This window comes from Cupressus sempervirens, chromosome 4 (genome assembly GCF_028749045.1).
Source record: "Cupressus sempervirens isolate cs-2001-9-10 chromosome 4, ASM2874904v1, whole genome shotgun sequence".
Taxonomy (NCBI): domain Eukaryota; kingdom Viridiplantae; phylum Streptophyta; class Pinopsida; order Cupressales; family Cupressaceae; genus Cupressus; species Cupressus sempervirens.
Window position 1 is genome coordinate 503,079,382 of NC_143121.1, and position 72,089 is coordinate 503,151,470.

Genomic DNA, 72,089 nt, shown 5'->3' on the forward strand with positions numbered 1-72,089 from the left:
CTATAGCATTGTTGTTTTGCATGACTGTTTTTGATTAAGAACAACAAATTTTGAAGGGTGCCTGAAACCCTATACAAGTCTAAAGATTTTCAATAAGTGCAGAAATAAAAATACAGAAAACAAAAGCAGAACTGGTCACTCCCCAAACAGAGGGCAACCAAGGTGACAAAAAGCCTATCACCAACCAAAAGTAAAGATCCAACAAGGGGGCAGAGCCAAATATTTCATGATTTGCCCTTTGATTTAGAGCCTCCCTTGCACGATCGGAGGTACATTTCTAAAGGAGGAGCAAATGGTCTTGTATTCTTTCTTTTTACCGCAGTCCAACCATTCTCCACCTTAGTTGCCTTAGCAAACCAATCCCCAGAAGAAACTGAACAATGAAGCCCAAGGGAATCTAAAACACCAACCCGAAGCCAACTAGCCCCCCATAGAGCCAGGAAGTAGGGCCGAACCAAGGGCACGAACAGGAGAGGGTAAAAGGTCATGGCCCCCAACAGGGTCAAGAGGAGCATACAATACAAGGGCAGAAGAAGGAACAAGGATAACCTCCTCTAACACTGGCACCGAAACATCATCAGCAGAGGAATCATCCGCAAATACAACCGTTGAATCTAGAGGCGCATCCCTGGACTTAACCACTGCATAGTGTTCAGAAGAGGCCCCTGACCACCAGGAAGGTGGTCGCCTAGATTTAGTCTTCATAGCAGCACAATAAGCAACGATGTGACCAGTCTCATGACATTTTCTACAGCGAAAAGGGATACCTTCATAATCCAATATTTGGGTCCAAGAGCCTCTCAAGGAATCCAAATAAACCTTCTCAGAAAGGCCCTTAGAAATATTCATCTCTACAAGAAATCGAGCATATGTCGAATGCAGGATATCCGAAGTGTCTGAGTCCACATATAAAAAAAAACCAATGGCAGCCCCAATAGCTTCATAAACTAAATCTAGCCAGAGATGTATTGAGAGATTCGAAATCCTAACTCAGATAGGAACCCTATTAAAGGATTCAGTAAGCGGATTGAAATCCATATGCCACGGTTTGGCCATAAGAGGATATCTGTCCTCCCATGAAAAATTGTTATTGCACAAAATAGTCTTCATGTCTTTAACAGAATTAAACTTTACTATGAAAAACCCTTTAGCCACTAGAAAAATGTGGACCTCACTATCTAAAATTGGCTCCCAATGCTTAGAAATCCAAGCATGAAGATTAGAAAGAAAGGGCCAAAAACCCCGAAGTCTAAAGATAGTAGCAAAGGAAGAGAGCTCATCTGTCGTACCTAAAATATTATCGATTGTTTCAGAGTCCAAGAGTACCCTTATAGGGTTTGAAACACATACAGGGGAAACTTCACGAGGACGAAAAGGTCCGGAATGAGCAGCTCAAGCAGCACCATGAAGACCTGCCTCAAATGCGGCCACATCGACATAAGAGGTAGATCTACCCCCTGAAAGCATAAGAGAAGCTGACCCAAAACCAGCAATAGCAACAGGAGGCATAGCACTCCCACACCCTGTACAACAACCAACAACCAACGGCCACGGCACAGAGAGGCACGAAGCACCTAGGCAAACTAGATCACGAGCACAAAGGAAATCGACCAGTGACCAGCATCAGTAGCATCCTACAATCTCAAACCAATGAAGAGCATGCAAAACGGGCCAATAGCCACAACAAGGGCTGAGGGAGCCGACCTACAGCCACAGCCAGGGCAGCGGCAGCGACCTTCATAGCTAGGGCAACAACTGTTAGTTATGGTGCTTTACTAGCATTTTATTTTGGGAATGTCCTTGAATATCTTTATGCTTTAATGTTGTATAGGGTTTCAGGTCCCTTTAAAACCTATTTTTACCATTAAGTAAAAACTAAGACTTGTAATTTGAGTTGATTGCTTTTGTCCACTTAATTTGTTGTAGTTTTTTATGATAATTATTTGGGAGTTAATTTAGCCTTAGAAGTGGTACACCAAAGGTTTGGGAGTTGTTATTGTCTCTGTGACGTATATATTTTTAGTGTTCTTATGATGTTGACTTGGTCATGATTGTTCTACCTAAGTAAATTTTTTGAGCTCGTTATTTCTCAACTCTTTGAGAGTGTCATTTATGATGTTATGGTTTAAGGATTGGTATGGACTTGTGTTGTTATGGTTTGAGGACCAACACATATTTGTGAGATTATGGTTTGAGAACCAGCATGAGATCATGTTTTTTTTTTTAATTGAATGTCATTATCATGTCTTATATGAACTATGAAATTTATTTGTGACCTATGAGCTTAGGGTAGGGAGTCTCTCAGTGGGAAATGGCTAGCAATAAACTCCAAGGTCCACAAGTGGCTACTTGAATAACTTATTGTAAGTGACTTAATGAAGTGATAATAAAACTTATTAGGAGAGGAACATCAATAAGATGTATGTATTCCTTGACCATGCCTTAAGTAGACTAGATGGGAGCAGGAGAATAAGCTTAACGCCAAAATAGACTGGAGATAACATGATGCTTGTTGCCTGAGTGTACTAGATATAGCATAGCTAGTAACTTTGTATGTATGAAAAGTTATTGATCTACACAAAGTCGATAAGGCATCAAGGTCTAGTGTGACTTCCAAAATAACCCTTTCTATGTCTCATGCAAATTCCACACAAACAAATACAGCACCTCAATTTCCAATTTTCAAATGCAAATTGTACCACTCAATTTTTGCCAACTTGAATTCAAATTTCATTGCTATAGACTTAATTTTGAAGGCATTCAATTGCATTCAATCATTACCATGTACTTGAAAGCTTTCAATTGCATTCCTTTTTATCATTCAACACAAAAGACATAAAATTCTTCAAATCGGAGCACTAAAATGAATCAAGTTTGCAATATCATTAAGAAAATTTGCATGCCTGAATATTGCAGTTCACTCATTTCCACAATTTAGGAGTGCACGTGTGCAATTCCATGATCTCCCTGGCTATTTCTTAAACATTGTCCGTCATGAGTAAAGAACAAATATGAGGCAGACTGCAGAGCAGAAATGCACATGTAGCAGATTCAGATCTGTGGACCATAGAAAAAAATCTGTACCAGCAAAAGCAACCCATGGCCATAAACTCGACCAAAAAAACCACACGTCTGCAGACTCGAGATAAAACACAGAATAACTATTTCCAGCCCCCAGTCAGTCAAATATCAGTCCACCGATTAGTAAATATAGCTTAATTGTACTCACATGCATCTCATAGGATTAGCTTTTATTAATTTTCAGAAGTTGTGTTCCTTTACAACCATCAAATAGAGGCAATAACAATTTTTAAAAGTAGATATCATAAAACCCCTCGATCAATAAGAAACAATACCATCAAATTAAATTAAACGTGAAATGCTCAAGTTCCATTACCTTCTTCTTCGTCACATAAATAGCCAAAAAACACCCATTTTGGGAGCTCGTGAATCATTTTAATAATAAATAAAAGAATGTGTTTCGCCTCATAATAGAGGAAACTGCTGTTCAGCGTTTACCTGATTTCCCAAATGAATTTTAAATATAACTAACTTCAAAAAATGCCATATCACGTAAATATATTAAAAAAATATTTAACTAGGAGGTAGCCTTCTTGAGATATGCAATAAGATCAACTCGGTCTTGTGGCTTCTTCAAACCAGGAAACACCATCTTAGTTCCAGGAATGTACTGTAGAAGAACCAAATAAAAAGAAAACCATGAGAAAGCCACCATATATTTCACCAGGAGCTCATACAACATAAAAAATCTTATTAAATAAAGTCAGAAATGCCATGCCAGATGGCCTTAGTAATACCAAACAAATAAAATAATAACTGGTCTTCAATGTAGCATTCCAAATTGTGAGAAGCTGAAATCATCTCCAGTCATGTTGCGAAGAAAAATTCAGAGAATGATGGATAAAACAGAAATCTTCATAGTTACACCACCTTGGGGGACAGGTGGACAGGGAGCAGCAGAACGAGGGGACAAGTTTCGGGGACAGGGGGACAGAGAGGCCTTCATTTGAGGACGGTGGGGGGACGGCAGGGGGACAGTGGCGGTGGACAGGAGGGGTTGCATATACTATACATATGGTACTTAAAATGCTAATTATGAAAAGATGTGTTGCAATACAAGAGTAAACACTTGAACATTGCATTGAATTGGAACATCGAACATTGAATATAAATAGTAGAATCGACAAATAGTCAGCACCGGGATGTCCCCCATCCTCGATGGAGGTGGCGGAATCTGGTGGCACTGCTGGAGACGGTAACGGAGTCCCCAAGTCCCCGTGCATCCTTGTCTCCGGGACATGGAGCAAAAAGGTGGGGGATGCGCCCCCATGTTACAATTGAAATCTTCCAATTAAGTCAAATCATTATTATTATCCTAACAAAATCTGTATTTGTCACATGCCCATCAACAAGAAACTTCCTTTAACAGAGACACTGGACGAATACTCAGAAAGTTTGCACTCTACTGAAATTAGTACCACTTGGTTGAAGCTGCTGATGTAAACTTGGTTAACTGCACATACAATAAATGAAATGAGGCAGAATGGAAGACTCAGAAATAAGGAGGATGACACTTACATAGCTAGACCCTAACACCACTGGTGTATGTGATATATAGTAAAACTCCTCCAGGTATATCAAATATGATCGTAAGAAAGCATATGGAGCATATGGAACAAGGAATCCAACAAGACCATGCTTTTCTGTACGAGAAAAAGGAGGGCAACATGATGGCATATTGGCTGGCATGATAAGATAAGATAAGATAGGAACAGCTGATGGTCTGATATATTTTCCCCACGACCACTACTTGTTTTGCTGCATAGAATTTTAAAGAAACGTGAAGCCTACCAAATAATCAGTTGAAAAGCTGAAATGGATGCTTGCATGGCAGTGACCAAGCTGATTCAATCAGACAAATCTGTGTCAGATGTCGCAGACTCCTACAACTGCAATGCACCACCTACTATATGACATCCTCATTTTTCATTGATATGCTGTTTGCTAGTTATAATTTGGTTTTCTGAAACTATACCACGGAATTTACTTGCAGCATATTTTTTCAGTCAGAACTCTTAACACAACAAATTGATTTTAGCATCTTCTAAATAGGAACTCCTTAGATCTTAAAAATCCTAAGATCATATTTCACAAGGTTTGAAAATGAAGCATTGTTATATCATTGAGCAAGTGGACAGAGCTGTAAACTATTCATGAACTTGTATTTAGCTATACTTCAAGCATAAGTATGTCTCCAATGCCGTATGAAGATAACAATACCAGCTTTGAGTCATATATATCATGGATGTGGCATTCAAGATGAGCCATACATAGTGTGTTTAAAAGGCTTTCTAATTTAGATTTAGAACAGTCCTAGCATACACAGAAGATTGATGGGATATTATCCATTATCTGTTGCTTTCATTTAACTTGCACTCTGCATGGAAGAGATGAGTTTGCCTAGCCTATATCAACTACAAATAGTGATCAATCATACACTTCATTTGAGTACTATTATAATTACAACAGTGGCATGCTTTGGACACTCAAGTTTGGATGCTTCCACAGTTTTTTCACTCTAATTGTGATGACAAATTTACAATTTATGTACATGACTTCTGAAATTACAGCAACCATAACACAATTAATATGCACAAAATTTATTTAGAATTTCTTTCAAATATGGACAGAAAGCTTAAGAATTGTGCTCATGTCAAAATAATGTTATTTCTGAACTAAAGTTTGTAATAGAATGTTCACTCAGCAGAGCGAACCAACTAAGTCAAAAAAAAATGTATTTACAAGCATATACACTCAACAAAGCAAACAAACGAAATCGAGAAAAAAATTGTATTTCAAAACAATTTGTGCAAAAGGCCAGCATGTCATCTAAAACAGCCACATGATTAATGGAATCTTTTCACCGCACATCAATCTTAATCATAAAAAATAGAAAATAAGTATCAGCTATCAGCAAGCATACCACAATTTTAATATCCACACAATTTATTTAGAATTGCTTTTCACATTTGGACAGCAAGCAAATTGTGCTCATGTCAAATTATGTTATTTTTGGATTAATATTTGCAATAGCATCCTCAATCAACAGAGCAAACCAACAAAGTCAGACAAAAATTGTATTTCCAAACATGCTGGCAGCTGTACACTTGACAGAGTAAACCAGTGAAGTCAGATATGAATTGTAATTCCAAACATTTTGTACAAAGGCCAAAACACTGTCTATCGCACTACAATTTATTCATTGCAAATCAATCAAAGTCAGTACTGCAATGCTCAAGATACAAAAAATAACTTGCAAAATAATATTCAGATGCTTAATCAATTCCCTGTGGAGAATACGGATGCGTACACCCCACCTAGATCCCGCAGTAGGTCTGGCACATACCTACCAGGTCAAAAGTGACCCAGGTACTGAAAGAGAAGTGAAGAATGTGCTCCCATAATTCTCACTTCAAGATATTGTCCATGCAAATGCAAGGACCCTCAAAAAAAAAGTAATTAACAGATCAGTAACCCTCAGGCTAGTAAAATTTTGATTATAGAAACTTCCAATTGTAGGCCAATTAGATAAGATCACCAAGATTTCTGGTGTGTGCTAGATGACACAAAATGAAGAGACGAGGTTGGATGCATATTAGAAATACCACCCCATTTCATAACTCATCCAATTCTACTAGCGTACCATACATGGTCCAACTCCTACATGCATACCAAAAAAATATTAATAATTTGGCAATTTCTTAGTATAAAAGTAAAGCGATTGTGCCATAATGGTAATGACGAGACTTCTTTATAATCAGCATATTGAATCAACGTGAAATTTTTGGTCCAACAGATGCAACAGAGACTCCTCCATGGATAACAAAAAAAATTAAAATAGAGACAGTTTCTCAGTATAAAAGTGGAGTGATTGTGCCACAATGGTAATGAGACTTCTTTAAAACTGGCGTTTTGAATCAACATGAATTTTTGGTCCAATAGATGCAATGGAGGCGGATTTGGCCCAAATGTGCCTAAAATAGTAAGAAGGGTGGAGCTTGCTGCAATCCCTTTCACAGCAATGAAAGGATCTACAACCCCAACTGTTACATCCCAAATTTTTTCCCTAAATTTTAAATTGATTATAGCTGTTGGTTTAACATGTGAAGCAAGTTAGTTAATTATAGCCGTTGTATCAATTTATTTTTTCCTAATCATGTGAAGCAAGTTAGTTAATTATAGCCGTTGTATCAATTTATTGTCCTAATCATGTGAAGCGAGTTAGTTAATTATAGCCGTTGTATCAATTTATTTCTTACTGATCATATGAAAGTGAATTAGTTAATTATAGCCATTGTATCAATTTATTTCTTTCCGATCATGTGAAATGGGTTAGTTGAAATATATATATGATGAACATGTGAAAAGAGTTAGTTATTCTGACATTGATGAAATCTCTAACGGTCACTAGATGATTTTGAATTAACAATTTATAAATCTTGAATTGATGTCTTGGCGAGAATGTTGTTTGAATGATTACAGGAAGAAGACTAAAGAGAGAGGGGAAGCATTGCTAAACGGGATCATCGGAAGGGGATGGTCGAATAGTCTAGTCATCTAAATTCAATAGGTTTGACCTAAGACCACTTTGGCAAGGATACTAGGTTTGATAACATGATGCATTATGGAACACGCATGATCTATTGAAAAGAACAATATAATAATCAATTAAAATTTAAAACTATAATTCATACCTTTGATAAGATTATTAATGAATTCATTATTTAATTATTATTATTCACACTTAAATACAAACATATGTACATTAAAATAAGGTGACACCAATAAATAATAAGTCATTATCTAATGATGCCACTTTACCTAAACATACACATGAGCATATTTAAAAATGAACGAAAATAATACAATAATAATGATAATTCTTTAACTTCTTATTTTTCTTTCTTTCTTTCCCTCCTTTTCTTTAATCGTTTTGAATAGAATTCGAATGAATTCTTGTAAATGTTGGAAGTCGATGAACCAAGTAAAACTTTAAGTCTCACGAGTTTATTGATCATCTCATCTTTCCCTCTCTGATTTCGGTGACTCTCGGCTCACATCACTAAAGGAGTAAACTACAAAGTACTTCCAGAATTTTCTTTTCTATTCATACTATTCTCACGTCCTCAGAACCACGGCTCAAAGCAAGGCTCAGGTCTTTCTCCCTGTCGTGGAAGAGTTCAAGAACAGATTTCAAGTCATGTAAGGATATTTCTAATACGTTTTAATATACTTTCATATGCTATGTCTGAATGAACCATCAAAATGTGCCTATTCTCTATCATATTGCTATGCCGACTGTAAGCTTTGACTATCCAATGGAATCCAACTAAACCCGAAACAATTTATAATTAATTTCATTCCAGTTGTGAATATGTTGCATTATATATAAATACTTAAGCCACCTCCTTTCAGTCTGAAATTGATATGATAAAGAGAAGATTCTTAGTTCAACTATTTAGTTTAATATCTCCTTGATAATCTTTGTTTTTAATTTAGAGTATCAACCTTTGAATATGCCACAATTACCTTGAATAATAACTTTGATCAGAACTTAATACATTCATTTCTATCATACTGAGATGGTAAATATAAACCACACTAAGGAATTCACCGGCGATAATGCCATAATAGGTGAAGAGGTGTAAGGTGGATATGACTCGTGAGCACCTGGGAATCACCGGCATGGTAGCCTGAGAAGGTGAGGAGGTGTAGATAGTCTGCATAGAAAAAGAATGGCACCAAAATTGATTAATAAATTTAAATACTACAATAGCTCATGCATGTTCCAGCTATGCAAAATGTTTCAAGTCAAGTGGTGGAGATTGGGTTTGTAGACCCAATTTGAAATCCTTGGCTAGGGTAGAACTTAAGTAGATATGTCGAACATGTGATCTTTGTTGATTGTCCATTCGCTTCAGTTATTTTGGAGAAAAATTGTTGGGACTTCAACCTACCGGGTTGCTCTAATGGCTAAACTTATGAACATCTCAAGCCCGATCCCGAAGTAGGAAGGGCCGTTCTATTAAATTAGAATATGTGGGGATAAGTAATGGTCCACAGTTGAGAAGTTAAGCCTATGTCAATGCTTCTCCTCTCACCAATGCCGAGGCTTGGACAACAAGTTAAAGAGATTCTTCTATTTATATTGTATGTTTCTATCATTTTTCTTTAATCTCTGAATGAATAGATAGATTTACTTTTATGTTAATAAATATTCTGGTTCAAATGATCTGAATAGTCATCATTTTATTTTAGTTGAATATCTAGAATTAATTAAATTGTTAGCAGTACATAAATATCTTTTTTTGTATTTTAGAAAATCAGATGAATATGTAAGATAGATTGAAAAGAGTTTCCTTTCAGTTATAAGTGGTTCATAGAAATCAATGTCATGTGAAATAAAATCAGTTATTATGAAATTATTATGTTTTGAATTTGGTTAGAAAAACTCGTATGTTCCACCAACAAAGATGAGTTCAGCATCACCTAGGGGAACTTTTAAAAATGCTATGAATTAAATTTTGGAGAGTCCTGAATCATAATGTTACTTGGGTCACTTCAGTTGAACAATGAAAATTAATGATTGAGCCTTGCACAATAAATATTTAAAAAAGCTGAAGAATGTCAACAAAAGATTTGATTTGGTAATCAACTTACTATTGATTTTGTTCTTGGTGTACATAAGATTAGAATACTAGATTTATTTAGATGTTATTTTCCTTTTACAGTCTCAAAATTTCTATTCTTATAGGCAGGTGCTACAGATGTGATTTATCTTGCAGGTAAAGAAGACATCATTGGTGGTGGTGGGTCCTCGCAGGTTAGCAGATATAAAAGGAGATACTGCCAAAAGTCCTCATATTAACATCATTTTTTGAAGAGTTTTTATTTCAGCAGTTGTTGACATGCAGTATAAAATTTGCATTGTGAAGTCAGTTGATGTAACAAGTATTTTGATGTGAAAAGCATTCAATGTGAATTGGCATACCACCATGCTATAGTTAAAGTAAACAATATCTTCCTTGAAACATTACGAACGCAGGGCGAAAAGTGGAAGATAATTAATTGGATAACTTGTTGAGATAAAATATAAACTTTTATCTAGTTAGTGAGGAATTTGGGTTTAAGAAGGATAGTTATAATTGCCAGTTGAATTTACTAGTGAGGAGAACAGGACATAAAAAGGGATAGCCATAAATAATAATCAAGAGTTTGAGTTTATGAACAACAGAAATTAAAAACCTTGATGGGGGCCAGGGAAGTTACTAAAATTGAACCCCAAGAGAACCCAAATTTTTCCTCCTGGCCTTGGAACCAAATCTAATAGGGAGTCTTCACCCATGACAATCAATGATGCATTTAAGAAAGCAACGAGACCACCTTTCTAATGGAATTCAATTTTGAGGTCATAGAACCAGAGGACTTTTTATCAACAACATCAATGGGCAAGGGATAAAGATGTCAATCAGCGAGGCAACTACACAAGAGGAGGTCAATATCTATACAGAAGTATGTCCTTATTCAACTTGTTAAGCAGCCATTAAGTGTCAATGCTTTAAGCTGTCTCCCTGTCTCATTCTCTCCTCTAAGGTCATTTTCTGAAAATAACATTTACAAGATTAAATGTTCCGAAAAAGGTACACATGTGACATACTCAAAGCACACCCCTTTTTTTTATTTTTGAGAATAGGGTGTCCATACCAACCAACAGCATTTCCATTGTCCATTGCACCAGCCCTAAATAACCCTCCTTTAGCTAGATTATTCACAATGTAATAATAAAAAGCCAGATTTACTGGATTTTTCTTACCAAGCTTCTTATAGACTTAAATTTTCAACCAAACTGGCACAAACCCATCAACCTATTTGTTGTTCAAAGTATCCCTAATTCCACTTGTAACAAATAGGACAAAATAATTTGCTCAAAGTGTTGTGGAACCATACCGCATTTTCCCAACCATAGTGAAAGCTACAAAATACATAATTGGAATACTATTGGAGAGGTCAATTTCAATATTCCCCATACATAATCCTTTGTACAAACATTGAGCTGGAATAGACCTACCAATATACACCACAATTGTTGCAATATAATAAGAAGCTATTCCTCTTAAAACAAAAGGAGCAAACCCTTTAGATACCCATGCCAGAATTACAAGATGTATTTTTCCCTTAGTCCATAGGATAAAACACATATTCTAGGACCATACAAACCTATTACATGAAATGACCTTATTCAATCTCCTCATCTTATCAAACAAGTCCCTCAGCCTCCTCAGCCCCAAGATTAGGAAAGAGGCAACCAAGTTTGTCAGGCTTTAAGCATTTGCACACTTTATCATGCTTATTTGCTCAATTGATGAATTGAGAACATCAACTTTAAGAAACTCAAACTCAACTTCGTTACAAACACCAACAACTTTGGATACAATATATCGAATGCACAAGAATCTAGTCATGACGGTCTTATCCATTATTATAGACATAGAGAATACTCATTGGAATGAAGAATATTTGTACCAAATGAGTACTTCACACGACTCACCAATTGAGTTTGTTGAAAAAATCCATGAGTTACTGAAAAAGTTTCTTAGCAAAACTTGTTCAAACTCAATGAGCCCTACAAATATCTTTTGTATCACAAAAAAATTAAAAAGGGATGAAACAAACTAGAATCCTAAACTTTAGCTTCTTGCATCATGTCCTTACTGCCCAACTCATGACCCTTTCTAATTGTCCTACAAATTGCATTCTTTACTGTTCTCCATATCATCCATATGTTTCCACTTGTGACTTCGAAATTTCGAATCATTACCCAAACATCTTTCTCTATCATCATCAAACACTCTCATATGCTAACCATTAAAATTTCCAGAAAAACTTCCAACAGCAACCTACACCTCAAAATTCCATATAAAATAGGCTATATCCATCAATTGTCATCTCAAACTCAAAGTCTTGCCAAACTGTTTGTAAATCTCCTGAATCTTCTTTCTTTTTATAAGAATTGATTTCTTACAGCATTCATTTATTTTCTACATCATTTCTGTGACGACGATTGTCTCCTTTAGTCACTGCTATTGACATCCTACATATAAACAGAGCATCTAATTGTCATCCTTATATCACTTTTTTACAACACCAGTTAAACGTTTTGTTTTGCTAGACTAGCTAGACAATATGTTTCTAACAAATCCTATTCAATTACATCTAGCTAGAAGATCTATGAGGCAACTCAACAAGATCAGTAACTCTTCAACTTGACGAATATCACTAGGATCCACACTCGATCCGATTCAACACCCATCATCTTTCATCCTTGACTCCAAGGCTCACCAAATGCATTTTAACATGGCTTGACAACTTTAAGAAATCAGTAAACTTCCACTGTCCAAACTGGTTCAAAATCAGACATAATATCAACTAGACCTCCACCTTCAATTGACTGATCCCACTGTCCAAAAAACTTATTGACCATAATCTCAACAACTCTCCCTACAGACACCTTCCGCTCCCGAAACATCTAAACCACCTTATGCTGCTTCACAAGGCATGATACAACTTATACTCATTCAAAGGATACTATGACATCACAACCTTGCTATCAGACCGTATTCTGATTTGTTCATCTGCCCTTGTCATCCAAGGACAGTCAACCTGCCACTCCCCTATCTGATCACAACGTAGGGAGTCACTCTCAGCCTATAACATGGAATGAACATCCCTCTGAGACAAACTTATTGAGAAAGGGCCCCTTTGTGTCACAGTAAATCCTTGGCACGTGATGTCTCAGTCTAGCAGACAATATTGTGCTCTGACAGAGTAATCTTGAGCCCTTTTGGCATTCATCAGTAGTAACATGCATCCTTACAACACTAAGCACTCAAGGTGAACACAAGGTTTCTAATCATAGTTTACATCCTATTATTGACATAACACAAACTTAGCCACTTCCTTTGGAACATGGAGTCACTTCATATGAGCAGGCCCTTACACATGACAGTCATATATCTTCAATTCCAAAAATAATTTCAAAGATGATTCGAGATTCTTGCTTGCACATGCCAACTGTTAGAAAATGGTTCTCAACTTATTTTGGATGAATACAATGATTTTTAACAGCATAACTTCATACCTTAATGGATTAGTATATTTGACTGTGACTGTCACGGTCAAGGGACAAATTGACGGCAAACTTAACAATGGAGGTTTAAACAATTTAAAATCTTTACCATGCTACTTAAAAGGATTGTCCATTTTTATCACAATCTATTTCTGCTCCTCACCATATCTGGAACTTCAAATATATCAATGATTAATCAAAATATTAGAACAAACTGTCACAAATAGTGCAAACTTACAGGACAGTCCACCTAGGGCTTCCAAAAACTTCCATCAGACAGAACCATTCATTATAAGATCATTGCCATTTGAAAGGGAACTTAAAATATTACCAAATGCCAGATTTTCAACAGTGCAAATGAAAATTATCAACAAATATTTTCCCAAACCCTTAACTCGGAGGGTTCCGTGACAATTTTAAAAGAATTCCGTCATTCTTACTCAACATTCAATGGCTGTCCTTCAAATCAAGTTTAAAATGAGGCTAATACACTATATTTTAACTTCCAATAGACTTTGGAGCAGGATCAATCCAGTTTCCAGGAAAATTGCGTTGAGAATCATGGTTTTATTGAAAACCTTCCTTTTTTATCACATTGACTCTGCATCTGTCGACGCAAAGAGGATTTTTATGCATATCACAACTAGTTACAACAGATTTTAACCAACTGCCAAGTTGGTTGATCCATTTAGACATTAATGACAACTTTTTTTGCAAAGTTGCAAAAAGTTGCTCAACAACTTTTACATTTTATATTCAACTTGCCTAAGACCTTTTCTAAGACCTCTTAGACATGTCAAATATAATATTTAGATTTAGATTACATCATTCCTATCCTGTTGGGCAGGTGTACAACCTTTGACCCTGTTTGACCAACTCATGGCCTTATATGCTTTCCTTGAGCAAAATGGCTTATGATCTCTTAAAAACGAGTTCACATGAACACAATAAGCTCATTTATCCCCAAAAACAATAGAATGGCCTTACACATGATTTTCACCAAAATTGGTCTCGGTGCCTCCTAGTGTTTCTAATACTCCTCCATCATACGCCCCCCCCCCCAAAACAAATTCCAAGTCCCTTGGAAATGGACGTGTAAAAAAAATTTCATGCTTCTCTTCACCTCTAATGTCCTCAAAAGTTTCTCCATTAGGTTGCCCCTTCTATTCAGTTAGGTACTTGAAGTATGCACCTGATCTTGATCTTTCACCATTTATAGCCTTCATCTTCACTCTTGAATTGCCAAACCTCTTGCTCAAGCATATGGAACTGTGAAGAAAAATTTTGCACCTTTTCCAAATTGGTTTCCTTGGTTCCTGCATAACAACGAACATAACAGCAACTTCATGCACAAAAATCAACGGTTTGCAATGAAAATCTTGAACAGGAACAATGCTCTCCTTCTCATGGTTGCTTGGTAACCCTTTCCGTCTGCCATCAAAGTCTTCAAACACCTCAATATATACTCTCTGCCTTATGTTTATCTGCAACTTGGATGTTACCAACACTATCACCATACCTACACACTTCTTCTTTGTCTATCACCTCTACTTATTCAACTCCACCATTATTTCTCCATTCTTCCTCAAGGGCTGCATATATCAACCTAAAATCAAGTTCTCCATCTCTGTTTGTTGCTTCTACACCCTCTTCTTCACCTTCTTTAGTCTGCTCACTACACTCTTCTATCAAGGGTTCTTGTGCCTCAATTCCACCATCTTCATTTGTCTTCTTCTTTTCAGTAGCCTTTAAATAGACCAGGCAAAATTCTTTGTAACCTTTAGGTGTCAACCTTGCTCCTTCTTCTCAATCCTTCTCTCCCAGTCCTCTAGAAATTGCCTTATTTCTCTAACTGTCTCTTAAACTCCAATTGCCACATCTCTTCCCCCTTCCTTTTCTTTTCTTGTTTCTTCCTCATTGAATCCTTACTCTGCAGATACTCCCTCAGCACATTCACCAACTCTCTCTCTCACTTGGCTTAATCTTACCCTTGCCTCACTTAAGTCCCTCCTCTAGTCTTTTCGCAACCAATCATCATGTAATCTCCTCAACCTACAACCAAAACAACTTAGATCTTTTTGCTAGGTCCTAGTGTAGGCTGCCTCCTTTCATGCTCTATCTACACACTCGAGATCTATACCAGTACCCAGCTAAAAGATTTGTGTTGCTAAGTTGTGTTTTGGTTCAGGTTGAAGAGGATAACCTGATGATTGGTTGCCAAAAGACTAGAGGAGAGACCTAGGTGAGGCAAGGGCAAGATGAAGCCAGAGAGAGAGAGAGAGTTGGTGAATGCATTTAGGGATTGCTTGCAAGGTGAGGGTCCAACAAAGGAGAAGTTGAAGAGAAGACAAGGAGAGAAGAGAGGAAAGAGGAAAGAGGAAGAGAAAAGACATATAGAGTTTGGGGAAGAGATAACAGAGCGAAGGAGATATTAGATCAGTTGCTCAATTAAATCACAAGTTGGCATTTGACAGTTTAAAAAAAGTGGTATCGCCTATTCAAAGGCTAATTCAAAGTAGGAGACAAATGAATGCATTAGAACCAGCAGTGAAACCAGCAGCGAAGGCACAAGAAACCTTGATAGAAGAGGGTAGTGAGCAGACTAAAGAAGGCAGAGAAGAGGGTGTAAAAGCAGCAATCAGAGATGAGGAACCTGATTTGTGGATGGTATATTGTCATGTCCCCTTTTTAGTGACAAGTTATTTTTCAGTGAATTTGCCTAGTACGGACTCTTGTAGGCAGATGGTTTTGGTGAGAGAGTCATTCTGATGATTATTTGGGGATTGGATGGTCTTATTTACTCTTGGAGAGATGGGGTTTATCATATTTTTATTTTTATGTGTTATGCGGGGCCAAAATATTATAATCTTGAATTGAGTTGCACTTTTTATTTTATTAAATTACTTTAATATAAAAGTGCATTATAAAGGGATTTCATAAAAAAATATTTTATGGATACTTCTAGAAGTTCTTAGAGACTTCTTAGAAAAGTGCATAAATAGAGTGCTTGGCCTCTCATTTGGACATCCCATGACTTGAGCTTACACTACTTTTCTCTTTGAGCATTTGTGGCGCCATCTTGGTCTGTAGATAGTCATCTGATCTTTGGGAACGAAGTCTCCTAAGGATTTGCATAACTAAAGAGGTGAAATATCCTTTGAAGGGTTGCACTTTGGAAGTAGTATTCAACTGCTTCAAGTTGAGCTTATTTGGGCATTTTCAGCAGGATTCGATTTTCAACCTGGACATACATTTTTGCTCATATCTCACTATTCGCTAGGAGTTTGATTTTTATTTTCTGGGAGAATTTTCCTTGGATCCTGGCGATCATTTCTATATCATTTTCAGCACCTTTCAGCCTAGCATTTATTTTTGCCAGAAGTTGTACCAATCCGTACATGTATGATTGTACCTGCAAGTCGTACGGACAGCAAATTGGAGGGCAGTTTGGAGTTGCATTTTCATCATTTTGTCTTCAGCATTCAATCTCCAGCATTTGCTCAATCCAGGTTCTTTCATTTCAATTTGAATTGCAAGAAATTCTCAGTTGTATTCAGTCAGTAGGGGTTTGTTTGTAATGTGCCATGTTGTAATGCCTTGAGTTGAAAATCGCATTAACATATGTAAAAGCATTTGGTTATCAGTGAATGAATATATTGGCACTATTTTACATCAATTATTTGAGTAGATTTGTTGCACAACAATTTCCTTTATTCATCATTTTACTTTCAGCAATGTATTTAGTTTGCATGCCAAGTGTTTGACAAAATTCCACAGTTCAGTATTAGTGGTTATTAGTGGCCTATTGGTGAGGGTCATTACAATGGTATCAGAGCTAAATTCTGCCATCCTGAGGGTTTAGCAATCACAGTAGCCAGACACCATGGGTGACAAGCACGAGCGTAGCCCATCCAAAGATGAGGATCAAAAAACAAGAAAATTTTTAAGAGCAATGGTTACAGGACAAGAGTAGATGGCTCAGGCTTTGCAAGCACTCACCACCATAGTTGAGCACATGAACCCACAGGACAGACGTAATCAGGAACAGGATAGGGGGACACCAGAGGAGGATAACAAAAGTGTAGCAGGTTCACAAGGTGCTCCTAGGCACAGGTCATGGACTTCAAACAGGCCTACACGTCCTACATTCCTTAGAGAAGCGACCCAAGAGGCAGTAGAGGATTATATGCCAAAGGACTTTCACGATGATCTTTGAGCTGCAAATGCAGAATCGCAAGCACTTCCTCCACATGTTCGTGAGTTGCTGAATTTTGATCACTACCTGAGTCAAAGAAGAGAGCAAATGAGTAGCAGCCGGCAGAACTGGAGGCCTAGAGGAGATCAGGACAGTGAGTTGCAGCGAGCTGCTAGCAAGCTCACCTTACCATCTTTCAACGGCAGTGGACAAATGACAGCACAAGCCTAGATCCATAAGTTAGATACATTCCTAGCATTAAGGCCTATGTCAAAGACGGATGCTATCAAGTATGCCACTTTGCATTTAGAGGGCGTAGCACATGATTGGTGGTCACATGGTATGGTTACATTGCAGCATAATAAGGTGACATACTATCAAGATTTTGTGGATAGATTGGTAGAGCGCTTTGATAGAAAAAGGCCCGGAGGTCTTCTTCCATGATCTTGCACAGCAAAGACAAACAGACAATTTGGAGGTCTACATCAGTGAGTTTCAGAGATTATCACTGATGGTGCAAGATGTGTCCGAGAGGAGGTTGGTTATACTATTCACAGAGGGGTTGTCTGAACCTCTAAAAGGGTGGATCAAAGCATTTGATCCCCCTTCATTGCAAGAGGCTATGAGGAAGGCATAGAGCATGGAGCTCACAACACCCTCCAACAGGTTCACCTCCATGAGAACTTCTTCATTCAAGGACAATAAGAAGTTTGATAAAAACAAGGGCAAAAAAGGTGACCCCAAGGGTAAATCTACTGCACCTTTGGATATGGAGACACTGAATGATTTGCGCAGGAAGAAGCTATGTTTTTACTGCAAGGGTCCCTATGACAACGATCATGGTTGTCCTATGAGGCCTAAGGGGAAGGCTAACAGGGTTATGTGGGCTTACTATGAGGATTCAAATTCTAATAATTCTGGACATGAGATTGATCAAAGTGATGCAGAGCCCAAGGCAAAAGTAGTAACTCCAGAGACTAAGGAGGGGCCCGAGTTGCACTTCCAAGAGGCAGGCTTGTCTAGCATCCAGTAGGAAGGATCTTTTAGACTACATGGTGTTCTAGCAAGGCAGAGAGTTATTACTTTGGGTGATACAGGTGCTACGCACAATTTCATTGATGCACATTTTGTTGACCGTCGCGGTTTTATGACTGAGGAGTTTGAGGGACTATAAGTACAAGTTGCTGATGGTTATACTCTTAAGTGTAACAAGATGGTTAGAAATTTGCCCTTGCGCCTGAACAACTATGAGTTCAAGGCGGACTACCATGTTGTCAACATGGGTGATCTAGATATTGTTCTTGGGATGGAATGGTTGCGCTCATTGGAAGAGGTCACCATAGAGATTAAGTTTGAAGTGGATGGGAAGCAACACATTTTGAGAGCCATCAGGAATGGAGACATCAGAACTATTTCCTTCAGACAGCTAGAGAGGTTAGCTAGACAGTGATGACATTGAGTGGGCAGCCATATGTACTCTCATGCCTACACAGGAGGGACAATATAAGACAGAATATCATCCAGACATATAGCGGTCGAGAGTGAAGTATGGCAGAGTCTTCATCAACATCCCACCTGGCAAACCACTAGATAGAGGTATTGAGCACATCATTGAGTTGGAGGAGGGTACTAAACCCGTGATGATTACACCATACAGGCATCCTAAGAGGCTTAAGGATTAGATCGAGAAAACTATCAAGGAGCTTCTTGCGATGGGTCACATCAAGCCTAGCAAGTCTCATTTTGCTTCTTCGGTTGTGATGGTGAAGAAAAAGGATGGTACATTGAGGATGTGCATTGATTACAGGGTGTTGAACAAAAAGACCATCAAGAACAGGTACCCCATTCCACAAATTGATGAGCTTCACAGTGCATGTTAATTCACGAAGATTGATTTGAGATCCGGATACCATCAGATCAGAGTTAGAGAGCAAGATATTGAGAAGACTGCTTTCAGATGTCATTGTGGGCACTTTGAGTTTGTGGTCATGCCATTTGGGCTGACCAATGCGCCAGCTACTTTTCAGTGCACCATGAACAAGGTCTTTCGTCACCATTTGAAGAAGTATGTGTTAGTCTTCTTTGATGATATTCTAATATATAGTCGGACTTGGCAGGAGCACATGGAGCACTTGGAGACAGTTTTGGGGATCCTACAGTCGGAGTCCTTGTACACCAAGGAGTCTAAATGTGATTTGGGTATGACAAAGCTATTGTATTTGGGTCACATCATTAGTGCAGAGGGAGTAAGGGTGAATCCTAATAAGCTCTGTGCCATTGTGGAATGGCCTACTCCAAAGAACCTGACACAGTTGAGAGGGTTTCTTGGGTTGTGTGGTTTCTACCGCAGATTTGTCAATGGTTATTCACGTCATGCAGCTCCTATGACAAATTTGCTGAAGAAGGGAGCCTTTGTTTGGACACCTAAGGCACAAGCTTGCTTTGAGAGATTCAAAGAGATCATGACTACATGTCCTGTGTTAGCATTGCCCGACTTCTTGAAGCCATTTGAGCTTCAGTGTGATGCATCTAGAGAGGGTATTGGTGTTGTTCCAATGCAGGACAAGCACCCCATTGCATTCGAGAGCAAGAAGCTCCATGGGCCAGAGAGATCATTTAGTATATATGACAAGGAGATGTTGGCTATTATGCATGTGTTGGCTAAATTCAGGCAGTATCTAGTGGGTGGTAAGTTTTGCATTAAAACTTACCACAATAGTTTGAGACATTTCCTTGGACAGAGAAATCTCAATGACAAGCAGCAAAAGTGGGTTAGTAAATTGCAGGCTTAGTAATTTGACATCTCCTATGTGAAAGGGACTCAGAATGTGGTAGCAGATGCATTGTCACATAGACCACATCTCAGTGCTATGATTCAGATATCGGAGGATTGGAGGCACTTGATCATTGCTGAGTATGCTAGAGATTCATGGGCATTTGGGATTGTTGATGGGACAATTGTTGATACCAGGTATACACTTGTAGATGATTTGATTATCTACAAAAATAGGATATTCTTAGTCCCAGGATCAAAGGTGAAGCGTATTGTTATGAGAGCACTTCATGATTCACCTATAGCTAGACATCCTGGATACTTCAAAACATATAGGCAGGTACGGGAGCGGTTCACATGGAAGGGGCTCAAGGCAAATGTGTTGCAGTATGTTAGAAAGTGCCCTGTTTGTCAGCAAAACAAACAAGAGCACACATTTCCAGCAGGGCTCCTACAGCCACTTCCCATTCCTAATAGGAAGTGGGAGTGTATATCCATGGATTTCATTACGGGCTTGCCTAAGGCCCAAGGGCGAGATTGCATCTATGTGGTAGTAGACAGGTTGACAAAGTATGCACACTTCTTCCCCATCACTACTACTTACACAGTAGCGCAGGTGACTAAAGTCTTTTTCAGGGAAATCTTCAAACAACATGGGATACCTTGGAGCATAGTGAGTGATAGGGACAGCAGGTTCTTGAGTCATTTTTGGCAAGAGGTGTTTCATTTATGTGGCACTGAGCTCACACCTAGCACCAATTACCACCCACCGACTGATGGTCAGACAGAAATAGTAAATAAGTGGGTGGAGGGATATTTGAGGAACTACGTGGCTGATCAGCTGAAAGCATGGGTTAGATGGGTTTATTTATGTGAGTATTGCTATAATACTACCTATCACGTCTATTCAGATGACTCCTTCCAAAGCACTATATGGCTATAATGCACCGAGCTTTGTTGATTTGCTTATGAGTGATGTTAGAGTTCCTCATGCTGGGGATTTGCTTCAAGAGAGCAAGGACATCGTTGATGCTCTCAAAGATAATATTGCCAGAGCACAGAATCAGCATAAGCAGTGTGCAAATCAGAAGAGGACAAAGAGGAGTTTTGAGGTTGGTGACATGGTTTACCTCACGCTACAACCTTACCGACAGTCTACTCTCAAGAAGAGAGAGTCAGAGAAGCTTAAGCCTAGATATTATGTCCCTTTCAGGATTATCAGGCAGATTCGTGAGATGGCTTATGAGCTTGAGCTTCCAACAGATAGTAGGGTGCACAATGTTTTCCATGTGTCACGGCTCAAGAAGGCGTTGGGTCAGCATGTTGTGCCTTCAACAGTTCTTCCTCCATTGGATGATTAAGGGAAATTGGTTCTTGTTCGTGAGTACATCATTGACAGCAAAGAGAGACAACTTCGTAGGAGGACTATCAGAGAGTACTTGGTGAAGTGGAGAGATTTACTTGAGGAGGATGCCACATGGGAGGGAGAAGATATTTTGCAACATCCAGCTTTGAGATTGCTCGAGGGCAAGCAATTTCAGGAGGGGTGGACTGTCATGTCCCCTTTTTAGTGACATGTTATTTTTTCGTGAATTTGCCTACTATGGACTCTCGTAGGCAGATGGTTTTGGTGAGAGAGTCATTCTGATGATTATTTGGGGATTGGATGGTCTTATTTGCTCTTGGAGAGATGGGGTTTATCATATTTTTATTTTTATGTGTTATGCAGAGCCAAAATATTATAATTTTGAATTGAGTTGCACTTTTTATTTTATTAAATTACTTTAATATAAAAGTGCATTATAAAGGGATTTCATAAAAAAAAAAGTATGGATACTTCTAGAAGTTCTTAGAGACTTCTTAGAAAAGTGCATAAATAGAGTGTTTCGCATCTCATTTGGACATCCCATGACTTGAGTTTACACTACTTTTCTCTTTGAGCATTTGTGGCGCCATCTTGGTCTGCAGATTGTCATCTGATCTTTGGGAATGGAATCTCCTAAGGATTTGCATAACTGAGGAGGTGAAATATCCTTTGAAGGGTTGCACTTTGGAAGTGGTCTTCAGCTGCTTCAAGTTGAGCTTATTTGAGCATTTTTGGCAGGGTTCAATTTTCAACCTAGACATACATTTTTGCTCATATCTCACTATTGGTTGGGAGTTTGATTTTTATTTTCTGGGAGAATTTTCCTTGGAGCCTGAAGATTATTTCTATATCATTTTCAGCACCTTCCAGCCCAGCATTTATTTTTGCCAGAAGTTGTACCAGTCCGTACATGTACGGTTGTACCTGCAAGTCGTACAGACAGCAAATTGGAGGGCACTTTGGAGTTGCATTTTCATCATTTTGTCTTCAGCATTCAATCTCAGCATTTGCTCAATCCAGGTTCTTTCATTTCAGTTTGAATTGCAAGAAATTCTCAGTTGTATTCCGTCAGTAGGTGTTTGTTTGTAATGTGCCATGTTGTAATGCCTTGAGTTGAAAATCGCATAACATATGTAAAAGCATTTGGTTATCATTGAATGAATATATTGGCACTATTTTACATCAATTATTTGAGTAGATTTGTTGCACAACAATTTCCTTTATTCATCATTTTACTTTCAGCGGTGTATTTAGTTTGCATGCCAAGTGTTTGACAAAATTCCACAATTCAGTATTAGTGGTTATTGGTGGCCTATTGGGAAGGGTCATTACATATATGCAGCCCTTGTGGAAGATTGGAGAAGAGTGTGATGGAGCCTAAACTTATACTAGCATAATTTTTCAAAATGAGAATCTATATGCTGATGATTGGGAATGTTCTGTATTTAAACAAGGGTTATAGCATAAGAATTAAGAAGAGCAAAGATATTGGCGTCCAAAATGATGACAAGGAACTCACTATTTATAATGGCTGCATACCAGTGAACATAACTCTTTGGTCTGTGTAGATGTACATATAATCAATTTACTCTACTAATAAATACAAGAGCAACAGATAATGGAGGAGCATCAGAAGATTATGGAGGCTGGAGTTGAAAGCATCAATGTTGGAGCTGAGGTAGAAAATGGCATCATTAACTCATCTTTTCAGGGTGCATTAGGCTTGTCAAACACTACAAATAGTAATCATGAACAAGAGTGAAAGGTGACTTGGACTGCAGTGTAGGGGAATTCGAGTGGTAGGCTGCTCTGGTCAATATAAATGGTCATGGAATGTGTGCTCAGGGACTTCAAAACACTGACATTGCTCTTAGTATTTTCCCATTTGTATCGATACTAAACCATTCAGGCAGAGCAAAGTTTCTGTCCAAACATAAATTTTAAATGTCAATAGAAAGGAAATGATATCTGTATAAGCTGTGAACGTACATCTTCTTTTGTTGACATGTATTCTAAAGTTGACTACAGGACCACATTCAGTGACAGTAACTTTACAAAGCTAAAGAAGTGATGCATATGATAGTGATGATAAGAAGACAAAAGAATCATTGCTGCTAAAATAAGGTCATCGTGCATTGAAAAGAATACTGGTTCATGCACATACAGCAATTACAAGAACCAATCTATATACATCATCTTAAACAAGGATAATACCTGTTCATTTGTAAATAATGAAAAAATAAGATATTATCAGAAGCAATGACAGGAATACATAATAGTCAATTACACTCGGAAGAACAGGGTTTCTATGTAATGAAGATGCAACTGGAGAATCATATGCATATGAAGATGTCGGGAGATATGTAGAAGTAGCCACACAGGAATAAACATATAAATCTGTTGTTCGTGAAGAAAGCTCAAATACAAAAAGGTCTGTATTGCTACAGCATACAATGCTGACTGGCTGAAACCCAATGCTAATGTTAATCGAGGCATACAAATATCAAAATCCTCACCTGACATGAATATTTGCGGAGTAAAAAAATTAATAAATAAAGAACGGTGATTCCATGTCAGATGCCAATAAGAAAAAACAAGCAAATAATAATAAGTGTGGTGCCTGCGATTATATGATTAAGAGAAAATCAGAGATGGAAGCAAAAGAATGTATATGCAGCAACGCCAAACTTCAAAGCAAATTAAGAGAAAAAAGTTGGGATTATTCACAAGCCTGCAATGGTCTACGACTCTACAGCGCCTGGAGATCGGACCACGTTAGCCATAGATGCCCAGCCTGGTCTCCCTATACGACAACAACCACCTACAGAACCTGACATGCAAGAAATTTGCAGTGTCAGTCCACGGAAACAGTGAAAGGAATTTGAAAAGGAAGAGTTAATGACAAACTAATCTAAGGCTGGGATCCCATGGGCACACCCTCTTCCTTAAAAATAGTGCGGGTGTCGCTGAGATTTTTTAGGAATATTTATAAGGAAGCAATCCCATGAATTTTATATTGAATCCTCTATAAAAAAAATTAGCTCCTAAAATAAAAAAAATCTAGTTGTCTCATAAATTTTAAAAATAAAGAGATTATTTCATTTTTATGGGAAGTTGAAGAGTTTGTTGACAAATGGCAAAAGTCTTATCTACGCTGGTGGGGCTATTGTTACAAGATTCAAGTATTCCGCCATTTACATTTGTAACAACAAGATTCAAGAAGAGTTGGCAGATTAACGGATTTCCGGATGATTGATTGATTAACAGAGGAACAAATGTGTTCCTTATAAAGAATTACAAGGACATTGTTTCTAAAAGAAACAACGTAGACTGAAGACGGAATTAGAAACAAAACTAGAGACAGGATAGGAAACATTCCTATCTGGACTGAAGAAAAAAGAGACAGGATAGGAAACATTCCTATCTAGACTGAAAGACGGACTACAGACAAGTAGTTGACTATTATAGAAAGTATAAGATATTATCTTAATACCCTCCCTTAATGGTCAACGTACAGATGTCGAAACATTCTGTGATAACTGAGACCCTCCCTGGATCTACAGAATGTTGAAACCAAGAAGCTTTGCCAGAAGAGTGCTATGACTCAAAATAAGTTGCATTTACAAAACTTCGTTTTTGTGGAAAAAACGGTAAAACCCAGAATCTCATGCAACCTTGCGTATTACAGACAACTTGAAATGATTTTTGAGGAGAAAATCAACAAACCCATAATCTCACACAACCTTGCGTATTACAGACAACTTGAAATGATTTTTGAGGAGAAAATCAACAAACCCAGAATCTCACGCAACCTTGCATATTACAGACAACTTGAAATGATTTTTGAGGAGAAAATTAACAAACCCATAATCTCACGCAACCTTGCGTATTACAGACAACTTGAAATGATTTTTGAGGAGAAAATCAACAAACCCAGAATCTCACGCAACCTTGCGTATTATAGACAACTTGAAATGATTTTTGAGGAGAAAATCAACAAACCCATAAAAATAGAAACAGATTCAGAAGGCAAAAAATGCAGCTTCGCCTTGATCAGGACCCGGAGAAGTCGGACGTTGCTTAACACCCAAAACAAGTTGATCAGTGTTTCGATATTCGAAGATTGCGATGATGCGTTGCTTCCAAGTTCCATAATTGCGACTATTGAATTTGGAATTATGTTCGAGCAGAATATTTGTCAGAGATGCCATGGCACGTTTTCCAATGAAAACTGTGAAAATCTATGAAGGCACGTTCTTCGAGGAAAAAATACGAAAGACCCAGAAGAATCAAAGAATGACCCAAAAGAGAGCTCGAAAAACCCAAAAGGAATCTGCTGTCGTTTTCTGAATCCGTTGGCTCGAAAATCGAGGCACAAAAATCAAGGCACCCAAAAAAATGGACGACAACCCAGTTGAGCTCTCGAAAAACTCACCAAGAATCTGCAAACAAAATATTTTTTCGACCCCAAAAATTAGAGTTTCGAAAAAAAAGGCCCTAGCTGAAAAAAGCTTGAAAAAGACCTTCAGATTTCTTGATAAAAATGGCAGATTTTTCTTCAAGGATCGATGTGCATGGACGAATGGGGCTAGAGTGTGCTGAACAAACACAGGCAGACCCGAGTTCGAGAATTTCTCTAGGCCGAAAACCCTAAGTGGATTTTAGAGAAATTCAACAGAAATAATTTTGAAAAAATTTAAACAAATAATTTCACGAAGAAATTATAAAATTTAAGTAATAGCTCTGATACCATGTTACAAGATTCAAGAAGAGTTGGCAGATTAACGGATTTCCGGATGATTGATTGATTAACAGAGGAACAAATGTGTTCCTTATAAAGAATTACAAGGACGTTATTTCTAAAAGAAACAACGTAGACTGAAGACGGAATTAGAAACAAAACTAGAGATAGGATAGGAAACATTCCTATCTGGACTGAAGAAAAAAGAGACAGGATAGGAAACATTCCTATCTAGACTGAAAGACGGACTACAGACAAGTAGTTGACTATTATAGAAAGTATAAGATATTATCTTAATAGCTATTTCCAGCCCCATCCCATTTTCACCCCCTTAAATTGAGAGGGCTAAAACGTCGGGGTTCCTATTTTATTGGAAAAGATTCCAAATAAACCTTTAGCCCCCCTTAAAAAAATTTCACAAGGTCACCCGCTCCACAAAAATAGAGCCCAAGCCCCTCCCATGATACCCCTGCCTAAGTCTGCAGATAAAAGATATACGTCCACAATCCACATACGGAGGGATATTAAAATGATATCGCCAGCAATCTTCCAAAGTTTGATATAATAATAAATTTATAAAAGTTTGGTATTATAAACTTATGAAAAATGTTTGATATGATAAACTTTTAAAATAAATGGGGATTATTTTAAGAAAACAATATATTTAAAAGAGAGGTCACACCCTTTCATAAAGGCATGGAGATTTAAACTACAAGTTGATTTGTCCTTTATAATTATCTTTAAAATTCCACAAACAATTTTAATATCATATAAGTGGACAGGGTCATTTATGGCATTTTAAACATGGTCATATTGAATTGTTTCTATGTCAATATCCAGTTTGCCTCCCTACCTTTGGAGTTAAAGGGCAATCTAGACTAGTTTAATAGTGTGTATATATATTTGATCTGCCGCATCTTGATTATTACATTGTTTATAGTTTAAGTGCATAGAAATTTATAAAGTTGTACTTAATAATCTTCATCGAAGTTGACTCTATTGCCCAGATGGGCAAAGGCACTGATCTTTTTATTATTTAAGTCAAAAATCTATATCTTTCTTCCTACAAGCATCTAATCAATTATTGACAAACATTATACAAAACATTTAATCAATTCAAACATTCAGCATTCAACCATTTTAAGCACTTAGCATTCAACTTTATTTTGATCGAGTTCAAGGACCTTCCCAACCAGAGAACTCGCAAAGCTTAAATTTGCTATAGAAAAAAAGCCTTAAACCAAGCAGTCAGCATTTGAGGTGAAGATCTACCCGCCTAGGTGTAGCGGAGCCTAAAGTGCAAGGGAACCATGGTGATTCTCGTTCATTTGCCAAAACTGATTGTGGGATCTTATTGGAAAATTGGTAAGCTCTTGGATTTCCAATCTGCGGTTTTGGGAAACAACAGGATAGAGATGAAACAATAGAGATGATGGTACTAAAGGAAGAGGTGTATGGTGATAGTATTGATGACATTAGTGCTGATGATCAAAAGGAAGATCAGATGTTTGAAGAGTTCCATGGCGGATGGAAAGGGTTCCCACGAAGGCCTGAGCAGAACATTGTTCTTTGCATGTTTTTGACACTGATCCATTATTTATTGTTTATTTAGTTGGTTTCATATTCACTTAAATGCAGGAATCAAGGAGATTAGCTTATAAAAAGCATTAAAAAAAAATCTCCACGGGCTCACATATTTGGGCAAGAGGATTAGCAAGCCAAGAGTGAAGATAAAGTTTATAGATGGTGAAATATCAAGACAGGGTAGGGTACCTACTCCAATTACCTAACTGAATGGAAGGGGCAACCTGATGGAAAACCTTTTGAGGACATGAGAAATGGGCAGCATGAAGATTTGTTACACCTCCATTTCCAAGAGACTTGGAATTCTTTCTAGGGGAGGTGTACGATGCAAGAGCATCAGGAACAATAGAAGGCATCATGACCAATTTTGGTCGAAATCATGTAATAAGTCCAATCTGTTGTATTTGAGGTTAAACAGGTCTGGTAAGTTCATCTGAAGTAAGGCTATGAAAGCCATTGAGTTCAGGCTCACATATTTGGGCAAGAGGATTAGCAAGCCAAGAGTGAAGATAAAGTTTATAGATGGTGAAATATCAAGACAGGGTAGGGTACCTACTTCAATTACCTAACTGAATAGAAGGGGCAACCTGATGGAAAATCTTTTCAGGACATGAGAAATGGGCAGCACAAAGATTTGTTACACCTCCATTTCCAAGAGACTTGGAATTCTTTTTAGGGGAGGTGTATGATGCAGAAGCATCAGGAATGGTAGGAGGCAACATGACCAATTTTGGTCAAAATCATGTAATAAGGCCAATCTGCTGTTTTTGAGGTTAAACAGGTCTGTTAAGTTCATTTGAAGTAAGGCTATGAAAGCCATTGAGTTCATAATGGCCTTGAGGCCCTCGGTCAAACAGGGCCAAAGGATGTAATCTTGCACAATAAGGGTAGAAATGTTGTAAACTGAGTCTAAATGTCATATTTGCCATGTCTAAGATGTCTTAGAAAAGGTTTGGAGTCATTTGATCCATAAATGTAAAAACTGCAAAATGTTACTTGACAACCTTCGCAAATTTGCAAAAAGTTGTCAAAGTGAGTCTTAACAGATGAACCAATTGGGTAGTTGATCAAAATCAGTAGTAAGGTTAAAATATGTGTAAGAACCCTCTTTGGACTGAGGGTTAGGAGTACGAGTGATTAGAAAACAAAAAGATCAATAAAATGAAGTTCTTAACATGCATTTCCTGACATTTTACTGATCAGAAACAAATATATCATTGTAGAAGATTAGATTAGTTCCAAAACCAATTTGAGGATAAAATATGGTGAATCTACTTCCTTTTGAATGTGATTTGGGGTTCTGCCATGGTGTATGGGGGAAGAAAGAATCAATTCTTTCAAATCAGTTGTAAAACCCTCATTTCCAAGGGTTTGTGACAAAATAATTGATAACTTTTATTTAAACCATTCAAAGAGAAATTTGAAACCATGGAATTCGCTAGCACTTTGAATGAGTTTTGATATGGTTTTTGTCTCAGACCAAATGGTCATGTCTGTAATGAGAAATGGAAGCCCTAGGGAACTTTGATATAAGTTGTTTACATTTATGACAGTTTATTACAAAGTTTGGTTAATTACAATAAGATTGAAGTTTCCTCTAATTGCTAAGAGTTCAATTGGGATGTAACAAATCTAAATGAAGATTGTGTAGCAATGAGTTTTAAGTTGTTCAAAGCATCTATGTTGAAAATCACTGTCCTACTGTCCATGGCACTGACAGTCACAGTCAAGGAGTTCTCTCTGGTAAATGAAATTGTTTTTCCATTTTGCTATCACTTAAGCGCCTAACAATCGTTAACTTGAAGGAGATTGTATTTGCATGGCAAAGGACATGTATATACTGTAAAGTTTCTGCAAATTCTGATTTTCCAAACTTATGATGCTTTTAATCTACTTGCCGAAGATGATCCTTTGTATATCAGACTTGTATGAAGTATTACCAATAGTATAATTACTATTCTGGAAATGTTCTTAACCCTGTAATAAATCGCATAAGGCAGTAATGTAGAAGAGCAGACTTTATTTTGTATTGTGTGTTCTCTATCCTCATACTTACCGTATGTTTATATTGCACCCAAAAGGCATGTCTTTACAAAGGACGTGACTCTTCTAGGTCAGCCCTTAAGAATAAACAAATAATAATCTTCCACGATCGGCATCTCTTAGAAAGTATAATTAGATAGTAAACATACTAACAACTATACAAACTAAACATTATTAAATGCTCCCAAATAAGCCGCCAATAAGGTTGATAATATAGGGTTATAAAGAGGCAAGTCCTATATAAAGATATCATGCTTTCTACGATCTGCTGTTTAGATCAGTATGTTATCACAGTTACATCGAATTAACACTCCCTCTTAACTTGATGATCATAATGAGAGATAACATATCTAGCACCATCAATCAAGATGAATAAGCATAGATTGATACTCTATATCTATTTGAATCTGCTAAGCATGTGGTATTATTGAACACATGATACTATGTCATCTTACTATCCCTATGATATGACTTATCACTTATACTAGTTGTAACAGTATCGCAAAGAATACAATATACAAGATAAAATCTGGAGAATGATTAAATTCTTCATTTATCCAAGTTGTGACTCGTAGGTACTGGCAGTCCTATATCAAAACATGATCCTCAGTTAAGATCTACAAGAACACAAGATAAAATCCAAAAAATGAAATTCTTCCTTCATCCAAGTTGTGACTCATAGGCATAAAAATGTCTACATCACAATATGATCTTGAACTCATCTAGATCTAACAATAGTTCTCTATTGTTCAGCACATTATCTAAGAGATCGTCATCTCTCATAATGTCTTTTATACAAGTGTTCATTATTTCACAGATCGTCATCTCTCATAATGTTTTTTATACAAGTGTTCATTATTTCAAAGATTGTCATCTCTCATAATGTCTTTTACACAAGTGTTCATTATCTTAGAGATCGTCACCTCTTAGATAATGAATACAAATGGTGAAGCCCATAAATGTCAATAGCTTGACAAGAAAATTTATTTTATTAATAATTTAAAAAATACAAATGTATTATAATTCAACTATACTAAGTCTTTTCCTAAAGTGATCTATCTTCACTCGTGAGAGAGGTTTGGTAAGAATATTTGCTGCCTGATCTACAATGCAAATGTATTCTAATTTTACAATATTCCTATCTACCATATCTCTTACATAATGGTAAGCAATTTCAATATGCTTGGACCTGTCATGAAAAACTGGATTCGTAGAAAGCTTGATGGAACTCTGATTATCACAATGAATAATAGTAGGATTCATAGGTTGACCAAATAATCCCACAAGTAACTTTCTAAGCCAAACTACTTCCCAAGAGGCCATTGCTGTGGCAATGTACTTTGTGCTACTGATGCTTACTTTCTGCACATCCAAGATATCATCGATGAGCCTAAACTGAAACAACATCTTTAAGTGTTTCTCCTATCAGTAATACTTCCAGCCCAATCTAAGTTTGTGTATCCATGTTAGTCCAAGTCAACTTTCTCATACTTAAGCCCAAGATTAAGAGTGCCTTGTAAGTATCTCATGATGTGTTTGACTGCAACTAGGTGAATCTCCTTTGGTTCACAAATAAATTGGCTTAAAGCATTAACAACATAGCAAAATATCAGGTCTTGTATTTATCAAGTACATAAGAGATCCAATCATCTATCTGTAAAGAGTAGAATCTATGGAAGGTGATTTTGTTGCTACTTCTTTATGTTTGTGTAGATTAGTCTCCATTGGAGAAGACATAGATCTACAGTTCCACATTCCATATCTCTTCAAGATGGCTAATGTATACTTTCTTTGATTAAGTATGATGCTATTAGAATTCTGCAATACTTGCAGTCCTAGGAAGTAATGGAGTCCTAAATCATTCATTTCAAATTCTCTGATTAGATCTTTCTTGCATTGATCTATAAGATGATCATCACCTACTATTAGTAAACCATCAACATACAGTATCAAAATTATCATATCATCTTTATCCTTTTTATAATAGAGATTTGGATCAGCTTCATTCTTGGAGAATCCTAAACTGGAGAGATACTTATCAATTCTTCCATACCATGCCCTCGGAGCCTGTTTAAGCCCATAGAGAGCTTTTTTGAGCCTACAAACAAAGACTTTAGAGTTATGAGTTTCAAATCTTTCAGGTTGTTCCAAATATACCTCTTCTGTAATCTTTCCATTCAGAAATGTTGTTTTCACATCCATCTGATGTACTTTCTATCATTTTGATGCTGCAATAGCTGGGACTACCCTTACAGAGGCGTATCTAGCAACTGGAGCAAAGGTTTCTTCATAATCAATTCCCTCCTTCTAAGAGAATCCCTTGGCTGCAAATCTGGCTTTATATTTTTCAATGCTACTATCAGTAGCATGCTTGATTTTAAATATCCATTTAGAAGAAACAATTGATTTTCCTTCAAGCTTTGGAGCAATTTCCCAAACATCATTCTTAATAATGGATTGGTATTCTTCCGTCGTAGCATCCTTCCAAGTTGTAGGTTTAATAGCATCTAAAACATTGGTTGGTTCGGATTTAGATAAATCACTCATGTTTGTTGCATAACTAGAAAATCTTTTGGGTCTTTTGATTTCTCTGAAGATTCCAGATGGTGCAGTGAAGTCTTGTGCTTCCTCCACAGTTTTAATAGTCCAAAGTGGTCTTTTCTTAGGATTTTGGGTTTCCTCAAGATTAAGATTTTGAATTTCATCTTCAATTTTTTCAATGTTCTCCCTCTAAAACTCAAATTCATGATTTTCTTCAAAACTAGGTAAATGTGTAGGATCTTCAGAACTTAGACTCTTTTGAATGCTAAATCTTCTTCAAATATTACATCCCTACTAAGTTTAATGTTTTTCTGACCAGGTATGAAAATTCTATATGCTTTAGATGTTTTACTATACCCGACAAAAATACCTTTCTTCTCACAGGGTTCTAACTTAGTTCTTTTTTCTTTTGGAACGTGTATATATATTGGGCACCCAAATATCCTAAAATGGCTTATATTAGGTTTAACCTTAGTAAAGACTTCGTCAAGAGTTTTATCTCTAAGATGAGAGTGAGGATTTTTGTTTTAATATAGCAACAGTACAAGAAGCTTCTACCCAAAGATAATATTCTAAATTTGGATCAAATATCATAGCTCTTGTTGCTTCTACAATTGTTTTGTTCTTCCTTTCTGCTACCTCATTTTGTTGTGGGTTATAAGGAACAGTAGACTCCCTCTTAATTCATGCTTCTTTACAAAATTCTTTAAACAAATCTGAAGTATATTCCCCTCCATTATCAGTCCTACGAGTTTTAATTTTGTGTCCTAAGATTAAGATTTTGAATTTCATCTTCAATTTCTTCAATGTTCTCCCTCTAAAACTCAGATTCATGATTTTCTTTAGAACAAGGTAAATGTGTGGGATCTTCAAAACTTAAGGCTCTTTTAAATGCTAAATCTTCTTAAAATATTACATCCTTGCTAAGTTCAATGTTTTTCTAACCAGGTATGAAAATTCTATATGCTTTAGAGGTTTTACTATACCCAACAAAAATACCTTTCCTCCCAGAGGGTTCTAACTTAGTTCTCTTTTCTTTTGGAACGTGTATATATACTAGGCACCCAAATATCCTAAGATGGCTTATATTAGATTTAACTTTAGTAAAGACTTCTTCAAGAGTTTTATCTCTAAGATGGGAGTGAGGACTTCTGTTTTGAATATAGCAGTAGTACAAGAAGCTTCTACCCAAAGATAATATTCTAAATTTGGATCAAATATCATAGGTCTTGCTACTTCTATAATTGTTTTGTTCTTCCTTTCTGCTACCTTGTTTTGTTGTGGGTTATAAGGAACAATAGACTCCCTCTTAATTCCTGCTTCTTTACAAAAAAATTTAAAAAAATTTGAAGTATATTCCCCTCCATTATAAGTCCTAAGAGTTTTAGTTTTATGTTCTGATAAGTTTTCAGTTAAGGTTTTGAATTCTTTAAATCTCTTAAGAATTTCTTCTAATTCTTTACATTTTAAGAAGTAAATCCATGTTTTCCTAGAGAAATCCTCTATAAACAATATATAGTACCAGAATCCTCCAAGAGAAGGAACAGACATAGATCCACATAAATCTAAGTGGACTAATTCCAAAACATTGTTAGTTTTTCTAGTGCTATCATGAAATGGGCTTTTGTTGTTCTTACCCAAAGCACATCCTTTGCATATGCTTGAATGATCTTAATTCAACTTAGGTAAACCAATAACCATCTTCTCCATAGTTGATAAGGTTTTGAAGTTTAGATGTCATAACCTTCTATGTCATATTTTATTTATACCAACAACTTCATGAATTAAGGCTTGAATGGGTTCTATGTTTAATTCATAAAAGTATCCCTTTCTTTGACCAATCAACTTTGATTTCTTAAATGAAGAGTTCTTAGACCAAGTCATTACATTACCGTCCATGAATGCAACATTATGTCCATCATCTTCAAGTGTCACACCTAGAGATTAGATTCTTCTTTATTCCTAGTACATAGAGTACTCTTTTGAGATGGAGAGAAATACTCGACTTCAATTTCAAGGTGCAATTCCCAATTCCTTTGACTGTATGATTGGAATTATCACCTATGGTAACTTTGCCATTAACTTCTTCTAACATTGAGTCTAGTACTTCTTTGTATCATGTAATGCGTCGAGATGATCCACTACTAATTACCCATGTTGTGCTTGATAATTCATTGACAGTGCAGAATACAATACATGCTTCTTAGGATCATAGTTTTCTTCTTTCCTAGTAATGTTTGTACAGTTTACTTGTTTTGAATTCTTAGGGCAATTAGATTTATAGTGTCCAAATTTTTCACATTTGAAGCATTTTATTTTGGATAACTCTTTCTTAGGTTTGTCATTTCTTTAATTAACCTTCTTCTTAAAGTGCTTTTTCTTAGCTTTATAGGAATTTGTGTTGAGAACATGAAGTTCATCTTCAGTTTTCAATTTTCCTCCTTTCTTAAGTTTCCTAGATTTTTCTTGAAAGCAATCTCCTTTAAGTCTATTGAAGTCTAGAAGATTGTCTCTAGCACTTACTCCTTGTGAGAATGTTTCCCACAATTCCGATAACCCATCTATAATCATAAGTGTTAGCTCTTTGTCTTCAATTATGGTCCCTATGCTTGCAAGTTCATCTCTTAGACTAGCCACCCTTAAGAAGTGTGAATTCATAGATTCTCCCTTCTTTATCTATATATGATTTAGTTGCCTTTTTAGTGCAAGGGTTCTAGTCGCATTGTTGACCTCACATGCATTTAATAATGCATTCATCATATGAAATGTTGTCTGATGTTTCATGAGCATGGGTACTATTTCATTTTTAACTCCATCTAATATGATTTGCATGGCTTTCCTGTTTCCTTTACTCCAAATAGTTTTATGAGGATCAGTATGAAGTTGCTTGGATTCTTTATCAACAAACTGTTTCACATCATTGTCTTCAAGAATCATCATAATTCTGAACTTCCAAGCAACTAAGTGTTCTTTTCCATCAAACCTGTCTTCGGGTCTGATTGTGCTAGCCATTATAGGTAAAAGGATAGTGCTAGATATTTAAATCCGATTGTCAATTTGCAGAGCCTAGGTTCGACAACTAGGCTCTGATACCATGTAAAGTTTCTGCAAATTCTGATTTTCCAAACTTATGATACCTTTAATTTACTTGCTGAAGATGATCCTTTGTATATCAGACTTGTATGAAGTATTACCAATAGTATAATTACTATTCAGGAAATGTTCTTATCCCTACAATAAATCGCATAAGGCAATAATGTAGAGGAGCAGACTTTATTTTGTATTGTGTGTTCTCTATCCTCATACTTACCCTATGTTTATATTGCACCCAAGAGGCATGTCCTTACAAAGGACATGACTCTTCTAGGTCGGCCCTTAAGAATAAAAAAAATAATAATCTTCCATGATTGGCGTCTCTTAGATAGTAAACATACTAACATCTATACAAACTAAACATTATTAAATGCTCCTAAATAAGCCGCCGATAAGGTTGATAATATAGGGTTATAAAGAGGCAAGTCCTATATAAGGATATCCATGCTTTGTACGATCTGCTGTTCAGATCAGTATGTTTTCATAGTTACATAGAATTAACATATACTGTTTTTTAAACTCCAATTTGAAGATAAAACTTCAGCAAGTTCCACAGCTGTGACTGCAAAAGTTGAATACCCAAAGGGCTCCACGGGATGGAATGTAGCAGGATATATTGTGGTTAACCTGTGAATCCCCTTTCAAACTTGTTCCAAAGCATATGTGCAAATGTTTTAAACTGTGTTTTTTGTGAATGCTGATCAAACTGGTCCAAACTGTGAACAGTCACAGTGATATTCGAGTTCACTTAATGACGGTAGAACTTTATGGCAGTTTAGATCATTGAAGATGATGAGGATCATCATTTGTAACCCTTACACAGGTCAGTGTTAAGGAGGATTATTTTATGGTGGAAAGATTGCTCATAAGTTTGTTATGATTAGTCATTGGAGGGTAAAGGTCTGACGTTTCTTGTCTGATTGTGGATCAGTTAGTGGATGAGTTGTTTGTCCTTTTAGCATTGTGGCCAGTTATGGATGATAGAAGGAAGTCCATGTTTCCTTGGAGAGTTTAGAAGTGCAAGGTTGTTTGTAAGCCTTTATGTCAAATATGATTAGATGTTGTCAAGTTAAAGAGAGTTAATCTTGTTAGATGCCTCATTGTCAAATTGTGGAACTCGCATTGAGTTTGGGTCAAGAGTACAATTGAATTGGATGTTGGTGTTAAATGCTCTGCATCAATCACCTATCAATATCACCAATTCTGCAATCAGTATTCCAACTTTAGAAATAGGCAAAGTTCTTTGCATATCGAAATCTAACTCTGAACCCAATTCTAACAGCAACATCAATGGCATTTACTACAGGTTCACTTAACACAAGTTTCTATCTATTTCTTTCACTCTCCTTCAATCTTACATGTACAGCAACCCAGCCTCCACCCTGCTCTCTCCAATTCTAACAATTACATTGATGGTGATTACTAGAATTTCAAATAACACAAATTTTTAATTTAATTCCAATTAACACAAAATTTATTTATTGCTTTCACTCTCCTTCAATCTTATATCCACACCAACCTAGCCTCAACCCTGCTCTCTCCAATCACTTTCTTTGCTTCAAGCAAGATACCAGTTGATGTGAGTTTAATGCCACTACAACATGGAGAATTGAATATTTAGTATTCCAGATGAAACACCAAATCTCTGTGATATCCCTGAACACCTTGTTCATCAAATTCATGAAAGTTAGTGGTGTATTAGTCAGCTCAAAAGGTAGCACAACAAACTCACAATAACCATAACGAGTTTAGAAAACAGTGTCCAAAACTTTCTCCTCAATCCTGAGTTGGTGATATCTTAGGTCAACTTTTGAAAATACAGTATGCCCCTTCGCATAGTCAAAAGTTCATCTGTCTTGTAATTAATGCATGAATGCAAGATGTCATCCTTCTTAACAAAAATTATTGGTGGTTTCATGTTCCCCATTTTGACACACTTGGTCTAACAAATCCCTTACCTAAAAGTTCCTCCAGCTGAACCTTCTACTTTTATGATTCCAATGTTGCATTCTATAAGTAACCTTGGATTGAGGCTCAATTCCAAGAAGCAAATCTATAAAGAAATCAGAATTTCACTTGGGTGGCAGTTTAGGCAATTCTTCTAAAAACAAATCTCGAAACTCCTTGGGGATAGGATACTCATCAATCGTAAGAATGGTGCCCTCAAGATCTCTAAATTAAATAGCATAGATCATGTACCATTTCCTCTGTGCTTTCTTCAACTACATGGCTTAAAATCACCTAAGCTCAATTGGTCATTGAATACCATGTACCTCTACAAGATTTCCTATGTCATCTAAGCATATCACAATCTTGTCTTAGCAATTAATGCACCCTTATGTTCAATCAACCAATCAATCCCTAGGATATCATAAGAACCTAGCGGGCCACATATAAATTGACTAGAGTTTGGACACTCAGAAGTTTCAACAAACTGCATATAAGACACTGGTCTACTATTGTAGTGTCCATGATAACCCACTCTAATAGGTAACTTAGATAATACTTTCGGATCAATGAAACATTATGTAGCTTCTATATCAGAAAATAAAAAACTTGTTTAGCTATAGAACACAAGAAAACTGGATTGGAGAAGCCATGAAGTTTGCTTGCTTATTGTCAACTGCTACATGATAATGATGTATTGTCTACTTTTGTTGATTCTTCCTTTCCTTCGAGATGATTGTTGGAGACATGTATTGACACCCATGCAGTGTTCCTCTCTATCCCTCAAGTTTATTTCACTCGAAATCATTCTTGTTGCTGTTAATACTTTCGGATCAATGAAACATTATGTAGCTTCTATATCAGAAAATAAAAAACTTGTTTAGCTATAGAACACAAGAAAACTGGATTGGAGAAGCCATGAAGTTTGCTTGCTTATTGTCAACTGCTACATGATAATGATGTATTGTCTACTTTTGTTGATTCTTCCTTTCCTTCGAGATGATTGTTGGAGACATGTATTGACACCCATGCAGTGTTCCTCTCTATCCCTCAAGTTTATTTCACTCGAAATCATTCTTGTTGTTGTTAATATTATTAGTCTTAGGCCTTTTGGTGTTTCCGTTCAAACTCCTTGAAGCTCTTCCCTATATATCCTTATTCTCCTTGAGGTTTTGAATCTAATGGGAATTGCCTCTATTGATTGCCTTGGAGCTTCCTCTTTCCATATCCTAATGCAATGTTGACTGTTTGACTTCTACAAAAACTAAATATTTGTAATAACTTTTGCTCCCCTTTTGTTGCCTTTTCAAATATCTCATCCATAATCATAGGGTTGTGTACATCTAACTTTGGACCCAACCTGGAGTTTCAATTCCAAAAATGAACTTAAGGGTTCTAAAACGTAAGTCCATCTAGCATCATGGTACACATTTCAGCAAATGACAAAGCTTCTCCCAGTACTATGTCACTATCATTTTGTCTTAGGTAAAGTTTTGACATTCGATCATCTTCTTGTTGAACAAGAATCAAGGTAGTGCTGAGGTAGCCAATCCTTCCTAAAATGTTGAAGTGATTATTCTTTGATTACCTCCCTTGGTAGTAGACGCTTTTGTACCCTCTCATTATCCCACTAATTGATTTCCTCTCTAATAAGTCGATATGAGATTCATTAGATAGGTTATAGTTTTCAAAGTACTTCTCCATTTCAATCATTCAAGCCTTAACTTTATCTTCCATAGTCTTGCCATTGAGTTTGGATAATGTGACCGATTTGAAATCCTTACTTAGTTCCTTCATGTAATGATCCCGAGCCCCTCCGGATTCAAAATAACTTTGAAACTCCACAGGTGATCGCCCGAGTGAAATTGTTTGGCGTATAGGAGGGCAAGAGTTTTGGTCATTCGGCTGATAGGAAGGCAAATCCGTATGGGATAATGGTCGTACGGCAGGAGAGGAACAAGAGGCAATCTGTACCGTGGGAATATGTTCGTACAAGAGGAAATAATATAAGTCGTATGGAGTATAATGAAGGACTAAGATGTCGTGTGGTGTTATTAATGGTTGTACGGTAATTTCCACTAGCCGTACGAGGTGTGTAATTGAACACTTCAAATCACAGAGGTATGAATGGTCGTACGGTTGGATGGGGGGGAACACAATGGACCGTACGGTGGAAGAATTAGAAGGTAATATGTCATACAATGAATGTGATAACTGCAAATGGTGTACGGAAGTGGATTGAATTGAGGGTGACGTGTGGTAGTAAATGTATGGTCCGTATGAAACAAATTAGAAGGAATGAAATGGCATATAGGAGAAATGTAAGGAAGGAGGTAAAAGAACAGAAGTGCAGAAGAAACACATACAAATATGCAGATGCTGAGCCGAGAGTCTCATCAACAGAGAATAGATATAAATTATGCCTTCAAATTGCCCGATACATAACGAAACGAACACCAACGGAATAGGGTGAGGGTTCAATCCCATCGAAACCTAGTAAGCCAAATAGGGAAGATCTTTCACTTTCAAAATGGCAAACAATTCCAAACTCCAACAGGAATCCGCAATACAAAGTAATAAAATCCAAAAGCATGCCTACAACTTTCTACAAGCTGTGCTTAAATGCACATCAGGAAAAGCTTTCTGAGGGTGTACAAAGTTAGTCGACGGCGACACAAACTACGAAAACTAAATAAAAAATGGGTATGAGATAAAATAAATCAATCAGCCCATTACAAGATTAAATGAGTGCATTTATTTTATGACGGGGACATTACAGTCCTCCCATCCCAAAATTTGCTTGTCCTCAAGCAAATGCAGTGCTGGGTGCTGGGGATGTGTTCGCCTTCCCACGTTGCGTCGTCCAGCAGTAGATGTCGCCAACGTACCAAGTACTCGATGACGGTTCGGTTCTGCAAGACCCTTTCATGCATTTCGAGAATCTCAGTAAGTTCCAAAATGAGTTTCCCCTCCTCATTGAGTGGCGAAAGGTCGGTAGTGACAAGGATGTTTTGCCTGATAGCCTTCTTCAAACAGGAAACATGGAAGATATTGTGAATGCGGCTACCCTTCGGAAGCTCCAGTTCGTACGCTACCTCACCAATGCGACGGATCACGCGGTAGGGACCATAAAACCATGGCTTCAATTTCTCCTTCCCTGTTCTCTTTAATGAGGACTACCAATATGGCTAAAGTCAAAGATAGACCAGATCCCCCACTTCAAAACTCCTCTTAATCTGATGTCTGTCGACGTACACCTTCTGTCGATTTTGTGCTTGTTGAAGGTTTTCTTTCAAGCTCCTCAGAATGTCTTGTCCCTCCTAAAGCCAATCCTTCGCCCTTGGAGCATGGTTGTCGCCCAAAACTATATCGATGAAGGAGAGTGGTTGGTGCCCGTAAAGAGCTTTGAACGGCGCCATCCCGATCGACATGTGATATGTGGTATTGTAGCATTACTCCTCGAGATGGATCCATTTCACCCACGCGCGTTGTTGTGCCGAGATGTAGTTCCGTCGGTAGCCTTCGAGCAATTTGTTCACAATTTTAGTTTGGCCATCCCTCTGTGGGTGGTAGTTCGTGCTCGGTGATAATTCAGTCCCTGCCATCCGAAACAATTCTATCCAAAAGATATTGACGAATCATCCATCCCAGTTGCTGACGATGTTTTGGGGTAACCCGTGTAGGTGGAAGACTTCTCTGAAAAATAGTTCGACGACTTGTGCAACCTGAAGGTCCGAGGGGATGGCAAAGAAGTGAGCGTACTATGTCAATCTGTCAACTACCATGAAGATGCAGTCCTTGTTGTTCACCTTGGGAAGACCTGTTATGAAGTCCATTGATATACTTTCCCACTTATGTTCGGGAATCGACAAAGGCTGTAACAATCCGACAGGAAGAGTGAGTTCGGATTTGTTTTGTTGGCAAACAATGCATTCTCCAACATGCTGCAACACGTCCCCTTTCAGTCCCTTCCATGAAAATCTCTGCCGAATACTTTTGCAGGTCTTAAGGAAGCCGAGATGTCCCGTCAAGGGGAAGTCGTGCACTTCCTTCAGGATCTTCTGCTTCAGCTTGGATTTTGGCACTAGGTAGATCTAATCCTTATAATAGATGATATCATTCACCACCCTATATAAATCGTCGTGGATGTGACCATCCATTATCTCACAGGCAAACGTATTTTTGGAATATTCCACCAACAATTGTGCCTTCCAATGGGCTGAGATCTGTTCTAGTGAGCAAATGGTGGGTTTTCAGGACAAGGCATCTGCAACAACATTATTTTTCCCTATTACATATTCAATGTCGAAATCAAAAGACTGAACCCTACTTACCCATTTTTGTTGTCGTTCGTTCAAGTCTCGTTGCTCTAGGAAATATCTCAAATTGTTGTGATCCGTACAGACAACAAACTTGGCACCAACCAGATACTGCTGGAACTTAGTTAGTGCGTGAACAATGACCAACATTTCTTTATCATAAATAGAATACGGGCATTCGGCTGGTGTAAGCTTCCTGCTCTCATAGGCGATGGGGTGTCTCTCCTGCATCAAAACCGCTTCAATGCCTTCCCCTGACGCGTTGAATTCCAAAATGAACAGTTGGGTGAAGTCAGGCAATGCCAGCACCGGACAAGTGCTCATGGCCTCTTTTAGCTTATCAAATGTGAGTTGTGTCTTCGTCCCACTGGAAAGCCCCTTTCTTCGTCAAATCCGTTACAGGCGCGCTGAGTTGAGAAAAACCTTTGACAAATCTTCTGTAGTAATTGCACAATCCAAAGAACCCTCGCAGATCCGTGAGTGATTTCGGGGGAGGCCAGTCGAGGATAGCCTGAATCTTCTCCTAATGCACTTGAACCCCGTATTGACTGATGACATGCCCCAAGTACAATATCTCTGTCATTCTGAACTCACATTTGGACTGCTTGGCGAACAGGGATTGTTCTTCCATGATACTCAGAACCTCATTCAAATGTTTCAGGTGCTCTTCCCACGTCCTGCTATAAATGAGAAGATCATCAAAGAATACCAATAAATACTTACGCAACTGTTTGTTAAAAATATGGTTCATGCACAATTGGAATGTAGCAGGTGCATTGGTCAAACCGAACGACATGACCAAGGACTCATAGTGTCCGTAGTGGCAGCGGAAGGTCGTTTTCTCCACATCCTCTTCCTTATTCGGATTTGATGGTATCTGGAACAGAGATCTATTTTTGAAAAATAGACCACGCCATGTAGTTCATCCAGCAGCTCATCTATCCTCGAGATGGGGTATCTATTCTTTATTGTCCTTTTGTTCAGTGCGCAATAGTCCACACACATGCGCAACATTCCGTCCTTCTTCTTGACCAACACCACGGATGACGCGAACGAGCTAGAATTGGGATGGATCCATCCCTTCTCAAGCAACTCCTGAATCGTCCGCTCAATCTCATCTTTAAACTTCTCGGGGTGGTGATACGGTGTGGTTATGACAAGTTTCGCCCTTGGTTCCAACTCTATTGTGTGTTCAAATCCTCGATGCGGTGGTATGCAAGGAGGAATATCCATGAAGACTCCTTCATGCCTACTTAACATATCCTGAAGCTCTTTATCCTGTAGAGGTGTTCGGTGCCCCTTTATAGGTTTCGCCGAGATAAAGCATTGCGCAGTCCACGCAACGTCATCGTGCTGCAAGATTGCCTTGATCTAATGCGCAAACACTTCCCTCGGTCCTTCATTTGCCATCCCTCGGAGGACCGCCTTCTTCCCGTCAACTACGAAAGTGAAGTCCATTCGCTTGAAACTCTGAGTGTACTCATCAAGCATCTCCATCCACTGTATGCCAATAATGACTTCCATGTCGACGAGGTCCACTATGGAAAAGTCCTCCATCACCGTATGATTCACCATCGTGATGCTCAGCTAAGGAACAAGTTGCGTGCAAGGCAGGAATGTCCCTCCGGCAACCTTGACCTGAAAACCTACATGTGCCTCCGTCGGAAGATTTCTTCGCTTTACCAAGGAGTTTATGAAATTCAATGTGTAGCTCTGCTATCCAACATCACCGTGACCCTCTGTCCCTGAAGGGTACCTCGCACAGAAAACTGTGCACCTCGGACTGCCAACCAAAGCAATGGATCCACCGCGTTGTAGCAAGGCGGCAATCCTCTCCGTACGGTTTAAGTTGGCCAAGTTGGTGTCACCGCTAGGTTGGATATCTTCCATTGGCATTTCCTCTTGTTCCTATTCATCTTCTTCATCGGACATTACCTCGATGTAATGAATTTTTCCTTTCCCGAGGCATCTGTGGCTAGGTTCCCAAGGCCCCTTGCAATTGAAACACAATTTCTTCCTTCGAAGTTCTTGTCGGGATGCTTCATCCAATGACAGCTTTTGGGGCGAAGGTTTGTCCCTTGGAAACATCGGCGATTTCAAATGTGAGTGACTTCGAGAGGATGAGGATGATGCCGACGACAATGCCATGCTACACGCCTTACTAATTACTTTAGACATGGTTGACAGATTGAATCCCTTCACCCAACCCTTCAGTGGTTCTGCTAGCCCGTCCATAAAGAGCACGACCAGCCTTCGTTCAGAGATGTCTGTGACCAACACAGAAAGTCTCTGAAATTCTGCAATGAACTGATCTACTGATCCCGTTTGCCCCAGTTGCGTCAGATCTTTGAAATTGAGTTCGGGGTCTTTTCCATCAAATCGTTCAATTAATCTCTTCGTGAACTCTGCATAAGTCTTTATTTGATCATGCCCAAGTGTGATAATGTCATGGTGCCACCATTCTTGTGCAACGCCCTCCAAGTGCAACGCGGCAAATTTGATCGCTTCTTCTTCAGGCATAGGATTTAGCTGGAAGTAGGCGTCGGCTTTCATCACCCACGCTTGTGCTGAAATGGAGCCCAAACCATCAAATGGAGACAGGTTCACTTTACTCAATTTTCTACTCAGATCATCGTTAAAGTATCCTCCTCTATTTCCGCCTCCTGCATATCTCATTCTTGGATCTATGTAATCCTTGTAGGAAATGTCCTCTTCAAGATTTGCATTCCTCCAGTCTTCCCTTATCTCTTCGAAGGTTGGAAGTGTTTCTCCGTGATGTGTCTCTGTCTGTGGTGAGAAAGTCGGCATGGACAGTCGAGAGCATGCTGAGTGAGGGTGTGATCTACCCGCCACCGAGTCCGCATTGTGCCCATTCTGTTCTCCAGATATTTGTTTTCCGCTAACTTCTTGAGAGTTTCTTCCATGAGCCATTGCGTATCAATGATCTGTGCCTGATTCCGAGCAAGTTCACTCAGAAGTGCCACAAGTTCGGCGCCAGTTGGTTCCCGTTCCTCAGCAATTCGATCAACAAAATGTGTCCTTCTCTTCTGACTATAAACTCTCATTCATTGTCTACAGGCTGGCAAGACCGAAGGCTCTGATACCATTGTAATGATCCCGAGCCCCTTCGGATTCAGAATTACTTTGAAACTCCACAGGTGATCACCCGCGTGAGATTGTTTGGCGTATAGGAGGGCAAGAGTTTTGGCCGTATGGCTGATAGGAAGGCAGATCCGTACGGGATAATGGTCATACGGTAGGAGAGCAACAAGAGGCAATCCGTACGATGGAAATATGTCTGTAAGGGAGGAAATAATATAAGTCGTACAGAGTATAATGAAGGACTAAGATGTCGTACAATGTTATTAATGGTCATACGATAATTTTTACTAGTCGTACAAGGTGTGTAATTGAACACTTCAAATCGCAGAGGTATGAATGGCCATACGGTTGGATAGGGGGGACACACAATGGGTCATATGGTGGAAGAATTAGAAGGTAATATGTCGTACGGTGAATGTGATAATTACATATGGTGTACGAAAGTGGATTGAATTGGGGGTGACATGTGGTAGTAAATATATGGTCCATACGAAACAAATTAGAGGTAATGAAATGGCATACAAGAGGAATGTAAGGAAGGAAGTAAAAGAACACAAGTGCAAAAGAAACACATACAAATATGCAGACGTTGAGCCAAGAGTCTCATCAACAGAGAACAGATATAAATTATGCCTTCAAATTGCCTGATACATAACAAAACGAACACCAACGGAATAGGATGAGGGTTCAATCCCACTGAAACCGAGCAAGCCAAATAGGGAAGGTCTTCCACTTCCGAAATGGTGAACAATTCCGAACTCCAACAGGAATCCGCAGTACAAAGCAATAAAATCCAAAAGCATGCCTACAACTTTCTACAAGCCGCACTTAAATACCCATCGGGAAAAGCTTTCCGAGGGTGTACAAAGTTAGCCGACGACACAAACTACGAAAACTAAATAAAAAATGGGTCCGAGATAAAATAAATCAATCGGCCCATTACAAGATTAAATGAGTACATTTATTTTATGACGGGAACATTACACTTCACAATCCTACCTCGATTTTTTCCATAATGTATACATCTAATTACACTCCTTGTTCCTTGAATCTTCATTTCCAAGGTTCTCATTTGACCTCTTTGGATTTCTCTAACCTCCTGCTCAAGGTTGTCCATCCCAGCTCCTACTTGGGTCAAAAGGTTAAGGGTTTGGTCAAACCTCAAATTCTACTCAGTGTTTGGACCGTTGATGGATACGTCGATGTTAACATTTCTAGTAGCCATTTAAGTTGAATATGTTTATCTTGTACCAATGCTCACATCTTAGCAAGGTAGACAACAAGGCCCTAATTTTAAACCTAAGACTTTGATACCATAATGTGAGGACGTAAATATTCATGAAACTATATTACCAAAAACTTCTCATAATTATCCATAAAATAATGAAGAAATAATGTATATCAAAGTTCAATTATAGTGTTCATCTCATGGAAAAGAATAATACAATAAAAGGGACCATCGAGGTCATTTACATTAAATAATCTGTACAATGATACTATATAACATAATGCCTTCGGTCACCACGGACTCCTCTCCCTTTGTTATTGTTAGACAAGAATGTGGTCTGAGGGCTTTTCTACCCAACTACGAAGCGTAAGCTTCACCAAAGCTCTTTGTATCGTGAAAAGCATCAGGGAATCTTATGCTTTGGGGTTAGGCAAAAAGACACCTCGACGAGATTTCCATCTCATGAAAGGAAGATAGAGAGGAGTCTTTGGCGACCATAGGTTAATTGTTATGTAGTATTAGTATCACCAAACATATTACTTGACGTAATTGACCTTGATGGTCCCCTTTAAAGTATTATTTCGAATTCCTCTTCATGAGATGAAAATTGTAATCGAACTTTGATGAATATTATTCCTTTATTATTTTATGGAAAATTATGACTAATTTTCAGAAATATAATTTTATGAATTTTTATGTCCTTACAAAAGATTTTCCAACAAAAACAATAGTTTGTAAGGTGACACAATTAGAAACAAAATCAGATTATATGTTGTCACAATTTATTTATTTTTTCCAAATGCAATCAATGGTGAGTGATAGTGATCAAACTACTTTAAGCAACTCAAAATCAAAGTAGAAATGAAAACTGCTTTATTATTTTATGGAAAATTATGAGTAAATTTCAGAAATATAATTTTATGAATGACTATGGCCTTACACAAAGATTTCCCAACAAAAATACTAATTTGGCAAGATGACACGGTTTCAAACAAAATCGCACTATATGTCTCCAGGGTAGAATTCGCTAAGTTTTGTTTTTCCAAATGCAATTAATGGCGACCTATAGTGATCAAACTGCTTTATTATTTTATGGAAAATTATGAGTAAATTTCAGAAATATAATTTTATGCATGATTATGGCCTTACACAAAGATTTCCCAACAAAAATACTAATTTGGCAAGAAGACACGGTTTCAAACAGAATCAGATTATATGTCTCCAGTGTAGAATTCGCTAAGTTTTGTTTTTCCAAATGCAGTTAATGGCGACCTATGGTGATCAAACTGCTCTAAGCAACTCAAAAAGGAAAACCGAATGCATAAGCTCAAAACTTGGCGTAAATTCGAACACAATATCAGAGATTTCAAAATGCAGCCCAAGCTCCGACCTCAGAGAATATATGTTATTTTATTTTTAAATGAAATCAGCTTATTCCTTACCCAACTGTTTAGGGAAAAAAATTAAAAGAAAAGAACTAATCAGGTAATCCGATGCAGGAAAGCAACAGGACCTGAAGTAAACAATACATGCATGGTTTTGTTTCGTGTGGAAAGTACTGAGGCGATGTATACCTTTTTAGGATTGAGGAGATACTCGTAAAGGGTGTCCTCTCCCCAGATCACTGCCTTGCTTTTGTTGGCAGCAGAGTACGAATAGCCAGCAGTGGTTCCAGATTGTCTTCCAAATAAGCCATTAAGATTTGGTCCTGCACCATAAGCCACATCTTCATAATTTCACATACACAAAGTAGGAGTGGCCAAATTTAGAGTAGAAAGATGAAAGGATATGCACCTTGCTTGTGACCAGCGCCCTTGTCAACTGTATGACACTGTGCGCACTTAGTCTTGAAGATCTTCTCTCCGGCTTTTTCATCGCCAGGGGGAGCCTCTGCGAAGGATGCCATCCCTGCGCTATGCGCCAAACCCTAATCAATCACTTTCTGTAATTTCGGCCGCTCCTACGTAATGAAAGTATAGTTTTGAGTTCCATATTATTAAAAATTGATCATGATTTTCAAAAAACGTGTTGTAAAAAATTAATTTAAAACACAATTATTGGGATTGAAGTCTAATGGTCAAAATGTCATTTTAAATTTGTGAAGTGGGAGGAGACTAACGTTAGAAGTTGTTAGCTAAAAATAAAAAATGTGTACGTCATTGATAACGATTAATTGTGACTTTACAACATTTCATGAGATTTCTCTATCCTTTCAATAATAGGGGAAGCTCCCTTTTTATCGTAGGTGGCTTCATAAGAACTTAACTGAAATTACAAAAAGGATGGTTATTTTTATCGAGTCCTCTTTTTTCAAGAATGATTTGTATACAACTATAACTTTCCAACTTAACAAAAAGTGTCTTATTGCTATGATAATATCGGTGACCCTAGAACTGACGTAAAAACAACACCAGGGGTAACAGTTTACTTTTTTTTATTTTGTGAAACAAAAACAGAAACTCAAAGTCTCCTGCATTTGTCTCGAATAAGGATTTGAGCAAAATAAATAGTAAGGCACAAAGTCTCTTACTACATACTCTCAAATTTAATAAAAACACTTTCAACTAAAGCCCAAAGTCTTCAATGCTAAGTAATTGCAACCACTACTATCTATTACAATTTGTTTTCTTGTAGCATAAAGTCTTCAAAAGTTCAAATTGGCTCATAATGCAATAGATAGCTCAAAGTCTACATGATTAAATTCAAATCCCTCTTGATCAAAGCTTCAAAACTCACATTCAATATCCCAAAAATGTCGTAACATAACACCTTGAATCAACACAAAGTTTGAAAGAGAATTGTCTCTTTTATGATAGCAATTTAGATTTACATCCAAGCACAAAGTCTTAGAGTGCACATATAAACTAGTAGAATTTTCTTGCCTGATCAAAAAATAATTATTTACAATGAGCTCTCACCTTTATATAGGAAAATAAGAGAGAGAAAGGTGGAGGAAAAGGAGGAAATCTTCAACCACCTTGACTTATTATGTAACAAATTTTTAACTAATTTGACTTATTCAAAGTTGCATGCCTAATGTGATTGCAACTGGATTACATGTTACAACTTTGCACGTGATACTATTACATGCAATTACATCTTATTTTTTCATTACATGTAATATGTCAATTACAAATACATGATACGTGATGAAAATAATTCAAGTGTCTAACAAAACACAACTTTTATTACATCATTTTTCTGTCTTCGTGTTGCTATATGATGCTCAATGGTCGACATGCTCAAAAACTCTTGAACTAGAACATGAACTTGCATTTTTTTTACTATGTAATGCAATGGTGATTGTCACTTGAAAAATACATTTGTTTATTTTCCTTCATTTTGAAAATATGTTATGCATTTAATCATTCTCTCATCTCATTGTAAGCTCCATTATGTGATCGCTATTGCTTCGTGTTCCTCTTTCTTCTTTACATGTTTGGGGTTATGCATGTTGTCATTATTAACTCTGTAGAAAAACTAACGTATGTTCTTCCAAGCATAGATGGGTCCAATTCTCACTTTTGATGTGTAAAAACATGGATTTGGGCAAAGTATGAATAGGGAAAGTGTATGAGATGATTGTGGAGAACAAATGACCAAATGGATTAAGCTCGAAATGTCTCAAAAATGAGTAGAAAACCCAAAAATGGGTTTTCTAAGGGTATTACACATGCGAACAACAAGCTTTAAAAAATGTAAATGAGGAGTGAAATATAGTGGAATGGAAACATAGCATGCTTTTAACAAGTGTAAGTCATACTATGTATTCGGCAAGCATGTGGGAAATTCTTTTTCAACCATAGGGCGACTATATGGAGGTTTATGAAATGTGTGATGGTGGGATTAATACTTGCATTCATATGAGGGGAAATAAAAAGCATGCCTTTTCCTCATAACAAAATTTTGCCCTCGACTGCATATGCAAGTAAGTGAGACTTTGCATATGCAACTTAGAGAAGTAGACAGGAGAATAGAAGAAGTAATTCGATATATACAAAACAAATGCAAATCTAAAAATGGAAATGATGAGACTTGCATACACAACACAAAAAATATATACAACAAAAACCTTATGAAAAATAACAAGGAACCATATCCTTTTATCAAGAGGTAAGAGAAGAAGTCGTTTTAAACACTTCTAAAAAATCTGAAAAATGCAATCAAAGAGATTTCTCAGATTTAGAAAGAGTGCAAGATGAAATGTTAAATAGAATTCAAATCTTGACTTGATCTTTGAAAGATATGAGTCAAATTTCATAGCTTTCCAAGTGTGGGAAGTTAGAGCACAAAATTGCATCATTTTAGCAACCATTTTGACCAAGCAATGTGCAACATGCAAAGAATTTGAAAAATAGCGTCCAAAGCATATCAAGTGATTTAAAAGATTTGAATGGAAGCTAGGAATAATAGGAAGTTCTTTCAAACTTTCCTTGATCCAAACACTTATTGTTTTAATGGTAAGCAAGAATGCTTAAGTGCTCTTGTGGCTGTGAGGTCTGTTACTCGCCGCAAGGTGGGGTGTCCCATAATTGGGTACAAGAGGAACATTACAAATGGAAGCCATTTCTAAACACTCTAAGTTAGTAGCTACCCTATTTTTCCACTCAACTTCTTGGTGCAAGGATCAATCCTAGTGGATTATCCAGACCACCCCAAGATTTTACACTCACCATCTGTGTTCCCTTGGTTATGCTTATGTCATTTCCATGACAAAGCCAATATCTCTATGGGCAACCACTTGGTGTGAGGCGAAGGAGCACTTAGTGTGGCCCAAGTTGTTGAGTAATGAACCTTGACTTTTAGGGAGATATGCTTGGCAAGTGTTTTTGAATGTGTTGACTTGTGCAAACGTTCTCTCAAATCAAACATCTCATTAGCTCTAGTAGAAATCTATTTTGATATCACAAATATGTATTGGCAATGTTACTTTGTCCCTTGTTTAATTGATTAAGACATGAAAAAATACCTCTACTATTTGCAAACCATACTCCTCTTTGACATAGACTAAAGTCCTATACTGCCTACACAATGTTCTAATTTGAAAAAAATTTGACTGTCAAACCAAAAGACAAGTTTTTTGGTCAAAATTTACTCTTTTTCACAATTCATTGGCACTCTATCGAATAGTTTCTTGAGAAATATTATATGACCTTATTTGTCCAAAATTGTATCACCTAGTTACTCTAAGTTCTTTTGCCTGGCCATATTAAACTTTGTTGTCCTGCTTAAGAGAAAGTGTTGCATGAAACAAAAGTGTCGCCCGATCACTATGAACTCTATCGTACAACATTATTTATTGTCCTATTGTTGCCTAGCTCTTGGAAAAGTATTGCCTAGGTTATTTTGCCTTCAAAATAGGGTCTGAAACACGTTTCAGCTGATCTAGGGTATGTTGCTTTATCCTTCCTAAATTTGGTCACAAATCTTCGTGTTAGGTATTGTCCTAAGTTGAAAAGATGGGTCTAGTCTGCCATATGTAAGTCTCAAAACATCATTGATCACTTGTCAAAACTTGGTTGCCAATTTATGCTAGCTATCTGTTATCGAGCTTCTCTCTCTCTCTCTCTCTCTCTCTCTCTCTCTCTCTCTCTCTCTCTCTCTCTCTCTCTCTCTCTCTCTCTCTCTCTCTCTCTCTCTCTCTCTCTCTCTCTCTCTCTCTCTCTCTCTGTGCTCGGGTCATTAGTTCTATAAATTCTTGAGTACTCTTGACAAGCCATCTATTTTACTTTAAAAAGTGATTATTCTTGATTGTACGAGCTTCAAATCTGAAACACTTTTCTCATCCTATTAAACAAAGACATACCCTTACATGTTTCTCACAACTAGGTTCCAAGTTGTTAATGTAGTTGTCCCTCTTTCACTTTTGCACAATTGGAAACTCCACCCAAGCGCCCTCACAGACAACCTTGTGTGGAAGATCCTAACTCCAATCAAACACAAACAACCAACATCCGACATAATCCTCTCTATAGCTTTAAAAACTTTTTCAATACACCCTTTGATATGCCCATGGATGAAGACAACATCTTGATCACCATGCATCCTGAGGAGATCAAATGTCACTTAGAAGAACAAGTGCAAGAAAATGAGAGACTTAAAGAGGCCATACACACTAGAGAAAGAACTTATCAACAAGTTGAGATTGATACTCATGCACACAATGAGGAAAATAGAAGAGGTTACTACAACAACCCATTTGACAACATTCCCCTTGGTGGTAATGGTGGCAACAACACACCTCCTAGGACTCCTAGAGTCAACACAGGAACATGCCCATCACCACCCAAACAAACGCAATCACATCACGAAAGTGATGATTAGGCCACTAGTGAAGATGTCATGAGATTTCAACAAGACAAGGTCACCCAGAAGTTAATGCTTAAAGCCTTGGCGCAGAATGGGGACCAATACTTTCAATAAATGATAACAATGGGATGGAAACTCCCTCAAGATTTTGATGTGCAAAGAATTTTGAAAAAATGAGAGCCCGTCGAGGCTAAAATCTGGAGAGAGGAGATGCAAGAACTTAAGAAACAGCTTGCACAACTACAAGCCTCCAAAGAATAACCTAAGGCTTCATTTGTTGAATCAATATGTGCTTTTCCCTTTGATAGGAGCCTTTACATGCTCCCATTTCCTAGGGATATAGAGGTTCATAAGTATGACAAATGCAATGGGAATGGTGACTCTCGTGATGATCTGGTGGATATTTTCAATGAAAATTGAAGTGTCTCTTTTATCTCCAGATTTTTGCACCATCAAAAAGATCTCAACATTTTGATTCCAATGCAACTTGAATGGAGCGAAAAGGAGTTCATTCGTGCAAGTTACGCTTGGTCAAAGTTATGGTCAATAAGCAAACTAGAGGGCTAGATAAGGGGCAAAATTAGACCATCTTGAAAGTGGTCAACAATGGATTTTAAAATGAAGATCTTGTCACAAGCTTTCCAACGACATTCATTTTGTCAAAAACGGACTTCATATGTGAAAGTTATGCTTGTTTGAATTTGGAGGCAAAAAGTGTAAAATGGTGACATCATCATGATGCCATCATTTGACATGTGGCATTTACACGTCGGCAAGTGGCTTGAAGACTTGGGCCAGTGGGGGTCGAACCCCCAACCACTCCTTTGCCAAAATAAGGCATGGCCGTTGAGCCACGCGGAGGTTTCAAAATACATTTGACGAATGTTCTATTTAAATTTAGAATGCCGCCAAAGACACATTAAAATGACCGCCAGTAGGGGTTGAACCCCTGACCCGATCGACCCTAAAAGGGTTAAATGCCAATACACCGCTGATGCGATTGAAGATAGGGATGGCAAATATTTTGTTTAGCCTGTACCAAACAACCGAGCCCCCTTAAAATATATTTATTGTTATTTTATTAATAACTAAATCCCAAATATGAATGTAATGCCAAAATATAAAAATGGCAAAGGAGTTATTTGAAGGTGTCTTATGGTTAAAATGCCTGATTATGGATTAATTGGTTTTGGGCCAAATTAGGCAAATTTTATGTATAAAAAGAGGGGGTAGGTCATTTTCAAAGAACAAGGGAGACTTGGAGAGAAATTGGTCTTGGTGAAATTTTTCAAAGGAATAGGGAGATTTTTCTAGGAGATTTTTGGAGCCATTTTCGTACTTCGAAGAATTGCTATGCTGTCGAAGTGCTAGAAGATATGGTCTTGGTGAATAATTGTAATTGATTTTTGGAGATTAATCGGATCGGTCGTAGTCTATTAGAGCCGACCCGGAGATGTAGTCACGTTTGTGGTGAACTCTGAAATCAAACTTCGTTTGCACTTATATTTTCTTCTCTCTCAATTTCGTTAATTTCACCTCAAGTTTTTTGAGTTTTGATGCTTAATTTCATTTAGGTGTAAATGTATTAAGATTTCCGCTAATTTGATTTTATTTAAGCATTCAATACTGCAATTAGTCTAGATTCGTTTAGAGATCACATGATCATGTGAGGCACTTTTATGCTATTAGCATGGATTTTGTGCATGAAGACACCTATCTCATGCAGTTGTTTCCTAGGAGTCTAAGAGGGCAAGCCATGGAGTGGTTCACAAAATTGATACTCCCTCTTAAAACATTCAATGAACTTGCACAACATTTCATTGAACAATACTCCTATAACATTCAACATCCTGTCACTATGATGAATTTGTGCTACATCAAACAAAAATAGGGAGAACCTTTTGCAAAATATCTTTAGCTACGGAGATCTTTACATTCTAGATACCATCAGCAAGTTCCTGGGACCAAGAAGATTGACATCTTTGTCAATACACTTGTACCAAAGCTTTACTTTGATATGAGAAAAATAATTGTTCACATCATTCAACACCATGGTTGAAAGTGCATATCGTATCGAGGATGTTGCTATCAGGAAAGGTGACATTGTCGTGAACAAAGACAAGAATGGCAAGGACAAGAACAAGCTTTGGAACAAAAACAAATACGTTGTCAATGATGGAGTAGTGGATTCTCCTAAGACCAAGGAGTCTACATTCAACCTTTCCGATGCTATTTATGCTACAAAACAACAAGAGGGTTCAAAACCTCAAACATCTGACAAAAACACCAAATTTACTAAGAAAAGACATGTTTACACACCAATGGTCAAACCTTATGATGTGGTCTTGAAGACCTTAATTGCAAACAAATTGCTCACACTTCCAAACAACTCCCGCCCCTATGACCCACCTATCAGGCTTGATTGGTAGAGAGAAGATAATTTTTGTAACTATCACAAAAGCAAAGGCCACAACATTGATCATTGCTTTAAGCTCAAAGATGTCATTCAAGATCTCATAGATGCTAGCAAAGTTGTCATAGATGACCTAGTCAAAAACTCTGATCACAAAGCTTTCAAACAACCATTGCCAGAGTATGAGAAAGGTGAATCCTCCAAGCTTCATAAGAAAAACCATGATGCTAATATCAACTATGTGTACACTAACACTAACAATGTTATAAACATGATTGGGTACATTAAATATCTTTACATAATGAGTTCTAATTTTGACAAACAACCCAATTATGATGTTGAGGATGAAAGACCCAAGGTTCTCAAAACATGAATTTCTCAACAACAACATAGGAACACTCAACCCAAAGTAGTACTTCGAGTGGCAGAATCTTCCTCCTCATAGAGTGAGCCACTTAATGTTGTCACTAGGGGGCAACCCAAAGTTATTCTTAAAGTTTCTAACGATCCTAAAAACTCTTCATCATCCAAACAAGTAGCTACCTCAAGAATCTCTAGTTATGACCTTGTCAATCAGCTACAATGAACTCCAACCCAAATATCCATCTTTGAGTTGTTACAGCTATCTCCTTTGCACAAGGACATTCTCGAAAAAGCTTTATGCTTTGCCAACTTTCCCAGAGATATTGACATCAAGCAATTCCAAGCTATGGTGAACCACATTTCTTCACCTCATTATCTCACCTTTTTTGGAGAAGATGACAGATCTCTTAGTCGTCCTCACAATCTTGACCTCTGTATTGAAGTCCAAATCTTTTGTACTCGCATTCACCGAATCCTGATAGACAATGGTGCAAGGTTGAACATTATGGTGTAGGGGCCCTAGGTCCTATAGTAGGTGGTCAAACATCAAGAAGGATAGTATAGAAGGTTAATAAATGTCCAAGATGACATAAGATAGTTTAGGTAATCTCAAGCTTGCATTTAAAAAAGTTGTTTACATGTTGTAATAAGGTTATAGGAAAGTCAAAGGGTGGTCAATGATTGGTCAAACATTGAGAGTTGACAAAAAAATCACCATTTTCATGTTTCATAATCTTTTTACATGTTTTAGTGTATCTTGGCAGACATTTGAATTTTTTGTGTGAAGATTGTGTAAAAGTTGTTAAATTGCAATAAAAGTTGTCATGCAACTTTTTGCAAATTTTCTTGCAAACTGGAAGTTTGACAATCATATATTTGTATTGAATTGTATGTGGATGAATGTAGTTTTAAGGTTAAGAGTTGGGACCTATAAGTTGTTTATCTTCAACCTAGTTTGGTTGGGATGACATGGTATGGATTTGGAATGAAATAATACATGCTTTTAAGGGAAAATTGTAGACAGGCAGCAAGCATCTTTCTAATTTCTATTGCAAGGAGATAGTAAGTGATTGGTTATATTTTAGAAATTTGTGTTTTGTGTATTGGTGAAGTAATTAATTAGTTTGTTCGAATAGGAGAAAGCATTTGTTGGATTTGGATTTTTGTTGGCCTATTGTTTACCCTGGACTGCAATAAAGGTTTGAGCAAAGTAATTAAATGTTTTCCATTTCCCATGCTGGAAATTATGAGTGTTGCATGTGAAGGGAGGTAGTATGATGAGGAATATTTTCATGCTTTAAATCTTTCCAAACTCCACCTGAGTTTGGTTTTATACCAGCATTTGGGTCTATACAGTTTGACTATTCAACATGTCGACACCCTAAAATCTTATTGCAGAGGTCAAGAAACAGATCATGGGGGGTTGAGATGTGGTAACTAGTAAGGTGGGATAATTTCAATGGTATTGGAAGAAGAAAACTTGAGGTTGGTTTCAGGATTGGGAGCCTAGAAGTTCAAATTGTGATTTTAAGCCTTAAAGCCTAAAAAATTAGGACTCGAGGCTTAAGGGGTTAGAATTTGAGACTCATAGCCCATCTTGAGGATTTAGATATGGTTTTTTATGTCAAAATGTATTCTATAATTTATTTGGGGGATTGTTTGTAATTTTGTGAATTTTAGTGCTAAATTGGGTAAAATAGGGCTACTAAGATTGAGCCCCTATTAGGCATCCTAGTGTAACTTGTGGATTTGGCTTAAGAGGAAGCCCATAACCTATCAAATGGTCATGAATCTTGGTGGAATAGTGGAAAAGGATTTATTTGTGTGTGTGGAATCTTGAGATCCTCGAGAGTGCAAGGGAGTGAGGTGTGTGAGAGCTTGTTTGTCTTGTTGGAGGTTTTAGGCTAGTTGGAAGACAGGGAAAGTTTGAGAGGGTGAAGTTGGTATGTGGAAAAGACTAATCACCTCTATCCTAGTCTTGAGTAGGTCCCAAAAAGGGATAACAGGATATGCTTTGGGTATTCCACCTCTTACTTGCATCATAAGAGGTATTAGAGCTTGGTTTGGAGCTTGTCATTTGGATGTTTGCACTTGATTAGTGTTCTACATCAAGGATAGACAAAATGGTGACAAATGTGGAATTGGCCAAGGAACTTCAAGAGAAGAAAGATGAGAATCAAAAGTTGAAAGATAGGTTATTGCATTTGGAAAGTAAGATAGTGGTAGTGGAGAAAGCTACTAAGAAGATTGAGGAAGACCTTAATAAAGGTGAAGAAGGGATAGATGAAGAAAAAGAACAATATGTTGATGATGAGTATAACAATATGCCAGCAGACCAAGCAACATTCATAAAGGCCCTAGAGACCTTTGGGAGTAAATCCATTGACACTCCTATTTTTGGAGGGAAGATGGACCTTGATGTTATTATGGATTGGATGGAGGCTCTTGAGAGTCACTTTGTATGTCATGGAATATCAGAAGGGAAGAAGGTGAGGCTAGCTCAGTCAAGGATGAAACGGGCAACACCCACTTGGTGGAATTTTATTTAGGAGGAGAGAGTCAAAGAAGGAAAGAATAGGATTACATCTTGTAAGGTAATGTCTAACATGATCAGAGATACTTATATCCTTGAGGACTATGAATTCTAGTTACACATGAGAAGGCAAAATCTAAGGCAAAAGGAGTTCACTGTCAGTGCATACACTAAGGAGTTTCATAAGCTTTGCATCAGGTCAAGAATGGTGGAGCCAAATAGTGTGAAGATGGCAAGATATTTGATTGGTCTGAGGTATAATATACAAGAGGAAGTTGCCATATTGTGCCCCAACACTATAGCAAAGTGTCTGCAGCTAGCAATAAAGATTGAGGAGAAGACAAAAAGGAGACAAGAAAATTCTAGCAGGGGCAGAGGAGGTAGAACTAATCAACAACAGGGAAGAGGAAATTTCCAAAGGAGGCTAGAATAATAGAGGTGAAAGCTCACAAAGAGGGATTCAAGGGTTCAGAGGGTGGAAGAGGCCATTTAACGAAGGCAAAGGCTGTGAAGGTGAAGGTAGGGGACATGGAACCATAAAGTGTTATTCATGTGGGCAACTAGGGCATACAATGGATCAATGTCCACTCAAGAACACAAATTCCCCTAATCAGAATAGAGATAGAAGAAATATGATGTTGAGGAGGACTATGCTGAAAGTACCATTAAAGACAAAGCCAACACAAATAAAATCCTTGCTTAGAACTGAAGGTAAGGCATATGGCTTGTGCAAAATAATTGTTGATTATGGATCAACAAATAATGTTGTATCCTTAGAGATGGCTAAGAAGTGTAAACTTAAGAGGTTACCTCATGTAGCTCCCCATAAAATTTCATGTTTAAAAAAGAACCATAGTTTTACAGTTGAAGAACAAGCATGGGTAGAATTTGAACTTGGAGAGCATAAGGACAAGGTGCTATGTGAGATCATTCTTATGGATGCATGTCATTTGAACCTATGGAGACCATGGTAGTTTGGTGTAAAGGCTCAACATAATGGTGAAGAGAATACTTATTTGATAGAGAAGAATGGTAGACAATTCAAGATGGATCCTTTACCTGATTATATGGTGAAGGACCAAGATGATGGAGTAGTCAAATTGATTAGGGGTAAGGAGTTATTGCAAATGAGTAAAGAAGATGATTTTCAAGGGTATGCTCTCATTGCCAAGCCAAAAGAGGAAGTTAGAAGTAAAGAACCAATACTTGTAGAGGTTGCAAAATTGCTAAAACAATATCCTTCCTTAGTCATAGAGGAGAAACCAGAATCTTTACCACCTATTAGAAGCATCAAACATCAAACTGACTTAGTGCCTGGTGCAACCTTTCCCAACAATTCTGCCTACAAGCTCACACCATGACAGAATGCAGAGGTAAGTAGACGAGTTGTAGATTTGTTGAATAAAGGGTTGGTGAGGAAAAGCTTGAGCCCATGTGCATGTCCTTCAGTTCTAGTGCCCAGGAAGGATGGCAAATGGAGGCTTTGTGTTGATTTAAGGGCAATTAATAAGATCACAACCAGGCATAGGTTTCCAATGCCTAAAATTGAAGATCTAATGGATTATCTAGGAGAATCACGTGTTTACTCTAAATTGGATTTGAAATTGGGAAATTACCAAGCTAGGATTAGATAAGGAGATGAGTGGAATGCAAATTTTAAGACTGATGAGGGACTCTATGAGTGGCTAGTGATGCCATTTGGCTTGAGCAATGCACCTAGCACATTCATGAGATTAATGAATGAAGTTTTGGTACAATTCCTTGGCAAGTTTGTAATACTTTATTTAGATGACATTCTGATATTTAGTAGGAATAAAGAAGAGCACTTGGAGCATCTTGAAATGGTGATGAAAAAGTTGCATGAGGAGAAGCTACATATCAATTTGGAAAAATGTGAGCTCTTTAAATCTAATTTAGTTTATCTTGGTTTTGTGATTTCTAAAGGATGCCTAAAAATGGATCCTAGCAAGGTAGAAGCTATTCTAAATTGGCCAAGTCCTAAGGCAATAGGAGGTGTTAGGATTTTTCATGGTTTAGCTACCTTTTATAGGAAATTCATAAGAGGTTTCAGTGGGATAGTAGCTCACATACTTGACACCATAAAAGGAGGAATCAAATGTAAGTTTAGGTGGACTGAAGCAGCAGAGAGAAGTTTTTAATTATTGAAGAAGAAAGTGGCAGAATTACCCACCTTAATGCTACCTAGTTTTGACAAAGTGTTTATTGTGGAGTGTGATGCTAGAAAGTATGTTATAGGAGCAGTCCTTAGTCAAGAGAACCCTCCCATTGCATATTTTTCAAAAAAAATTAACTGAAGCAAAGCAAAAATATTCTACATATGACCTTGAGTTGTACTCCATGGTTAAAGCACTAAAGAAATGGAAGCACTATCTCATGCCCAAGGAGTTCATAATATATATTGATAATCATGCCCTCAGTTTTCTAAATAGGCAAGATAAACTCAACCATAGACATGTTAAGTGGATGGAGTAGATTCAGGCATTTACATTTTCAATCAAACACAAAAGGGAACATCCAATGAAGTGGAAGATGCAGAAGTAGGAGGGTACACAATCCAAGAAGTCAAACTACAAAGTGAGGGATTGGAGCAAATCAAGGATCTGTATAAAGAATATTCTTATTTTAGAGTGATCTATAAGACTTGTTTGGAGTATGCTAACATTTTTATTGGTGACTTTGTTGATTATGTTTTGCAGGATGATTTATTGTTTAAGGGCAGTAGGTTATGTATACCTAAGTCATCAATGAGGGAAAACATCATCAAGGAAAAACACAATGGGGCTCTTGGAGGACATTTTGGAGTAGACAAGACATAGAAAAAAGTTGCAAGGTTCCACTATTGGCCTGGATTGTAGAATGAAGTTAGGAGGTATGTGGAAAGTTGTCTAATTTGCCAAAGAGCCAAAGGTACATCATCTAATTTTTCTAATTTGTCTAATACCTACAAAACCTTGGGACATTATAAGTATGGACTTTGTCCTTGGGTTACCTAAAATTGCTAGAGTAGACATGGTCTTTGTACTAGTTGATAGGTTTACAAAAATGGCTCATGTTATACCTTGTAAGAGTAACCATGATGCATCTCAAATTGTAAACCTTTTCTTTAGAGAAGTAGTTTGAATTCATGGACTTCCTACAACAATAGTGACTAATAGAGACACCAAATTTATTGGGCATTTTTGGAGAACCTTGTGGAAGAAACTTGGCACACATTTGGCTTATTCATCAGATTATCACCCTCAGACTGATGGCCAAACTAAGGTGGTGAATAGATCCTTGGGAAATCTACTTAAGTGTCTCACAAAACAACATGGTTTGGTTTGGAATCAAGTGATCATTCAAGCTAAATATGCATACAATGACTTTTTCATTAGGTCAATTGACATAACACCTTTTGAAGTAGTATATGGTTTCCATCCAAGAGGACGCTTGGAACTAAGGGATTTGCAAGACATGAAGTCTAGAAGTGCCACAGGGGAGACACTTGTTGCATTACTAAAGATAGTACATGATTAAGTCAAGGATCATTTGGAGAAAACAATAACTAAGTACATGGACAAGGCAAATTAGAAGAAGAAGGAGATCCATTTTAGGATTGGTGATTTAATAATGGCTTTTCTAAACAAGGATAAATTACCTAAAGGACCAGGTAGAAAATTATAGATGAAAAAGATATGTCCTTGCAAAATCTTACATAAATATGGGAATAATGCTTACAAATTGGAACTACCACAAGATATCGACATATCACCCATTTTCAATATTGTAGACCTAAAATTATACAAAGGGGACAACAACAACATGGATTCTAGTAGCAGTAGCAAGGCAGATGTTGAAGTAGAATGAATGAAGGATCTCCCACCCAATAAACCATTACAATTGGAGTGCATTTTGGATACCAAGATAGTCAAAAAGACTAGGAACAAGACATACAAGGAATATCTAATGAAATGGCAGGGCCTACCTAAAGTAAAAGTAATTTGGAAGGCAGAGGAAGATATCATCAAGCATGACACAACTCTTCAACATTTGGCAACTCAAGGGACTTGAGATTTTCAAACTAGGTGAGTATGGTGCAGGGGCCCTAGGTCCTATATTAGGTGGTCAAACATCAAGAAGGCTAGTATAGAAGGTCAATAAGTGTTCAAGATGACACAAGATAATTTAGGTAATCTCAAACATGCATTTAGACAAGTTGTTTACATGTTGAAATAAAATTACATGCAAGTCAAAGGGTGGTCAACAATTGGTCAACTATTAAGAGTTGACCAAAAAAAACATTTTCATGTTTCATAATCTTATTACATGTTTTAGTGTATCTTGGTAGACATTTGAATTTTTTGTGTGTAAAGATTGTATAAAGTTGTCATGCAACTTTTTGCAATTTTTCTTGCAAACTAGAAGTCTAATAATTAGATCTTTGTATTGGATCGTGCATAGATAAATGAAGTTGTAAGGTCAAGAGTTGGGACCTATAAGTTTTTTATCTTCAACCTAGTCTGGTTGGGATGACATGGTGCAAATTTGGAATGAAATAATACATGCTTTTAAGGGAAAACTGTACACAGTCAGCAAGCATCCTTCTAATTTCCGTTGCAAGGAGATAGTAAGTAATTGGTTATATTTTTAGAAAGTTGTGTTTTTGTGTATTGGTGAAGTAAGTAATTAGTTTGTTCAAATAGGATAAAGCATTCGTTAGATTTGGATTTTTGTTGGCCTGTTGTTTACCTTAGACTGCAATAAGGGCTTGAACAAAGTAAGTAAATCTTTTCCATTTCCCACGATGAAAATTTTGGGTGCTAGGTGTGAAGGGAGGTAGTATGACAAGGAATATTTTTATGCTTTAAATCTTTCCAAACTCCACATGACTATGATTTTATACCAGCATTTGGGTCTATACAGTCTGATTGCTCAATGTGTTGACACCCTAAATCTTATTATAGAGATCAAGAAATGGATCGTAGGGGATTGAGCTTTAGTACATAGTAAGGTGGGATAATTTCAATGGTATTGGAAGAATCAAACTCAAGGTTGGTTTCAGGATTGGGAGCCTAGAAGTTCAAACTATGATTTTAAGCCTTAAAGCTTGAAAACTAAGGCTTGAGGGTTAAGGGGTTAGAAGTTAAGAGTCAGAACCCATCTTGAGGATTTAGATATATATTTTTTAATGTCAAAATGGATTTTTCAATTTATTTGGGGGATTTTTTGTAATTTTGTGAAGTTTAGTGCTAGTTTGGGTGAAACAGGGCTACTGGGATTGAGCCCCTATTAGGCCTCCTAGTGTAACTTGTGGATTTGGCTTAAGAAGAAGCCCATAACCTATCAAATGGTCATGAATATTGGTGGAATAGTGGAGAAAGATGTATTTGTGTGTGTGGAAGCTTGAGAACCTAGAGAGTGCAAGGGAGTGAGGTGTGTGAGAGCTTGTTTGCCTTGTTGGAGGTTAAAGGCTAGTTGGAAGATAGAGAAAGTTTGAGAGGGTGAAATTGGTATGTGGAAAGACCAATCACCTCTACCCTAGTCTTGAGTAGGTCCTAGGAAGGGGTATTAGGATATCCTTTGGGTATTCCACCTATTACTTGCATCACATTATCTCATTCAATGTTATCCAACAACTAGGCATGTCTGAATTTGCCATTGACCCTAGGCACAAGATCACCATCAAATATGATGACGAGGTTGAAAGAAATTCTAAAGGTCTCATTGTGATCCCAATATGAATTGCTTTGGTTGAAAAAGATGTGGTTTTCCAAGTCCTAAACATACCACTCACATACATTTTTTTGCTGGAAAGAACTTGGATTCATGATATGCAAGCAACACCTTCTACATACCACCAGTGTATAAAGTTTCATTTCAACGATACTGAGATAGTTGTCCCCAATGACAAATCAATGTCTATAAACAAATTATTTGTAATCACCTAAAAATAGTCATCTAGACTATTAGCCCCCTTCTCAACATTTTGGCTAAATTAATTTAATCATTTATCTAGACCAAATTGCTAATAATCAATTTATTTGATTATAACCTATAGTTTGACTATGCTATCCTAAGTTTGTTATTTGATTAAAAGAACATGTCCCCTTTTAATTAAATAAAACACCCCATTCTTATAACCCACTTAAAGTGCACACATAAAGTCCTTTTTCTATTTTACAATTAAAAGAAAAGGCTTGTGAGACTTTTGTCTTATATGACAAGTCAACTTATATTCTATTGGTTGACTTGTGTGTGCACATGGATCACACCTATTTTCAAATTCCACCATTGATCATCTACCATCTTCATCTTGATCTCTACCATTCGTACGACTTTAAAAGGGAGAGAGCTTTCCCCCTCAAAGGATCGATCCATCTTTCGAATATTATTATGTTGCAGGTTTTCTAACAGGTTTCTTTGGAGCTTTGTGGAGAACTTCTCATTTCTTGTCTCATTCTCTCCTTACCATTGCACACTAGTTTAGATTCATACTTACATGCTAGTTTAGTTATTTTCTTTTAATGATCTATCTCACATAGTTTAAATAATGGTATTGTAACACTCTCATTCATATTCTAGCATAGCTGCATCTTGCATTTCCATTCTAGTTTAGTCTTCCATCTTGCATTGCATACTTGAGGGATTCCTTGAAGATATTTGCACTTTTGCTCTTGTCTCAAAGAACCTCTCGTTGCATGGTTTACTAGCAAGAAGCACATTTCTAAGGCTTGGTTGAGAGCTTTCATGCTTGAATATTAGCTTCTTGCACTCCATGGATAGGGAGGTCTAAGTCGACATCCAAGCATTCCAACTCATGAAATCGTTTGGATAGAATGGTTTAGAGTGTGACACATTTCTAGTGTACATTTTTGGCACCCACCGTGGGGCCAGATTGTATGTTTCGCCCTGCATTTTCTTAGTTTCTCTTGCATTTCCTTTACTGTTCTACATTCTTCTTCTTTTTACAATCGCTGTGTTGGGCGACATTTTTCCAGTTTCGCGCGACAGTTCACAGTACTGTTGTGCGACACTTTTTTTTGGAAATAGTGTCACACTTGAAGCCTGCATTCTATCGCCCTCTGTGCAAAACTCTGTCGCATGACTGAAGAAAAAGTATCGCCTGAACATAAACTATCGCCTTGCTATACTATAAAGTATTGCACGACATTTGTTCAGCAAAAAGTATCGCCTGACAATTTTTTGCTCATTCCTTGAGGGATTTGATCAAATTTCTTCTTAGTTGGCCGACTGTTGTTTTTAAGCAGATTTCTAGACTGTTTTACAAAGGTTTAATTCACAGTTTTTGTGATTATTTCGTGCTAATTTGTGGGCTAACAAGTTGTGATTGCAGGTTGCCCTCTTTGTGAAGAAAAATTGAAACCTTGCATAAAAAAGAATGCATGTCAAAGCTTCAAATGTGCAAGGGCTACTAAATTGTTTGCAGGGATGCCCAAAGCATAAAAACTCAAACTTGCTTATTTTTTGTTTCCATGTGCGGCATTGACTAATTGTTCATTTTTCATAGGCACATAAAACTTGTGATTGGAGTCTTTTGGTAATAGGAGAGTATGCTCTTCACCCTCATGGTGAATTAGAAATCTTGACTTGCCATTTGGTTTCAAAAGCAAGGGGTAACTGAATCTTCCTGGCATGTTTGGGAGAAAACGATTGGAATAGGAGAGTATGCTCTTCACCTTTGTGGTGAACCAGAAATTTTGACTTCCAAAAGTTGATCCACTCTGTGTAGTTAGAATCCTTTAGAGGGCCTGCTCTCGGACAACTTGAGAGGAATGATCCAAGTGGGGACAAGCCGATTACCTGGCTCTTCCAAGCCACTATAAACTCAAGGCTACCAAGGACACAAAACTTTGGTAGATGTAGTGTTTGTCTTTGCCTAGTGTGATCGCTTATGGGATTTTGACCATAGGGAGATCACTAGGCAAGAATGCTTAAGGTACTCTTGTGGTCACGAGATTGGTTACTCATCACAAGGTGAGGTGTCCCATGATTGGGAGCAAGAGGAAAACTATGAACGAAAGCCCGATCTAAAAACCCTAAGTTAGTAACTACCTGTTTTAGCCGCTCAACTTCTTGGTGCAAGGATCGATCCTAGTGGACTACCCGGATCACCCCAAGATTTTACACTCACCATATGTGTTCCCTTGGTTGTGCTTATGGAACTTCCATGACAAAGCCAATATCTCTTGTGGAAAACCACTCGGTGTGAGGCAAAGGAGCATCAAGCATCGGCCAAGTTGTTGAGTAATGAACCGTGACTCTAAGGTAGATTGCTTGGCTATTGTTTTTTATGTTTTGACCAGTGTTAACATTCTTGCAACATAAACATTCCGATAAAAGTTGTTAGGAAGGTTGTTCTGATATCCCAAATGCATATTGACAAGGTTGTTTTTACCCTTGATCAATTGTTTTGAGACATGTTAAAACACTTACTGTTTGCAAACCTTGTCGTTTACTTATACAAACTGAAATGAAATACTGTCTGATTGAAACAACTGTCTGATTGACAAATTGAAACAAACTTCAAACTAAAAATTGACTTTTTTTTGCACAAAATTGGCACTCTATCGCACGCTCTCACGAGAAATATCGCACGACATATTTTTACCCAAAAATCTATCGCATATCAGTAGTAAATTCTGTCACACCGCTTATAAAATTCTGTCGCACTCAGTTACAATATCTGTCGCTTAAACAAAAAGTGTCACACCCATGTTAAAATTCTGTCGCATGACACTATTTGCTGAACTTATGTCACCCTCCTTTGAGAAAGTATCGCCTACAGTCACTTTGGGTCAAAAACAGAGTTTACAATTGGATTTTTTTGGTCTAAGGAGCATGACGTTGGTCACCCTTGATCCTAGCTACGTATCAGTGTGTGAAGAATTCGTCCTCGGTTGAAAAGATGGGTTTAGTCCGTCGAATGTAAGTCTTGAAACATCTTGATGAATTACTTGTCAAAATTCAGCTATTATTTTATTCTAGCTATTTGCTATTGAGCTTCTCACTCGTCTACTCGGCTCGAATCACCCGTGCTGTAAGATCTTGAGCACTGTTTGACAAGCCATCTATCACATTTTGACAAGTGACTAGTCCTGATCGTAAAAGCTTCAAATTCAGCTCGCTTTTCTTGTCCTACTAAACAAAGACAACTCTTTACATGCCGGTCACAACCAGACATCAAGGTGGTGACAGTAATCATAGCCCTTTCATTTTTAGGCAATTGGAGACACGACCTAAGCGTCCTCACAAACAACTTTGTGTGGAAGATCCCGAGTCTACTCAAACACAAACAACTAACGTTAGGCATAATCCGCTCTATAGTTTTGAAAATCCATTTGGTACACCCTCTGAGACACCCAAGGATACAAGTGGTATAGTCACTATGGTGCACCCTGATGAAATTAAGCGTCACCTAGAAGAACAAGCACGTGAAACCCAAAAGACTTTGGAGGCGATATATGCTATGGAAAGAGAAAACCAACAAGTCGACACTGACAATCAGGCATGCTATGAAGGATATAAAGGAACTTGTCCTCGAAATCCTTTTGAGAACAATGATGGTAATCACACGCCTCCAAGGACTCCTAGAGTTGCCGCTGGCACATGTCCTTCACCACCTAAACCATCTCATCATGATAGTGATGAAGAAGTAACTGGCGAAAACGTGATCAAATTTCAACAAGATGGCTTCGCCCAAAAACTAATGCTTAGAGCTTTAGAGGAAAATGGAGACCAATACCTCTGATACATGGTAGCTAGGGGATGGAAACTCCCTCAAGGTTTTAATGTTGAGCATATTATTCCAAAACGAGAGCCCACTGAGGCTAAAATCTTAAGCGAAGAAATACAGGAACTAAGGAAACAATTTGCACAACTGCAAACTTCAAAAGAGGCACCTAAAACATCATTTGTTGAATCAATTTGCGCTCTTCCATTTGATAGGAGTCTATACATGTTGTCATTTCCTAAGGATATAGAGGTTCCTAAGTATGACAAATACGATGGAAATGGTGACCCTCACGACCATGTGAGACATTTCTATGCTATTAGCATGGACTTTATGCATGAAGACACCTTTCTTATGCTTATGTTCCCTAGAAGTTTGAGAGGACAAGCCATGGAATGGTTTACCAAATTGAGTCCGCCTCTCAAGACGTTTGATGAACTCGCACAATGCTTTATCCAGCAATATTTATACAACATTCAACATCCTATGACTGTGCTAGACTTATGCAACATCAAACAAAATCCAAGAGAATCTTTTGCAATATGCCTTTAACGATGGAGATCTTTATACTCTTAGTATCCTCGGTAAGTGCCTGAGGCTAAAAAAATTGACATTTTTGTCAATACGCTTGTACCTGAATTATACTTTGATCTAAGAAAATAGTTATTCACATCCTTCAATGCCATGGTGGAAAGTGCATATCGCATTGAGGATGTTGCTATCAAAAGAGGTGACATTGTCATCAACAAGGATAAAGTTAACAATGGAAACAGTAAAGACAAAGGCAAACCTTGGAACAAAAACAAGTATGTTGTCAATGATGGAGTAGTGGACACTCCTAAGACTAAGGAGCCTGCATTTAACCTTTCCAATGCCATCTATGCAACAAAACAACAAGAAGATTCAAAGCCACAACCCTTTGACAAAGGCTCTAAATTTGCGAGGAAGCGACGTATTTACACACCTATGGTCGAACCTTATGAAGTGGTTTTAAAAACCTTAATTGCAAACAAATTGGTTACCTTGCCAGACAACTCATGTCCTTATGATCCACTCGTTAGACCTCCATGGTGGAGAGAAGATCATACTTGCAACTATTACAAAGTAAAGGACATAACACAAAAAATTGCTTCAAACTAAAAGATGTAATTCAAGACCTCATCAAAGCTGGCAAAGTTTTCATAGATGGCCTTGTTAAAAATGTTGATCATAAGGCTTTCCAAAAACTATTACCCAAATACGAAAAGGGTGAGACCTCAAGGGCAGCTACCAAAAAGAATCATGATGCCAAAATTAGTTATGCTTATACTAACACTGATAATGTTATAGGCATGCTTGAGCCTGTTGAATACATATGTATGGCAAGCTCCAACAATGACAACTGGCCAAATTATGAAGCTGAAGATGAACGACCAATAGTGATCTTAAGGACATGATCCACTCCTCAAGATCGTACTGATACTAGACCCAAGGTGGTACTTTGAGTGGCTGAGTCTTCATCTTCTCAGGGTGAACCACTTAACGCTGTCACTAGGGGGCAATCTAAGGTTGTCCTAAAAGTTGCTAATGATCCTAAAAATGCTTCATCATCTAAGCAACCAATTACTTCCAAGATCTCCAACTATGATCTTGTTAGCCAACTGCAATGGATGCAAGCACAAATCTCCATTTTTGAATTGTTAGAGTTATCTCCTTTGCACAAGGATATCCTTGAGAAAGCTTTACGTTTTGCCAATGTTCCCATAGATATTGATGCAGAACAATTCCAAGCTATGGTGAACCACATCTCCTCACCTCACTATCTCACCTTTTCTGAAGAAGATGACCGAGCTCTCAATCATCCCCATAACCTTGCTCTTCACGTCGAAGTTCAAATCTTTTGTACCCGTGTTTCCCAAGTCCTGATAGACAATGGTGCAGGGTTAAATATCATTTCATTCAATGTAATCCAACAGTTGGGCATGTCTGAATTTGCCATCGATCCTAAGCGTGAGATCACTATAAAGGCCTATGATGAGGTTGAAAGGCCTTCTAAAGGTCTAATTGTACTTCCAATCAGAGTTGGTCTAGTTGAGAAGAATGTCGTTTTCCAAGTCTTAGACATACCACTTGCATAAGACATACCACTTGCATACAACTTGTTGTTGGGATGGCCATGGATTCACGATATGCAAGCAATACCCTCTATGTACCATCATTGCATCAAGTTCCCATTCAATGGTACTGAGGTAGTTGTCCCCGGCAACAACTCCATGTCTATCGACACATTATCTGCTACTGAGACACTGGTTCCACATAATCGCTCATCTCATGAGCTAACACAATCTTTCACAGAGTGTGAACAAAAATTGAAAATGATGAGCCTTGGTATGGGCGAGTACACTTTGGACTCTATTGCTGCCTTACCAATTTCCCCTCGGTCCTATGGGAAACCAACTATTGCAAAGAAGTCTTATGCTTCTGCTATGACACTTTTTGTCACTTTTGTGCAATCTTCCATACCTCTAGAAATAGAAAAGGAAGAACAGGCCATTAGGGACTGGATCTACAGAGAAGAGGAAGATGAGGAGGTTATAGTGACTACTCCTATTTCTCCCAAAAGATATGGAAAGGGCTATAAATTTCTGACAAAAATGGGCTACCAAGGCCACAGGTGCTTAACTGGTTGTAAGAATGCTCTAGTTGAACCTTTAAGTCACACTCAAGGTCGTGATACTCGAGACACCGCTGGTCTAGGCTTTGGGCTAAACAATGATATACCAACCTGTGATCAAAGATTGCTCATGTCTAGTGAATCGGAGGATAATGACTCTCCCATAATTGCTACCACTGCACAAGATGAAGACTTTGTTCCTCTCACTTCCCTCCTTTGGGGAGAAGAAATAGTGATTGCTAATAATGAAGAAGCTTCTACCTCCCAACAACAAGAACAAGAAGGGTCTACTTCTGAGGACATAAATAGAGGACGAATTAGGCAGAATATTACTCGTCTCATAGCTACGGATCAGAGTACAAATTCTCATGAGTATGAGTGGAAAAGTCTCTCTGATGCATCTTGTGAGCTAGGGGTGGATGTCATTCACGCCTATACAACCCAAACCAATGTAATCGAACGGTCTAGTATAGGGTCGGATGAGTTTGACTCACAACATGTCTCAATGGATCACGCTAGTCCCTACAGGACTATTCCTGAGCTAGACTCCTTTGCAACATTTTCTATAGGCTCAACTTCACAAGTCACCAGAGATGACTCCTTCCATGTCAATCACATTGAAACTTCCCCCTCACTCTCGCTAATTCACCCAGATCTCATAGATTGGTCTATCCAAAATCAAAGACCTGAAATACGGTCTTTCCAAAATGACTATGAGATCGCCTGTTATCTGAACGCAATTGAACCTGTCACTTCTTCCACCAGTGAACCCGCAGTTAACATGATGGAATCAGATATCAAGTACCTCAGTCAAAAAATTAAAAGGAAAAATAAGCGATCAGATGGAAAAAACCACATTGTGGCAGTGTCTGATCCTCAAAAAAGTAAAAATAAAGGCGTATCTAATGTTGAAAACCTCTCTGAGGCATCTGCGGATGAGGTACTTGGTAGTCTACCAAGCTATTTCCAGGATAGATCTTCGGTTCTCATTGAACCTACACAGCCTATCAACTTGGGAACAAAAGAATGTCCTCAGATTATCCATGTAGCTCAATCTTTGTCAGATGAAGAAAAGACACAGTTTGCTCAATTCTTTCAAGACAAGAAGGTCAACTTCGCATGGACATACTCTGATATGCCAGGGCTTGATACAGATCTCATCATGCATCACTTATCAATCTCATCAGATGTCAAGCCTGTCAAACAGAAGTTGAGAAAAATGCATCCACATGTGGCCCTACTGGTCAAGACAGAGTTAGAAAAACTATTGAATGCAAACTTCATTAGAGCCATTGATTATGTAGAGTGGATTTCCAACATTGTACCTGTCTCTAAGCATGATAAATCCATACGAGTTTGCACTGATTTTAGAGATCTCAATAAAGCGTGCCCCAAGGATGACTTTCCACTAGCCAACATCGATATGATAGTGGACATGACTGCAAGTTATGAGATGTACTCGCTCATGGATGGATTTTCTGGGTATAACCAAATCAAGATAGCTCCAATAGACCAAGAAAAGACAGCTTTTACATGTGCATGGGGTACCTTTTGCTAGAATGTCATGCCTTTTGGGCTTAAAAATGCTGGCGCTATATATCAAAGAGCAATGACAACCATCTTTCATGATATGATGCATAAAAACATGGAGGACTATGTTGATGACACATTGGAAAAATCAAGGAAACGAGACACACATCTCAAAGACCTTAGTTTGATATTGGACCATATGGAACGATTCCAACTTAGGCTGAATCCAAAAAAATGTGCCTTTGGCTTCACTTTTGGAAAATTGCTAGGCTATATCATTTCAGCAAAAGGCATTGAGGTTGACCCTGAAAAGGTCCAAGCTATCATGGATATGCCTCCATCAAAGACTATCAGTTAGCTTAGAGGTCTGCGAGGATGTCTACAATCCATAAGAAGAT

At 37.7% G+C, this 72,089-nt stretch overlaps 1 protein-coding gene and 1 long non-coding RNA gene across 2 annotated transcripts; both read right to left on the bottom strand.

Moving 5' to 3' along the window:
* Positions 1-3,341: 3,341 nt before the first annotated feature.
* LOC149562138 (cytochrome c) lies at positions 3,342-48,141 on the bottom strand. Its single transcript, XM_089825675.1, has 3 exons — positions 47,934-48,141; positions 47,714-47,847; positions 3,342-3,691 (listed from the first exon to the last, which is right to left on the bottom strand). The coding sequence occupies exons 1-3, from the start codon at positions 48,043-48,045 to the stop codon at positions 3,599-3,601; spliced, it is 339 nt and encodes a 112-aa protein (XP_089681801.1). The 5' UTR covers positions 48,046-48,141; the 3' UTR covers positions 3,342-3,598.
* Positions 3,708-5,722, bottom strand: LOC149562139 (uncharacterized). Its single transcript, XR_016363896.1, has 2 exons — positions 4,873-5,722; positions 3,708-4,534 (listed from the first exon to the last, which is right to left on the bottom strand). It is a non-coding gene; the product is annotated as an uncharacterized LOC149562139 (long non-coding RNA).
* Positions 48,142-72,089: the final 23,948 nt, after the last annotated feature.

Coding starts and splice junctions, on each gene's coding strand:
- LOC149562138 (XM_089825675.1), bottom strand. CDS start 48,045: ATGGCATCCTTCGCAGAGGCTCCCCCTGGCGATGAAAAAGCCGGAGAG. Junction 47,848..47,933: donor GGGCGCTGGTCACAAGCAAG/GTGCATATCCTT, acceptor CTTATGGTGCAG/GACCAAATCTTAATGGCTTA. Junction 3,692..47,713: donor ATCTCCTCAATCCTAAAAAG/GTATACATCGCC, acceptor GTTCTTCTACAG/TACATTCCTGGAACTAAGAT.